This window comes from Coregonus lavaretus (genome assembly GCF_964263955.1).
Source record: "Coregonus lavaretus genome assembly, chromosome: 17".
Lineage (NCBI taxonomy): Eukaryota > Metazoa > Chordata > Actinopteri > Salmoniformes > Salmonidae > Coregonus > Coregonus lavaretus.
Genome location: NC_140004.1, coordinates 38,440,375 through 38,512,463, shown reverse-complemented (window position 1 = coordinate 38,512,463; position 72,089 = coordinate 38,440,375). Strand labels below are relative to the sequence as shown.

Sequence of the window (72,089 nt, the reverse complement as noted above, 5' to 3'; positions counted from 1 at the left end):
GTCACCTCCCTGACCAAGGCCCTTCTCCCCAGATTGCTCAGTTTGGCTGGGCGGCCAGCTCTAGGAAGAATTTAGGTGGTTCCAAACATCTTCCATTTAAGAATGATGGAGGCCACTGTGTTCTGCAGAAATGTTTTGGTACCCTTCCCCAGATCTGTGCCTCGACACAATCCTGTCTTGGAGCACTAAGGACAATTTCTTCGACCTCATGGCTTGGTTTTTGCTCTGACATGCACTGTCAACTGTGGGACCTTATATAGACAGGTGTGTGCCTTTCCAAATCATGTCCAATCAATTGAATTTACCACAGGGGCTCCAATCAAGTCGTAAAAACATCTCAAGGATGATCAATGGAAACAGGTTGCACCTGAGCTCAATTTCGAGTTTCATAGCAAAGGGTCTGAATACTTATGTAAATAAGGTATTTGTGTTTTTTATGTTCAATAAATTTGCTAACATTTCTAAAAACCTGTTTTTGCTTTGTCATTGTGTGTAGATTGATGAGGATTATTTTTTCATTTTTATCCATTTTAGAATAAGGCTGTAACGTAATAAAATGTGGAAAAAGTGAAGGGGTCTGGATACTTTCCAAATGCACTGTATAACTGTCAAAATACAGAAATACAGCTGGTATAATGCATTTTGCATCAAATCGGCTGTATTTCTATACAGCCTGTCTTGTTTTCCTTTAACAATATATAGGATAGAGATAGTTTTGTTGATGCTGACAATGGAATGTATGTTTTTAAACAACATTCTTAGAAAGTTTTCTGAACGTTAAAGGTTTCTTGAGTTTTAAATGGAAAGTTTTCTGAACAATTTGAGAACATGACTTTAAATAGAACCATGAGGAAACCTGTAGGAAACAATATGCTGAAGTACTGAAATTCCCACAGAAGAACGTTGTTTCTTAATGTTCTCTAAACTATTTGAAAACATTCCCAATCTCAAACCAGTTGGAGAATGTTCCTAGAACATTACCAACATTTAAATTAAGTGTAACTTTTAGGAAACGTTCTGTTAAAGTAATTAAATACCAAGAAAATAAAGTTTGATTGTCAAGTTCCTTAAATGTGCTGAGAATGTTCCAAAGCCAAGCAACTATCCTGCACCATTCCCAGAAAGTTGTGTGAAAGTATGCAAAATAACAACAGGACAACCACACTCTCACCAAGCTCTAAGAAATATAAGTTTCTCAGAACGTTATGTGCTAGCTGGGTTAGTACAAACTTTAATTTACTGAAAATGTTAGGCAATCATAGCTTGTTTTGTTTGCATTTTAATAAATCAATCTAAAGATCAGTCTGTCAGGTAACAGGCCAGAAATAAACATGGCTTACAAAAGGCTATTAATTCCAGTGTTGCCCTCTGCGCAAATACACGAGCGAGAGAGAGCGAGAGAGCGAGAGCGCGAGAGAGCGTGAGAGCGAGAGCGCGAGAGAGCGAGAGAGCGAGAGTGCGAGAGAGTGAGAGAGCGAGAGCGCGAGAGAGCGAGAGTGCGAGAGAGCGAGAGAGTGCGAGAGAGCGAGAGAGCGTGAGAGAGAAGATAAACAAGACCACAGTGCAATATGAGTGCATCAACCAACTTTATTGAGATTTTCTTACATGTTCCACCACCTACACGCCACAGTCAGAATGAATGTGTTTTGTACAAAGCATCGGGTGTTCTAGGTGACCGTAGTCTTCCCCAGAAGCCTTCATTAAGTACAATATATTCAATATTTCTCTCTACCCACCTTCTTCATTCTAGCTGGTTTATTTGTTAGTTGAAAAGTGGTCACTCTTTGTTTTGTTAGTTCACAAACAGTGCATTATACATATGTGTGCAATATTGCCAAACAAAAATAACAGTTACAGTAAGATGGAAAACCAAACACACTTTATAACAGCTGTACTCTATGAATATTGAGGTTTGTCTACAAAACACACTACTGCTTTAATAAACACAATAGAGTTCATTCGAAGGTATGCAAAAATAAATGTTGTTGCTTGAAAGGAATGAAATTAGACATTTAGTTGAAGAAAAAGTTGAAAAGTTTGGTGTGGTCATAATAGAAAAATCATACTCTTGTCAATTATGTATTTTAACCAAATTGGCTGAGTATAACAATGTCTAACTTCGGTTCAGATCATTCTTTCCTGGCCAGTTTATTTCAGTATTTGCCACTACTCCTTCATACTCCTTACTCAAATATTTGGAACTTTGAACTTTAGGGGGTGGTCATATTGTATGGCCCTCCCCCTCCCCTCTCCCCAGCTGGACATCAGACAGACACCACTAGAGCGTAGTTTCTGTGCCTGCCTTCATTTTGGATGGAGGGAGCAAAACAGAGGAGGAGAAACGTCAACATAATCACCCCATACACTCCCGGGAGGGTGAGACCAACACACTGACGGAGAGAGAGAGGGTGGAGGGTACCTTCCTTGATGTCATACTATCCCTTTGGGCACATCTCAAATAACATCCTGTTCCCCATATCGTAATAGGTTTAGGCTTGGCATTCCCTTACTAGACCCAATGTATTCCTCCATCCCTCTCTATCAGGTGTGGCTTTACAGTACAGGGGCAAAACGAGTTGGTAAGATGGTATGAGCACTTTGCCCCGATGTTGGTCTCACAGATGTTAATATGAGATCTATAAGCAAGGTAACTGTCACAGAGCCATGGCCCTGCTTACAGCTGCTCTCAGCCTCAGGTTTCAACACCCGGGGATCAGGCTCACATCACTGGCTGAGGCTGCTGTCAGTCAGCGGGGGGCGAGCGTCACTGTCAGGTCTCCCTGATGTGATTGGTGGAGTCACCCATCAGTCCCTGTCACTGTCAGGAGGCGGGCAGCGCCTCATCACAGTGTCAGAGCCCGATTGGCTCGTTGCTCACCCCATCGCCAAACAGCCTCCGTCAGTGTCAGCATCAGCTGACCTTGGAGGAGGGACTTAGATCAGACCCCTCCTTCAAATGTCAGCTGAGCTCCGCCTTTCACCTGGCCCTCCCCTTCACTCAGGGCCTCTGCATAATATTCCCTTCCTGCGCCTCCATGGGCTGCTGACCCATATGCTCCTGACCAACGTGGGCCTGGCCATGGTGGAGCCCCTCAGCGCCATGTTGGTGCTGCTGCTGCTCCACCCCATGGCCACGACCGTGACCGTGCCCCACCCCCCTCTCACCATGGTGACCGTGACCATGGCTGTTGTCATGGTGACCGTGCCCGTTGCCATGGTGATGATGGCCGTGTCCACCGTGAGGTATATCCCCTCCAGTGGCTGGCTTCTCTTCTCCCTCAGGCTTCGCCTCTGTCATCCTGTTGCACTCTGCTGGGATCTCCGTGCTCTGTGTGTGAGAGAGGAGGATGGGTGTTGGTTTCTCTTTCATAACTCATATAACTAATTCTCACATACAAACACAGACATACCGAGTGCGTGTGTGTGCGTACCTCATACATGCAGTCCCCACATATGCGTTGGCAGTAGGTCTCCTTAATGGCGTTCTCTACGTAGTGAGTACCCAGGATGGAAAAGGGGAGGGAGATATGGTGGGTCAGACGACCACACCTGAGAGAGAAACAGAGAGAGAGACAAAAACATACATGATCAATTACACATCTTAGAATCAGCTATTAAAGACTAGCAGAACACACTGGATTCTCCAATTACATAGAATGAACTACAGGACAAAATACAAAACCTCCAATCCAAAAAGGTATGTGGTGGTGATGGTATCCTAAATACAATTATAAAATATACAGACCACAAATTTCAATTGGCTATACTTAAACTCTTTAACATGATCCTCAGCTCTGGCATCTTCCCCAATATTTGGAACCAAGGAATGATCACCCCAATCCACAAAAGTGGAGACAAATTTGACCCCAATAACTACCGTGGGATATGCGTCAACAGCAACCTTGGGAAAATCCTCTGCATTATCATTAATAATAATAATAATAATAATAATAATAATAATAAGCCATTTAGCAGACGCTTTTATCCAAAGCGACTTACAGTCATGTGCGCATACATTTTTACGTATGGGTGGTCCCGGGGATCGAACCCACTACCCTGGCGTTACAAGCGCCATGCTCTACCAATCAGCAGACTCCTACATTTCCTCAGTGAAAACAATGTCCTGAGCAAATATCAAATTGGCTTTTTACCAAATTACCGTACGACCAACCACGTATTCACCATGTACACTCTCATTGCCAAAAAAATTAACAAAAATAATAGCACCTTACTTTAACTGTTGTGTCATCATCCCTGTGTACAGCCCATGCTTTGTTGATTTCAAAAAATACTTTCACTCAATTTGGCATGAGCATCTGCTATATAAATTAATGGAAAGCGGTGTTGGGGGGAAAAAAACACTAGAACAGTCTGCACCCGGCCTCACTCTACTAGACTCTGAAGTCAAATGTCTACCGTTTGCTGATGATCTGGTGCTTCTTTCCCCAACCAAAGTGTGCCTACAGCAGCATCTAGATCTTCTGCACAGATTCTGTCAGACCTGGGCCCAGAATATTGGTGTTCCAAAAAAGGTCCAGATGCCATGACCACAAATACAAATTCCATCTTGACACCATTGCCCTAGAGCATACAAAAAATGATTCCTACCTCAGCCTTAACATCAGCACCACAGGTAACTTCCACAAAGCTGTGAACGATTTGAGAGACAAGGCAAGAAGGGCCTTCTACGACATCAAAAGGAATATAAAATGCGACATCCCAATTAGGATCTGGCTAAAAATACTTGAATCAGTTATAGAACACATTTCCCTTTATGGTTGTGAGGTCTGGGGTCCACTCACCAACCAAGAATTCACAAAATAGGACAAACACCAAATTGAGACTGCATGCAGAATTCTACAAAAACATCCTCCGTGTACAACTTAAAACACCAAATAATGCATTCAGAGCAGAATTAGGACGATACCCGCTAATGATCAAAATCCAGAAATGAGCTGTTAAATTCTACAACCACCTAAACAGAAGCGATTCCCAAACCTTCCATAACAAAGCCATCACCTACAGAGAGATGAACCTAGAGAAGAGTCCCCTCAGCAAGCTGGTTCTGGGGCTCTGTTCACAAACACAAACATACCCTACAGAGCTCCAGGACAGCAACACAATTAGACCCAACCAAATCATGAGAAAACAAAAAGATAATTACTTGACACATTGGAAATAATTTACCAAAAAACTGAGCAAACTGTAATGCTAATTGGCCCCAGTCAGAGAGTACACAGGGGCAGAATAACTGACCACTGTGTCTGGCCCAAAATTAAGGAAAGCTTTGACTATGTACAGACTCAGTTAGCATAGCCTTGCTATTGAGAGATGCCACTGTAGACAGACCTGGCTATCGAGAGAAGACAGGCTATGTGCACACTGCCCACAAAATGAGATGGAAACTGTGCTGCACTTCCTAACCTCCTGCTAAATGTATGACCATATTAGACACATATTTGCCTCAGATTACACAGACCCACAAAGAATTAGAAAACAAATTAGGTGAAATACCACAGTGTGCCATCACATCAGCAAGTTGTGTGACCTGTTGCCACAAGAAAAGGGCAAACTACTGTAAATACAACCCAAATGTATGTTTATTTATTTTCCCGTTTGTACTTCAACTATTTGCAGCATGGTACAACACTGTATATACATTTCTGATTGTTTATTTCACTTTTGTGTGAAACCCCTTGACTTTTTCCACATTTTGTTGTGTTACAGCCTGAATTTTAAATGGATTACATTTAAATGTTGTGTCACTGGCCTACACACAATACCCTATAATGTCAAAGTAGAATTATGTTTTTAGAAATTGTTACTAATTAATTAAAAATGAAAAGCTAAATGTCTTGAGTCAATAAGTATTCAACCGCTTTGTTATGGCAAGCCTAAATAAGTTCAGGAGTATAAATGTGTTGTACAAGTCACATAATAAGTTGCATGGACTGACTGTGTGCAATAATAGTGTTTAACGTGATTTTTTAATGACTACCTCATCTCTGTACCCCACACATACAATTGTAAGGTCCCTCAGTCAAGCAGTGAATTTCAAACACAGATTCAACCACAAAGAGCAGCGAGGTTTTCCGATGCCTCGCAAAGAAGGGCACCTATTGGTAAATCAGGGATTTCACCGTGAAGCCAATAGTTACAGAGTTTATTGGTTGTGATAGGAGAAAACTGAGGGTGGATCAACAACATTGTAGTTACTCCAAAATACTAACCTAATTGACTAAAGTAATAATGCAAAAAATGTGGCAAAGCAATTCGAATACAAAGTGTTAGGTTTGGGGCAAATCCAATACAACACATTACTGAGTACCACTCTCCATATTTTCAAGCATAGTGGTGGCTGCATCATGTTATGGATATGCTTGTAATCGTTAAGGACTGGGGAGTTTTTCAGGATAAAAAATTAATGGAATGGAGTTAAGCACAGGCAAAATCCTAGAGGAAAACCTGTTTCAGTTTGCTTTCCACCGAACACTGGGAGATTAATTCACCTTTCAGCAGGACAATAACCTCAGGCCAAATCTACGCTGGAGTTGTTTACCAAGAAGACAGTGAATGTTCATGAGTGGCCGAGTTACAGTTTTGACTTAAAAATGGTTGTCTAGCAATGATCAACAACCACTTTGACAGAGCTTGAAGCATTTTGAATAGAATAATGGGCAAATGTTGCACAATCCAGGTGTGGAAAGCTCTTAGAGACTTACACAGAAAGACTCACAGCTGTAATAGCTGCCAAAGGTGTTTCTACAAAGTATTGACTCAGGGGTGATATATTTCTGTATTTCATTTTCAATAAATTTGCAAGAATTTCTAAAAACATGTTTTCACTTTGTCTTTATGGGGTATTGTGTGTAGATGGGTGAGAGAAGAAATGTAATTGAATCAATTTTGAATTCAGGCTGTAACACAACAAAATGTGGAATAAGTCAAGGGGTATGAATACTTTCTGAAGGCACTGTATTTCACTTGCTTTGGCAATGTAAACATACAGTTTCCCATGCCTATAAGGCCCCCCTCCTGGAGGACCTGAGCCCTTGGACCATGCCTCAGGACTACCTGGCCTGATGACTCCTGTCCTCAGTCCACCTGGTTGTGCTGCTGCTCCAGTTTCAACTGTTCTGCCTGCGGCTATGGAACCCTGACCTGTTCACCGGACATGCTACCTTGTCTCAGACCTGCTGTTTTCAACTCTCTCTCTCTACCACACCTGCTATTTCAACATCTAAATGCCTGGCTATGAAAAGCCATGTGACATTTACTCCTGATGTACTGACCTGTTGCAACCTCTACAACCACTGTGATTATTATTTGACCCTGCTGGACATCTATGAACGTCTTGGAGAAAAATCTTGCCTTAATGGCCATGTACTGTTATAATCTCCGTCCGGCACAGCCAGAAGGGCAGAAACCTAGGAAGAAACCTAGAGAGGGCCACCCCTCAGAGCCTGGTCCATCTCTAGGTTTCTTCCTGGGTTTCTGCCTTTCTAGGGGTGTTTTTCCTAGCCACCATGCTTCTACATCTGCATTGCTTGCTGTTTGGGGTTTTAGGCTGGGTTTCTGTATAGCACTTTGTGACATCTGCTGATGTAAAAAGGGCTTTATAAATAAATGTGATTGATTGATTTGATTGAAAGACAGAGATACTTTAATGATTACACAGCAGCATGCTGTAGGAAAAAGAGATTTGTATATGAGATATATGATACTGTATAAGACAAGATACTGTGTGTGAAAGAGAGAGAGGAACAGACAGCATGCTGAGCACGGTTTGTATTTCTGAGTAGACCAAGCGCAGACAGGCAGACAGACAGACAAGAGACTGACAGACAGACAAACAGAGAGACAAGAGACTGATGGGCAGGAGACAGACAGATAAGAGACAGACAGACAAGAGACATACAGAGACAGACAGACGAGAGACAGACAGACAAGAGACAGACAGACAGATGAGACAGCCATACGAGATACTGACAGACGAGAGACAGACAGACAAGAGACAGACATACAGAGACAAACAGACAGACACAGACAGACAGACGAGAGACTGACAGACAGGAGACAGACAGACAGACAGACAGGAGACAGACGGACAAGAGACAGACAGACAGGAGACAAACAGACAGACACAGAGACAGACAAACGAGAGACTGACAGACAGGAGACAGACAGATGAGAGACAGACAGTAGACAGACAGAAAAGACAGACAGACAGATGAGACAGCCATACGAGAGACTGACAGACAGGAGACAGACAGACAAGAGACAGACATACAGAGACAAACATACAGACACAGACAGACAGACAGTCAGGAGCTGACCTGTCATAGATGAGGAAGTCATCCTTCTTTCCAGCCAGGGCCTGCCACACGTCCTCCTGTTTGGGCTCCTGTTTGTACAGCATGATGTTCTCAGACAGTTTCTGGCTCAGCAAGGTGTGAAGGCGCTGGGCCTGCTCCCCCTGGTGGTTCACCACCATATAGGTCACATTGTCCAAACCCTGGCCCTCCAGCTTTAGGCGCAGCTCATCCAATCTGTTCAGAGGAAGTGAAAAGTCAGGATATGGAGAGATGGCCAAACAAAATCATGAAATAACAAAATAAAGAACAGGCATTCTATAAAGAGATGTGCTGCTGATTATTGGAAAAGCGTCAATTTATAACACACTCCACTAGGGGTAGAAAAGTGGTTAAGGGAATGGAACAGAGCCCTATCTGGTCCACTTACAAGGATGCCTGCACCAAGCAGAACATACAGCTGGCCTGGAGGAGGGCCACCACTGTGACCTGGCCCATAACCTCCTTCATTGGCTCCACCTCCCCAATGCTCCAACCAGGCGGCGGCTTACAGCGGGTCCCCTCCCCCTCACTTTCTGCTCCGCCCCCAGGGAGCAGGCAGAGAGCCAGGAGCAGGCTGAGCCCCACCCTCATCGCGGTGCCGTGCCGCAGGCTCGATCTGCTGAAGGGGTGAGAGTAGAAGAGGAAGAGAAAGAGAGAGAGAGCGAGAGAGAGACAGAGACAGAGAGAGCGAGAGAGAGAGAGAGAGAGAGAGCGAGAGAAAGAGAAGCAAGAGTCAGGTTAGAGTCAGCTCAGCTAATAAAGATAAGATTTGAACAGTGTCCCTTTCCTGTGACAACACTAGAGAGAAAGATCAAGCTGACAAGCTGAGAGAATGATGGGGATGTCCTCTATGTAAAAATCTTGGGTGTGTCCCAATTTTCCTAAATGACTTCTCTTTCTCTGAAAGGAACTGATTTATTAGGTAAAATAAATGATGGAAATCTATGGGTTCTTTGTCTTTTCAATGGGAGTTAAAGGGGCAATCTGCAGTTGCTGCATCCATTTTTGGACTTATAAATTAATTATATGTGCCATTGATTCTTGAAGAATATAACTTATTTTTTTATTTTTTTGTAATTTAGCAGACGCTCTTATCCAGAACGACTTACATTAGTGAGTGCATATATTTCCGTACTGGTCCTTATAAATGCCTTGTGAGCTTAGTTCAACTGTCGTAGCCCATCAGAACCCAAAATATAAGCTTGTTTTACTCCAATGTTTGTAAACAAAGTAAATGTAAACAAACACTATATAGCCACAAAACATGGTTAAAACTATACTTTTCATATCATGGATGGTCAGTTTTTGCATCCATAGCTCTGTCTATGAATTTGAGAATGGTTACATTTCTCCAGCCCCATCCCTCAGCTTATTACAGAAAAAGTGGCGCGGAGAGGCTTTGCTATTGTTTCAACTGCAGATTGGCCCTTTAACGGAGACAAAGAATGGAAGACTTTAAAAAATATATATTTATCTGCTGATATGAAATAAATTAGTGATTAGAATAAAGGTAATTATTTCTGATGTTTTACATTTCTAGCCTTTTATTTTAGGGATATATATTTGTATTTTTAATTCTGTTGCACAACCAAAGGCAAACTGATGAACGACAGAAAAAGAAAGGTTTCGGAGAGGGGTGGGTAAATGCAGAAAGTTCTCTCTCTCTGCATATTCATGTTATAGAAGCACTTAATTGTGAACCAGCTGGAAATTATTAAATACATGCCTTACGGAGACAACACCAGCATCAAAGAACAAAGCTATTTTTTTTTATATATCAAAACACTATCTCAATTTATTCATATCAAGTGATCGTGCATCACAGGTTATATACATAAAAAATATGTAGGCTATTCTCTGTATTATGAGCATGCACAACAAGTTACGAAATAATTCTGCAGTCACTTACCGTCTGGTAAAATCTCCCTCAGCTCAGCTCTGTCTAGCAGTAGCTTTTGGAACAACAGCAACACTCTCTGCTCCCCCCTTTATACTCACACTGTTGTTTTCCTGTATGCCCAAAAGGAGGACAAAGTTCATGATGGGTGTCTGTGCAGATGCACTTCTGCACATCTTGCATATATATATATATATATATATATATATATATATATATATATATATGTGTGTGTGTGTGTGTGTGTGTGTGAGTGAGTGAGTGAGTGAGTGAGTGAGTGAGTGAGTGAGTGAGTGAGTGAGTGAGTGAGTGAGTGAGTGAGTGAGTGAGTGAGACAGACAGACAGAGAGACAGACAGAGAGACAGAGACAGAGACAGAGAGAGAGAGAGAGAGAGAGACAGACAGACAGCCAGAGACAGAGACAGAGAGAGAGCTCAGATGACTACATCTGTCTCATCCCTTTGCCTGAAAAAGTGAAGCCTGCCACAGAATGGTTAAAGAACAGACCATTTTGACATCCTGTTTTTCTCTGGAGGGAAGAAGCGAAAAAAGCGAAGTGAAAAAAGGGGGTGAGGGGTGGGAGAGGGAGTGGGGGTTGGCCAGTGTCCAGCATGTTATGCAAGCCAGCACAAATACAGTATATAACCTGATCGCCTAACTGAACAATTGGACACAAAACAGATAAATCTAACAAAAAGGAGAGAGAGCTTGCATGTATGGACTTGCAACGCGTGAAGGCTATACTGTGTTGTAAAGTTGCACAGAAAAATGCACAGAAAAATCCCAAAGTTTTTCCATGTACTGTCTTGCAGCATGCACAGAGCAAGGCCAACAAGGGGCTGTAGTTACTGAGGAAAATAACATTTCACACACAGACTAAAACAGTCACCTCAAATTGACTAGATTGGTATGAAAATTCCAATCTTCTATTAAGAGGTTTTAACTGCCAATGGCTTATCTCTGGTGTTCCATTACAAGGGCACAGTGAAATAAAGTAAATGATTCCAAGACATCATAAAAAAATACAAGGATGCAATGAACTCTTGGGAAACACAGAGCTTAAGTCCTTAAGCAGCAAAGTGGTTCTCATTCAGTATGGATCTAGGCCAGATTATGAAACAGTGATCACTAAGGGGGCAGAAGTCCCTAGAGTGAGAGAGTGAGAGAGAGAATAGAAGATAGGACCACAGCAAGTCAATGACATAAGACTTGATTGAACTAATCTACAGTGGGGAAAAAAAGTATTTAGTCAGCCACCAATTGTGCAAGTTCTCCCACTTAAAAAGATGAGAGAGGCCTGTAATTTTCATCATAGGTACAGGTCAACTATGACAGACAAAATGAGAATTTTTTTTCCAGAAAATCACATTGTAGGATTTTTATGAATTTATTTGCAAATTATGGTGGAATAATAATACAAAGTATTTGGTCAATACAATAAGTATTTGGTCAATAACAAACGTTTCTCAATACTTTGTTATATACCCTTTGTTGGCAATGACACAGGTCAAACGTTTTCTGTAAGTCTTCACAAGGTTTTCACACACTGTTGCTGGTATTTTGGCCCATTCCTCCATGCAGATCTCCTCTAGAGCAGTGATGTTTTGGGGCTGTCGCTGGGCAACACGGACTTTCAACTCCCTCCAAAGATTTTCTATGGGGTTGAGATCTGGAGACTGGCTAGGCCACTCCAGGACCTTGAAATGCTTCTTACGAAGCCACTCCTTCGTTGCCCGGGCGGTGTGTTTGGGATCATTGTCATGCTGAAAGACCCAGCCACGTTTCATCATCAATGCCCTTGCTGATGGAAGGAGGTTTTCACTCAAAATCTCACGATACATGGCCCCATTCATTCTTTCCTTTACACGGATCAGTCGTCCTGGTCCCTTTGCAGAAAAACAGCCCCAAAGCATGATGTTTCCACCCCCATGCTTCACAGTAGGTATGGTGTTCTTTGGATGCAACTCAGCATTCTTTGTCCTCCAAACACGACGAGTTGAGTTTTTGCCAAAAAGTTCTATTTTGGTTTCATCTGACCATATGACATTCTCCCAATCCTCTTCTGGATCATCCAAATGCACTCTAGCAAACTTCAGACGGGCCTGGACATGTACTGGCTTAAGCAGGGGGACACGTCTGGCACTGCAGGATTTGAGTCCCTGGCGGCGTAGTGTGTTACTGATGGTAGGCTTTGTTACTTTGGTCCCAGCTCTCTGCAGGTCATTCACTAGGTCCCCCCATGTGGTTCTGGGATTTTTGCTCACCGTTCTTGTGATCATTTTGACCCCACGGGGTGAGATCTTGCGTGGAGCCCCAGATCGAGGGAGATTATCAGTGGTCTTGTATGTCTTCCATTTCCTAATAATTGCTCCCACAGTTGATTTCTTCAAACCAAGCTGCTTACCTATTGCAGATTCAGTCTTCCCAGCCTGGTGCAGGTCTACAATTTTGTTTCTGGTGTCCTTTGACAGCTCTTTGGTCTTGGCCATAGTGGAGTTTGGAGTGTGACTGTTTGAGGTTGTGGACAGGTGTCTTTTATACAGGTAACGAGTGGAGGACAGAGGAGCCTCTTAAAGAAGAAGTTACAGGTCTGTGAGAGCCAGAAATCTTGCTTGTTTGTAGGTGGCCAAATACTTATCTTCCACCATAATTTGCAAATAAATTCATAAAAAATCCTACAATGTGATTTTCTGGAATTTTCTTTCTCAATTTGTCTGTCATAGTTGACGTGTACCTATGATGAAAATTACAGGCCTCTCTCATCTTTTTAAGTGGGAGAACTTGCACAATTGGTGGCTGACTAAATACTTTTTTCCCCCACTGTACTTATTATGGCAGTAGGTACCATACACTCTAAAAATTAGGGGTTCAACAAGGGTTCTTCTACGAACCTTAGGGTTCTTGGCACTGAAAACTGCCCCCCAAAGGTTCTTCCGAGCTACTCTCACATGGAACAATCACCCACACAGACAAGGGAGCAGAGGGAACACTTATACACAGACTAATGATGGGATGAGAACCAGGTGTGTGTGATTAACAAGACAAATGGAGTGATGATAATGGGAGCGGCAGTGGTTAGTAAGCCGGTGACGACGAACGCCGAAGCCTGCCCGAACAAGGAGGGGAGGCAGCCTCGGTGGAAGTCGTGACAATACCCCACCTTGACGCGCAGCTCCAGCAGCGCGCCGACCCCGGCCTCGGGGATGGCCAGGAGGACACGGAGTAGGGCGAGCCGGATGGCGACGGTGGAAATCCCGCAAGAGGGAGGGATCGAGGATATCCCTCACCGGAACCCAGCACCGTTCCTCCGGACCGTACCCATCCCACTCCACAAGGTACTGAAGGGACCCCACCCGGTGCCTCGAATCCAGGATGGAACGGACCGTGTACGCCGGGGCCCCCTCGATGTCCAGAGGAGGTGGAGGAACCTCCTGCACCTCAGACTCCTGGAGCGGACCAACCACCACCGGCCTGAGGAGAGACACATACAACGAGGGGTTAATACGGTAATCAGGGGGAAGTAATAATCTATAAGTGACCTCGTTTATTCTCCTCAGGACTTTGAACGGCCCCACAAACTGCGGGCTCAGCTTCCGGCAGGGCAGGCGGAGGGGCAGATTCCGGGTCGAGAGCCAGACCGGATCCCCCGGTACGAAGACCGGGGCCTCCCTGCGGTGGCGGTCAGCGTTGGCCTTCTGACGACGCACAGCGCGCTGAAGGTGAACGTGGGCAGCGTCCCATGTCTCCTCCACGTGCCGAAACCAGTCATCCACCGCAGGAGCCTCGGTCTGGCTCTGGTGCCAGAACCGGTTGGTAACCTTGAACACATTGGAAAGGCGTTAGGTTGTTAGAGGAGTGGCGGAGAGAGTTCTGGGCATATTCTGCCCATGGCAAAAACACCAACCACTCCCCCGGCCGGTCCTGGCAATAAGACCGCAGGAACCTACCCACATCCTGATTTACCCGTTCCACCTACCCATTATTCTCGGGGTGGAACCCAGAGGTCAGGCTAAACGAGACCCCCAGACGTTCCATGAACGCCTTCCAGACCTTGGACGTGAACTGGGGACCTCGGTCGGACACTATATCCTCTGGTACCCCGTAGTGCCGGAAGACGTGAGTAAACAGGGCCTCCACAGTTTTCAGGGCCGTGGGGAGACCGGGCAGAGGAAGGAGGCGGGCAGGACTTGGAGAAGCGGTCCACAACGACCAGGATGGTGGTGTTACCTTGGGAGAGGGGAAGATCAGTCAAGAAATCAACACTTAGGTGAGACCATGGTCGTTGTGGAACTGGTAAAGGTTGTAATTTACCCGCTGGGAGGTGCCTAGGTGCCTTACTCTGGGTGCACACCGAGCAGGAGGAGACGTACACCCTCACGTCCTTAGCCAAAGTAGGCCACCAGTACTTTCCGGTCAGGCAGCGCACTGTATGATCGATACCTGGGTGACCAGAGGAGGTTGACGTGTGTGACCAGTAGATCAGACGATCACGGAAAAGAGCAGGCACGTACTGCAGCCCAGCTGGACACTGAGATGGAGATGGATCTGTTCGTAATGCCTGCTGTATATCCGCGTCCATCGCCCATACTACCGGCACCACAATGCAGGAGGCCGGGAGTATGGGGGTGTTGTCTCTGGGCCTCTCCTCTGTGTCACAGTGCGTCTGCCTTCACGTTCTTCGTACCCGGAATGTATGATAGAGTGAAATCAAACCGGGTGAAGAATAGGGCCCACCTGGCCTGGCGAGGATTCAGCCTCCTCGCTGCCCGGATGTACTGTACTCCAGGTTACGGTGGTCCGTCAAAGACGAGGAAAGAGTATTTCGCCCCTTCGAGCCAATGCCTCCACACGGTCAAAGATCGGACAACAGCCAACAGCTCCCGATCACCAACGCCATAGTTCTGCTCCGCCGGGCTGAGCTTCTTAGAGAAGAAGGCACGGGGGCAGAGTTTGGGTGGCGTGCCCGAGCGTTGAGACAGGACAGCGCCCATCCCTCCCTCGGACGCATCCACCTCCACTACGAACGGTAGTGATGGATCGGGGTGGGCCAGTACCGGGGCTGAGGTGAACAGACCCCGCAGTTTGCTGAAGGCCAGGTCAGCAGACCAGCGGAGCCGGGACGGCCCACCCTTCAACAGTGAGGTAATGGGAGCTGTGACCTTGCCAAAGCCCCGGATAAACCTCCGATAGTAGTTGGCAAAACCAAGGAAGCGCTGCACCTCCTTAACCGTGGTTGGAGTCGGCCAATTACGCACGGCTGAAATGCGATCTCCCTCCATCTCCACACCTGAGGTGGTAATGTGGTATCCAAGGAAGGAGACGGACGGCTGGAAAAACAAACACTTTTCTGCCTTGGCATAAAGGTCATTTTCCAACAGTCGGACCAGTACTTTGCGAACCAGGGACACATGCTCGGTGCGCGTAGCGGAATACAACAGGATGTCATCGATGTAGACCACCACACCGCGACCAAGCATGTCCCGGAACACCTCATTCACAAAGGACTGGAAGACGGATGGAGCATTCATCAAACCGTAGGGCAACACCAGGTATTCATAATGCTCCAAGGTTGTGCTGAATGCTGTCTTCCACTCATCCCCCTCCCGAATACGCACCAGGTTGTAGGCACTCCTGAGATCTAATTTAGTGAAGAAAGGGGCTCCATGCATTGACTCAATCACTGAAGGAATGAGGGGGAGAGGATAACTAAATCTTATCGTCGCCTTGTTCAGTGATCGATAATCAATGCACGGATGTAGACCGCCAACTATCTTCTTCACAAAGAAGAAACTCGAGGAAGCAGGTGAAGTGGAGGGACGTATGTACCCCTGGCCCAGGGACTCGGTGACGTATGTTTCCATAGCCTCCATTTCAGCCTGCGACAGTGGATACACATGACTCCTGGGAGGTACAGCGTCTACCCGAAGGTTTATCGCGCAATCCCCCGCCCGATGAGGTGGTAATTTAGTCGCCTGCATCTTTGAAAACGCGAGCACCAGATCATGGTATTCGGGGGGAATGCACACGGTGGAGGTACCGTCTGGACTTTCCACCGTGGTTGCACCAACGGAAACACCTAGACACCTACCCTGACACTCTCGCGACCACCCCGTAAGAACCCTCTGCGGCCATGAGAAAGTGGGGTTGTGAAGGCCTAGCCACGGGATACCTAATACTACAGGGTAAGCAGGAGACTCAATAATCGAAAAAGTGATCTGCTCCCAATGAGTCTCCTGGGTGATCATGGTGACTGGTACAGTAACCTCCTTTACCAACCCGGACCCTAATGGTCGACTATCAAGTGCTCTAATAGGGAGTGGAATGGATAGGGGAACCAACGAAATGCCTTGACGGCGTGAGAATGCCCTGTCCATAAAGTTCCCAGCTGCGCCTGAATCGACTAGCGTCTTACACTGGGGAACTACCATGTGATCGGGAAAGGAGATAGGTAGGGTACAGTGCGCAGCAGAGGGCTCTGAACGAGTGTGTGTGTTCGATACCTGGGGTGATGCGAGAGTGCCTGGCCTGCCGCCTCCAGAACCAAAAGTGCTTTGATGACTACGTGTATTGGACTGTCCCTTCGTGCCACCAGAGTGGCACTGTCGCTGTCGTCCTCCGCTCTCTCGGACGGCGGCTCCACCCAGCTCCATCAACTCGGGCTCCGAGTCCTCCGGGGTGGAAACGGGCAGACCCCTACCAGGACATCCTCTGGCTGCCAGCAGGTTGTCCAGCCGGATGGCCATGTCCACCAGTTGTGTAAAGAATAACATGGTGTCCCGGCAGGCTAGCGCCCGTCGGACGTCCTCCCGCAGATGGCATGGAAATGGTAAATCAGGGCCCGCTCGTTCCACCCGGACCCTGCTGCCAGAGTCCGAAACTCCAACGCGAAGTCCAGCCGCTCACCCGCCTCTCGACCCTCGGGCGGGTGATCGAAGACCGCCCGAAAGAGGCGAGCGAACTCCCTGTAGTTCTCCAACGCAGCTCCTCCTTCGTTCCACACCGCGTTGGCCCATTCCAGGGCTTTCCCGTGAGGCTGGAAACGAGGACGGACACCTTCTCCCGTTCCGATGGGGCCGGTCAGATGGTGGAAAAGTGGAGCTCCAGTTGAAGGATAAATCCTTGGCAGAGCGCCGCCATCCCATCGAACTCCTGTGGTCGGGATATCTGGATCCCTCCGGGTGTTGGTGTGTAGGTGGCTGGATCCAATTGACCAGCTGGTCTAGACGGATCGGGTCCTCTCCTCTCCAGGCGTTGGACGACCTGAAGAACCTGATCCATCGCTTCTCCCAAGCTGGCCAGCATCGTGGAATGTTCCTGGACCCGTGCCACGACTCCAGGCATGCGCTCTTCTCCCGCTAACTCCATAGCGGGTGGGTGATTCTGTGATGAGTGTGAGTCAGGCGCAGGAGGGTAAATCACCGAATACAGAGTTTATTCCTTTCCGTCACAGTTGCGCTGGATAGCGACATACAAACATAGGCACAGGGGAAACTCTCTACCCTGGCAATCACGGTACGGAAATACTCCAAACGATATACAAGCATAGGGGAAAATAAAGCTCAACCGAGCTACTCTACTCTCACATGGAACAATCACCCACACAGACAAGGGTGCAGAGGGAACACTTATACACAGACTAATGATGGGATGAGAACCAGGTGTGTGTGATTAACAAGACAAGACAAGTGGAGTGATGATAATGGGAGCGGCAGTGGTTAGTAAGCCGGTGACGACGAACGCCGAAGCCTGCCCGAACAAGGAGGGGAGGCAGCCTCGGTGGAAGTCGTGACACCAACTAAAACCTTTGGATTTGAATTTGAAAGGACAGCAGGTGCAGGCACTTAACTGAAAAATGTAAAAATCTCCACAATTTATGATCTAAACTGATATTGTTTTATGATGATACCATCTATCTTTTCAAATTTGTGCAAATCTTTCTAAAACAGAAAATGGATACAGTTCAATGGATATCAATCAACAAAGAGGTAAGAATATGTATGCTATAAGAATATGTTGAAGGCTAGCTGTATTGGGTGCAGATGACTGAACTGCTCACTTTTGTGTCTGTGTCTGCAGGTTTACAGACGAAGAGGCATACAAAGGTATGTCAATTGGTATTGGTATGTTATGCAGATCACATGTACAATCCTCCTCCCTTACCTCTTCAAGGAAAATCCCATAGGCCTCTACATTATGGACAAGGTATGTGTACGAAAACCATTATCAAAAGAGTGTTATTCATCCACATTTATCACAAAAGCCAAGGTATGAATACTGTCGTGTGCATGTTTTGGTAATTACAATTTTTTGGATTCACAGACTTCAACGTCCCTACACCTCTGATGAATATTACAGGAAACCTGTTCGATCACCATGCACTGCAAAATCATTCTGGCTATGGATACGGAGAACATCAACACATTAACATCAACATGCCAGAGGATATACCCATTGGACTAAGGGCTCTGCTGGGAGTTTACCTTAAATTTGTATTTTTTTATTCTGCTTTGCCACTAAAATCCTAATAAACACTGACAACTAAAATATTGTGTTATTGTTGTTATTGTTAAGCGTATTACTACTACTACTACTATTACTACTAATAATAATAATAGGGGAGGGGGGAGTAGTTCAAAAATTAACCCCAAAAGGTTCTTCAAAAGGTTATTTGAGGATCCATTGAAAATAGTTATTCGAAGAACTTATAGGGGTTCCCCCACAGTTTCAATTTGAAGAACCCCTAAAGGATCCTCCAGGAACCTTTACTTTTTAGAGTGTAGGACAACGTTTATCCACAGGTAAGATTACAGTACAGGTGTAATTCGGTATTGTCACGACTTCCGCCGAGGCTGCCTCCCCTCCTTGTTCGGGCAGGTTTCGGCGTTCGTCGTCACCGGCTTACTAGCTACTGCCGATCCCATTCTCATCACTCCACTAGTCATGTCTTGTCTTGTCAATCACACACACCTGGTGCTCATTCCCCTAATTAGTATGTGTATAAGTGTTCCCTCTGTTCCTCTTGTCTTTGTGAGTGATTGTTTCATTGTGAGAGTGAGTAGCTCGGTTGAGCTACTCTTCCATTTGTTATTGCCAAGGTGGAATATTTCCCTTGTGATATTTCGTTTTGAAGCTGGGTGCGTTTTATTTATGTAAACGGAATAAACTCTGGACTTCGGTGTTTTACCTCCTGCGCCTGACTCCTTCATTCACACCTCATCACAGGTATAAGTTGAAAGACAATCAAGATTGCATCAAAAATACAATCTTTGGCCCATTTAGATGATACAATGATGGTATTAACTGTAATTGATCCACACACAGATCTGTAGAACAGCCCACTGGGCAAAAAATTGTTGAATCAATGTTGTTTCCACGTCATTTCGACCCCAAAAATCTATGTGATGATGTTGAATCAACGTGGAAAACTAATTGGATTTGCAAAAAGTCATCAACGTAAGGGCATTTAGTCTTTTTTCAGCCAACTTTTAACCTAAATCCAACAAAATGCTCAGTCAGTAATTTTCAATATTAGTCTACACCTGTTCTTTACGAAGCATGTGACAATTAAAATGTGATTTGAATCGTATTTGTCAAGATTTCATTTAAACCTGAGGGGTACACTTAATGTATTGTGAAATCTGTTTAATCTTTTCTTTTTTATAATGTATATTACTGCCTTAGTTTTTACTGGATCTCAGGAAGAGTAGCTGCTGCCTTGGCAGCAGCTAATGGAGATCCTAACCTTAACCCTAAATCTAACCCTATCTCCTAACCCTAACCCTAAACCTAATTCTAACCCTAACACTAATTCTAACCTTAACCCTAAACCCCCTAGAAATAGCATTTGACCTTGTGGGGACCAACAAAATGTCCCCAGTTGGTCAAATATTTTTTGGTTTACTAGACTTCTGGTCCCAACAAGTATAGTTAAACAAGTCCAGACACACCCACACACTTACACACACACTCACCACCATGCACTTACCAACCAACCACTTATGCTGCTGCCATACTGTTTACTAATATTATTATTATTATTATTTAACCTGCTACCAGTCACTTTCTCTTAATCTCCTGCCTACATGTACATATCTAGCTCAAATTACTCCAGTATCCCTGCACATTGTACATGTGGTATTGGCACTGACCCTGTATACAGCTTCCTGTCTTATTTCTTATTTAATGTGTTTTTCTTTAGTATATATACAGTACCAGTCAAAAGTTTGGACACACCTACTCATTCCAGGGTTTTTCTTAATTTTTTATTATTTTCTACATTGTAGAATAATAGTGAAGACATCAAAACTATGAAATAACACATGGAATAATGTAGTAACCAAAAAAGTGTTTAACAAATCAAAATATATTTTAGATCCTTCAAATAGCCACCCTTTGCCTTGATGACAACTTTGCACACTCTTGGCATTCTCTCAAACAGCTTCATGAGGTAGTCACCTGGAATGCATTTCAATTAACAGGTGTACCTTGTTAAAAGTTAATTTGTGGAATTTCTTTCCTTCTTAATGCATTTGAGCCAATCAGTTGTGTTGTGACAAGGTAGGGGTGGTATACAGAAGATAGCCCTATTTGGTAAAAGACCAAGTTCATATTATGGCAACAACAGCTCAAATAAGCAAAGAGAAACGACAGTCCATCATTACTTTAAGACATGAAGGTCAGTCAATACGGAACATTTCAAGAACTTTGAAAGTTACTTCAAGTGCAGTCGCAAAACCCATGAAGCCCTATGATGAAACTGCCACTCATGAGAACTGCCACAGGAAAGGAAGACCCAGAGTTGCCTCTGCTGCCGAGGATAAGTTCATTAGAGTTACCAGCCTCAGAAATTGCAGCCCAAATAAATGCTTCACAGAGTTCAAGTAACAGACACATCTCAACATCAACTGTTCAGAGGAGACTGCATGAATCAGGCCTTCATGGTCGAATTGTTGCAAAGAAACCACTACTAAAGGACACCAATAAGAAGAAGAGACTTGCTTGGGCCAAGAAACACGAGCAATGGATATTAGACCGGTGGAAATCTGTCCTTTGTTCTGATGAGTCCAAATTTGAGATTTTTGGTTCCAATCGCCGTGTCTTTGTGAGACGCAGAGTAGGTGAATGGATGATCTCCGCATGTGTAGTTCCCACCGTGAAGCATGGAGGAGGAGGTGTGATGGTATGGGGGTGCTTTGCTGGTGACACTGTCTGTGATTTATTGAGAATTCAAGGCACACTTAACCAGCATGGCTACCACAGCATTCTGCAGCGATACGCCATCCCATCTGGTTTGCGCTTAGTGGGACTATCATTTGTTTTTCAACAGGACAATGACCCAACACACCTCCAGGCTGTGTAAGATCAGATGACCTGGCCTCCACAATCCCCCGACCTCAACCCAATTGAGATGGTTTAGGATGAGTTGGACCGCAGAGTGAAGGGAAAGCAGCCAACAAGTGCTCAGCAAATGTGGGAACTCGTTCAAGACTGTTGGAAAAGCATTCCAGGTGAAGCTGGTTGAGAGAATGCCAAGAGTGTGCAAAATTGTCATCAAGGCAAAGGGTGGCTACTTTGAAGAATCTCATATATGAAATATATTTTTATTTGTTTAACACATTTTTGGTTACTACATGATTCCATGTGTGTTATTTCATAGTTTTGATGTCTTCACTATTATTCTACAATGTAGAAAATAGTTTAAAAAATAAAGAAAAACCGGTACTGTATATTTACATATAAATTCATTCGTTATTCTATTTTGATATTGATCACTGCACTGTTGGGTAAAGCTTGCAAGTTAAGCATTTCACTGTAATTGTGCATGTGACAAAAAAACTTGAACTTGAACTGAACTCAATGACACTATCTTAAGCGTAAACGATTAACTTAGAGATATGGCTGGTCTGCAAATTCAAAAGGTGTATGTTGACATCGGCAGATTACAATTGCTGTGTAGGCTAATTTGAAAACCTTTGAGACAAGTTATTCCATTGTGGACAATTAAGTGGTTAATTTAATATGAAATAGGCAGAAAGGCAGACCACACAAAATGGACAATACTTCTATTCTCTTCTAGACTAGATTTGTTTACCCAGAAGTAAATTCTTGCTAAATTTGTTCAGCTTCCTTATCAGAATCTGCCCATGAGAGATTAGTCGATTCTAGTCATCTCTTAAGATCTCACCAGCTTGTAGTCCTAAAAACTGGAAATGAGTTACCTCTGGTTTATTCAGCCATTCCTTTGGGTAAAATTAATGGGGAAAGAATAGGGTTTTGGGATAAACGCAGAAAATAAGGTCTGAGGTTAACACATGCTTAGGAGATCTTATACGTTTTGTTCTATGAGATAATATCAGTCAGTTAACATGACCTTAATTAATTATGAAGCCTTTATGTGCATTATGTGCTTTTTGTGCTTACATATATCCTTCAAAATTCACAAAACATAACGTTAGCTGATGAAGATTATCTCATAGAACAAAAGTTATAAGATCTCCCAAGCCTGTGTTTACCACATACCTTTTTTTCGCCATTTATCAAAAAACGCTACAAAAACTCCATTCATATCCCCATAGGCTTTGGCTAACGAGCCATGGCAGAGTTATTGCCTACCAGAATACGCCATTATTATTGCTCTCTATTAGGGAAGGATGAGAATCAAGTTTTATGAAGGAGGTGATAAAGTAGGAAAACTTTTGGCGAACCAGCTTAATATTATTTCTGCCACAATGAATAGAGAATAAATTAATGGCACAAAGGGTATTAATGAGGTTTTCTATTATTTTAAGTCTAGACCAGTCATTTGAGTTCAATGAAAAGTGTCCCTTCTGCATATTCAGACACACAGTTGTCAAGAGTTGTGGTAATGGAAAAATAACTAATCTCCCCCAGTCCACAAGGTGGAATCCCGCCCATTCAGATGGCACTTTATGGGAGGCTTGCTGTCTGCTCTGACCAATGGCGAACATGTGCAGTGTTGCCCTGGATCATGCGAACAGTGATGTCAGGTTACAGGCTACAATTTGTTGTGAGTCCCCTCAGCGCCTGTTTTGAGGAAGGAAATATCCTCCGGTCTCCAGAAGCAGGCAATCCAAGTGGTTCCTATGTAAAAGATCCAGGATGGCTGGTACAGACAGTATTTCCTGGTTCCGATAAGGAACGGGGCTTTGCGTCCCATTTTAGACCTACATGCCCTCAACAAGCACCTCATGTGTGTATGGTCGATGAAAGGGTTGGGGGGTTTGGAAGGGATTTTGGGGATGGGGAGGGTCTATTAGAAGTTAGTTGGGCTCTTTTTTATTTTCTCAAAACTACTGAGGAGGATTTAGAATTGTTGTAAACTGTGATTGACCACACACTCCAGCACAGGAGGTGGCGGCATGCACCTTTAATGTTGGTTTGCAGAAGAAGAAGAACAACAACAAGCACCTCAGAGTCTACAAATTCAGAATGACAGCCGATTGGCTGGTGGCAGCAGAGTTGAGGGAGCAAACAGTGTTACACACATCCATGCTACCTGTCCCATGTTCAGTCTCTAGGCTTCATAAGAAACGACAAAAAGAGCTGTCTGACTCAGTCTCAGCACATTCCGTTTCTGGGTCATGAGCTAGACTCGCATATCGCGCTTTTGTATAGCCGCGGAGGGTGTCCGGGTTCCAGCTCTGCTTAGCCAAATTTTGGCTGGGTCACACAGTGTATTTTCGCCAGTGCCTACACCTACTGTGGTTGATGGCTTCTGTGATGGCAGCCTAAGCCGGTCTCTTCGGTTATCCCTGTCATGCCTACCGGTCCTGGCCCAGTGGTGGGACCCTCTGCTATTGTCAGGGGGCTCCCATGAGCTGAGTTATATCCCGCAAGGTGATCACGACAGACGCATCCCCCTGGAGCTCCTAACGGTGTATCTGTTGCTCAGACACTTCTCCCTGATTTTGTTGGGCTGGCTTGTGCTGGTCAGAAACGACAGTATGTCAGTGGTGGCGTGTATGAACAGACGGGGAGAGACTGGCTGTGATTGAGAGGATCAAAACCATAATGTATCATGGGTGAATTGTGGCTGACTGATGACAAATAATAATGAGTAGTTATTTATGATGCAAGGGTCTTTGTAGATCAGTCAGTTGGCTATCGCCTGCACTGTCGGCTGCAATGACAAACAAGCCCTATGTCTCTCTCCCTCCTAACCTTGGCTCGCTCCCTATTGCTGTGCAGCAGTGGGCACATGGTCTCGCTTTGGGCGACGCATGTCCCTGGTTGCCTCAACTCTTTTATCCAAGTGGGGGACCCTCTCGCTCAGGAGTGGAGGCTCTGCAGGCCCGACGTAAGAAAAAACTCTCATTGTCGTCTGTTTTTCTCTATAAGGGACCGAGCACTCCGCTGGGAACGGATGCTCTGGCACCCCAGTGGCCTCGAACCCTCCTCTACGGAGTTGATTCAGCCCCCGTTGGAAAGGGGGCGCCTGGAGGGCTTATTGTTGATTCTTGTGGCTCCTCTTTAGCCCAAGCAACCTTGGTTTGCGAGGATCATTCGCCTGTTGGGCAGGGTCCCAAGGCAACTCCCACTGCGCAGGGATCTGTTGTCCCAGGCGCATGGGTGGATTTGGCACCCTCGACCAGAGCTTTGACCCTGGCATGCGTGCCAAAATAAAGGAATTGTTCCTTTTCAGAGTTCTCTGGGGGACATTTTAATGTTCCTACAGGAGCTTTCAAGCAGGGTCGTTCATTCTCCACTTGCACTCCAAAGTGTATATGGCAGCTATTTCAGCGTGTCATGTGGGAATTGATGGCGCCACTCCAGGGGCTCATCCCCTGCTGGTGCGGTTCCTAAAAGGTGTGCGCCGTCTCAGACCTGTTTCTAAACCCACTTGGGATTTAGCTTTGGTTTTGGATGCTCCGTGTGAGGCCCCCTTTGAGCCCCTGGAGGCTGTGGATCTGAAGATCCTCTTCTACAAGACTTCCCTGCTCGTAGCTTTGGCCTCGGCTAAATGTGTTGGGAATCTCTGCGCCTTATCCGTGCACCCTTCCTGTGCCCCTGGCGACTCTAAGGTGACATTGCGTCCGAATGTGACCTTCACCCCGAAAGTCATGGTTATGTCCTACAGGTCGTTAGCTTTTAAGCTATTTCCCTTTTCGCTTCCTCCTTTTGCTTCTGAAGAGCAACAGAGGTTACATGCTTTCCGCACATACATTAAGCGGACCCAGGATATCTGATTATGTGACCATCTTTTTGTCCATTTTGCTAATCTAGCTCAAGGCAGGCCGCTCTCTAAGCAGCGTCTCTCCCACTGGATTGTGGGGGCTATCTCCCTGGCATAAAGCAGCAAGGTGTAAGGTTTAACTAGCGGTATATGCGCCTACTCCACCAGGGGTCTGGCAGCGTCTTAGGCATTATTTAAAGGGTTCCCAATGGGCACACCACATCATTTCAATGTGGAGAATTGGGTAATATTTGGTAGATACGTTAATAAATGTGCCGGTCTTAACACCTTAACACTGCCATAAATTAGAGAGAAGGAGATGCTATCTCTGGCCCTCTAGTATGGTGAAAGGAATGCCTTTGTTTCAGATACTTTTTGCCACCCAAAAACTTCTACATCCAAGAATGAACATTGGGACAATATATTTCAACATCCAAATGTTGGGAGTGATGAGAAATAGAATATGGAAAATTAATGTATATTTTGGGATGTTATTAAAAATGGTATAAAGGTGTTATAATGAAAACATTGTGACTTGAAGAGCTTTTACACTGTGGATTTCAGGTTTGCATCCTTTACCTTGTGTAGAAAATATCAAGAGGAAGACAATGTTTTCGTGAAAATAGGAATGTGATTTTAGCTTTCCAACAAGATCATAGTGATGATAATACTTTTGCGTCGTAACTAGCCATGCCCGAGGGAGCTCAGAGAGCATGTCAGTATGATGGAAACGACCCTCTTTACCAGAGTGCATAAAAGATTGAGTTAAGAATTATCAGATCAGACTAGACTGACCTCAAGCTGCAGCGAGGTCCTTATTGGTCCCGACCCTGAAAATCAAGCTATCCAGACTGGCTAAGCACTGGAGGAGAGAAGAGGTAGAGGAGAGATGTGTTACGTTAGAAAGTAGTTTGACAGCTCCTTTTGGACCGTTACATGTTCTGTCTAAAAAAAATTGCCAATGATACAGATATTCAGGGCACCATTCCAATTCTACGCCATTCTAGGGCAGTGTATTTATTTAAAATAATCAAAAAGCCTCCACATAGACAAAGATATGCTTCTGTATGCTATAATCCTGATATTTCTGTGTTGAAAAGCAGTCAATACTTTGGGAAAAATGGGTAAGAGAAGAGATTCCTACTCTGAGCGACCTACACAAGAATTAGGTCTTGTTGTCATTTGAAGAAATGGGGAATAGGTATAAACTGTGTGATAATAACGAATGAAGATACTGTATATGCTGCTTAAAAGCTGTGAGTTACACTAGGTGGTGCCATTATGTCAAAAGGCAATAATGTTGTAGAATATTTATTTTCACTACCAAGCTCTGTACAAAATGTTGTTAAAGGTTAATAATGACCCCTATGAAAACTTGAGAATTGTGTGGCAAAGGGATTTACAATGCGAGATAGATCAGGAAACATGGCTGAATATTATTTTTAATATTGGTCAAAATGTCAGAGAAGCCAAGGGAAAAGGTATACAATTAAAAATGTCACATACAGTGAGGGAAAAAAGTATTTGATCCCCTGCTGATTTTGTACATTTGCCCACTGACAAAGACATGATCTGTCTATCATTTTAATGGTAGGTTTACTTGAACAGTGAGAGACAGAATAACAATAAAACAATCCAGAAAAACGCATGTCAAAAATGTTATAAATTGATTTGCATTTTAATGTGGGAAATACGTATTTGACCCCTCTGCAAAACATTACTTAGTACTTGGTGGCAAAACCCTTGTTGGCAATCACAGAGGTCAGACGTTTCTTGTAATTGGCCACCAGGTTTGCACACATCTCAGGAGGGATTTTGTTCCACTCCTCTTTGCAGATCTTCTCCAAGTCATTAAGATTTCGAGGCTGACGTTTGGCAACTCGAACCTTCAGCTCCCTCCACAGATTTTCTATGGGATTAAGGTCTGGAGACTGGCTAGGTCACTCCAGGACCTTAATGTGCTTCTTCTTGAGCCACTCCTTTGTTGCCTTGGCCATGTGTTTTGGGTCATTGTCATGCTGGAATACCCATCCACGACCCATTTTCAATGCCCTGGCTGAGGGAAGGAGGTTCTCACCCAAGATTTGACGGTACATGGCCCTGTCCATCGTACCTTTGATGCGGTGAAGTTGTCCTGTCCCCTTAGCAGAAAAACACCCCCAAAGCATAATGTTTCCACCTCCATGTTTGACGGTGGGGATGGTGTTCTTGGGGTCATAGGCAGCATTCCTCCTCCTCCAAACATGGCGAGTTGAGTTGATGCCAAAGAGCTCGATTTTGGTCTCATCTGACCACAACACTTTCACCCAGTTCTCCTCTGAATCATTCAGATGTTCATTGGCAAACTTCAGACGGCCCTGTATATGTGCTTTCTTGAGCAGGGGGACCTTGCGGGCGCTGCAGGATTTCAGTCCTTCACGGCGTAGTGTGTTACCAATTGTTTCCTTGGTGACTATGGTCCCAGCTGCCTTGAGATCATTGACAAGATCCTCCCGTGTAATTCTGGGCTGATTCCTCACCGTTCTCATGATCATTGCAACTCCACGAGGTGAGATCTTGCATGGAGCCCCAGGCCGAGGGAGATTGACAGTTCTTTTGTGTTTCTTCCATTTGCGAATAATCGCACCAACTGTTGTCACTTTCTCACCAAGCTTCTTGGCGATGGTCTTGTAGCCCATTCCAGACTTGTGTAGGTCTACAATCTTGTCCCTGACATCCATGGAGAGCTCTTTGGTCTTGGCCATGGTGGAGAGTTTGGAATCTGATTGTTTGATTGCTTCTGTGGACAGGTGTCTTTTATACAGGTAACAAGCTGAGATTAGGAGCACTCCCTTTAAGAGTGTGCTCCTAATCTCAGCTCGTTACCTGTATAAAAGACACCTGGGAGCCAGAAATCTTTCTGATTGAGAGGGGGTCAAATACTTATTTCCCTCATTAAAATGCAAATCAATTTCTAACATTTCTGACATGTGTTTTTCTGGATTTTTTTGTTGTTATTCTGTCTCTCACTGTTCAAATAAACCTACCATTAAAATTATAGACTGATAATTTCTTTGTCAGTGGGCAAACGTACAAAATCAGCAGGGGATCAAATACTTTTTTCCCTCACTGTAGATTTTCTTTCACTCCCATTAGGTTGCATAGGATGTGTTTGTCACAAGATGATGTGTGTTGGAGACATGAAGGGGCAAAAGGAACCCTCCTACATGCATTGTGGGAATGCCGTGGTGTACCCCCTATGGGACAAAGCCTTGCAATGCATGAAGGGCGGCCTGGAACTCCCTATACTTAGGGTCACCAAAGCTGCGTTTAGACAGGAAGCCCAATTCTGATATTTTTTTCACTAATTGGTCTTTTGACCAATCAGATCCGCTCTGAAAAAGATCTGGTATGAAAAGATCTGATGTGATTGGTCAAAAGACCAATTAGTGGAATTAAGATCAAGTCGGTGACTATCATTGGTCACTTTCTTTCAAAGTGTGTTGCATTATGGGGATACAAATTGTTCGACTTGCGCCTACATGCATGGGCGCCTGACTTTGTCTGAAAGTGGGGGTGCAAAAAAATAAAGAAACAAATAAGAACTTAACATTTAACTAAACACAATAAATTATATTGAGCTCGAGTACTCAAATAAATATATTAATACATCTACTTTTAGAACACAAGGCCAGATTTTTTTTGCGCATTTATCTAGGCCTATATGCCAACAGTGCGTAACAATGCCTAATTTATCATAACCATTACAGATAATGAATCCTAATAACTAAGTTTACCCATATATATTCAGTCAATAAAGAAATGAGTGCCATTTAAGATTGATTTATTGAAACCGTAATATCAACTGGTTATATTATATCGTGGAACACAATCGTCAAAAGGTAGTAACCTCAGTAGTGTGGCGCTTGCTTGTAGAAGCCTATGGTTGTGCAATGGCATAGCCCGGTTTTGTTAATTTAGCAGAAAAGACGCTGTTATTTCCCGAGCCCTTATCACAGTCAAGACACACCTATTTTATAGTAAAAAAACATTAAGTAATATAACAGAATAAAATAACAGAATATGCATTGTACAGCCTTGCATATGGCTCTTGGATCCATTAAATGTTCACAACTGTGAAGAGTTTACAGAAATATTAGTGTCGTAGCTCTTACTGCAGGACTTAAACTGTGGGAAATCACCTCACCATTCAGCCTATTATGCATATTGAACATTCATATTGCATTATATAGCTTTAACTATGGATCTTGGGTCCATGAAATGGGCTATCAGTCCAGAACACAACTGTGAAGAGTTTACACAAATATTAGCATCGTAGCTTGCAGGACTAATTGCAGGACTTTGACAGAGCCACATTAGCTCACCAGTCAACCTACTGTTTTTTATTTTACCTTTATTTTGACAGGGAAAACATATTGAGACCTAGGTCTCTTTTCCAAATGTGCCCTGTATAATACTATATAAAATACACATTACACACAATATATACTGTATGTATACTGTATGTATACAGTGGGGGAAAAAAGTATTTAGTCAGCTACCAATTGTGTAAGTTCTCCCACTTAAAAAGATGAGAGAGGCCTGTAATTTTCATCATAGGTACATGTCAACTATGACAGACAAATTGAGAAAAAGAAATCCAGAAAATCACATTGTAGGATTTTTAATGAATTTATTAGCACATTATGGTGGAAAATAAGTATTTGGTCACCTACAAACAAGCAAGATTTCTGGCTCTCACAGACCTGTAACTTCTTCTTTAAGAGGCTCCTCTGTCCTCCACCCGTTACCTGTATTAATGGCACCTGTTTGAACTTGTTATCAGTATAAAAGACACCTGTCCACAACCTCAAACAGTCACACTCCAAACTCCACTATGGCCAAGACCAAAGAGCTGTCAAAGGACACCAGAAACAAAATTGTAGACCTGCACCAGGCTGGGAAGACTGAATCTGCAATAGGTAAGCAGCTTGGTTTGAAGAAATCAACTGTGGGAGCAATTATTAGGAAATGGAAGACATACAAGACCACTGATAATCTCCCTCGATCTGGGGCTCCACGCAAGATCTCACCCCGTGGGGTCAAAATGATCACAAGAACGGTGAGCAAAAATCCCAGAACCACACGGGGGGGACTAGTGAATGACCTGCAGAGAGCTGGGACCAAAGTAACAAAGCCTACCATCAGTAACACACTACGCCGCCAGGGACTCAAATCCTGCAGTGCCAGACGTGTCCCCCTGCTTAAGCCAGTACATGTCCAGGCCCGTCTGAAGTTTGCTAGAGTGCATTTGGATGATCCAGAAGAGGATTAGGAGAATGTCATATGGTCAGATGAAACCAAAATATAACTTTTTGGTAAAAACTCAACTCGTCGTGTTTGGAGGACAAAGAATGCTGAGTTGCATCCAAAGAACACCATACCTACTGTGAAGCATGGGGGTGGAAACATCATGCTTTGGGGCTGTTTTTCTGCAAAGGGACCAGGACGACTGATCCGTGTAAAGGAAATAATTAATGGGGCCATGTATCGTGAGATTTTGAGTGAAAACCTCCTTCCATCAGCAAGGGCATTGAAGATGAAACGTGGCTGGGTCTTTCAGCATGACAATGATCCCAAACACACCGCCCGGGCAACAAAGGAGTGGCTTCGTAAGAAGCATTTCAAGGTCCTGGAGTGGCCTAGCCAGTCTCCAGATCTCAACCCCATAGAAAATCTTTGGAGGGAGTTGAAAGTCTGTGTTGCCCAGCGACAGCCCCAAAACATCACTGCTCTAGAGGAGATCTGCATGGAGGAATGAGCCAAAATACCAGCAACAGTGTGTGAAAACCTTGTGAAGACTTACAGAAAACGTTTGACCTGTGTCATTGCCAACAAAGGGTATATAACAAAGTATTGAGAAACTTTTGTTATTGACCAAATACTTATTTTCCACCATAATTTGCAAATAAATTCATTAAAAATCCTACAATGTGATTTTCTGGATTTTTTTTCTCATTTTGTCTGTCATAGTTGATGTGTACCTATGATGAAAATTACAGGCCTCTCTCATCTTTTTAAGTGGGAGAACTTGCACAATTGGTGGCTGACTAAATACTTTTTTCCCCCACTGTATCCCAGTTTAGGTCACCAAGCAGTACGAACTCTGAGGATAGATGGGGGGCAATCAATTCACATATGGTGTCTAGGACACAGCTGGGGGCTGAGGGGGGATCTGTAGAAAAAGGCAACAGTGAGAGACTTATTTCTGGAAAGGTTAATTTTTAGAAGTAGGAGCTCAAACTGTTTGGGCACAGACCTGGATAGTATGATAGAGCTCTGCAGGCTATCTCTACAGTAGATTACAACTCCACCCCCTTTGGCAGTTCTATTTAGATGGAAAATGTTGTAGTTGGGGATGGACATTTCTGAATTTTTGGTGGTCTTCCTAAGCCAGGATTCAGACACTGCTAGAACATCAGGGTTGGCGGAGTGTGCTAACGCAGTGAATAACTCAAACTTAGGGAGGAGGCTTCTGATGTTAACATGCCAAAAACCAATGCTTTTACGGTTACAGAAGTCAACAAATGATAGCTCCTGGGGAGTAGGAGTGATACTGGGGGCTGCAGGACCTGGGTTAACCTCTACATCACCAGAGGAACCGGAGGACTAGAATAAGGATAAGGCTAAAGGCTTTAAGAACTGGTCTTCTAGTGCGTTGGGTACAGAGAATAAAGGGGGCAGATTTCCAGGCGTTGTAGGATAGATTCAGGGCATTATGTACAGACAAGGATATGGAAGGATATGAGTACAGTGGGTAACAATGAAAGAGATAGCATCACAGGAGGCACCGATTGAGCCGGTCTCCGCGTGTATGGGTGGAACAAAGGAACTATTTCAGGCAGTTTTAGAGGGGCTTGGGGCTCTACAGTGAAATGTGTATAATAAGAACTAACTGGAACAGCAATAGGCAAGGCATATTGACATGGGAGAGAGGCATAAAGCAATCACAGGTGTTATTTGAGAGAGCTAAGACAACAACTGGTAATGACGATGAAAGTTGGGCTGAGGCTAAACAGATAAACAGGACAGGGTACCGTGTAAAGGAACAGTCCAGCATGCATCAGCTGTGCAGCTGAGTGATCATAAGGTCCAGTGAACAGCAATATGTGAGTCCGAGAGCAGTTCGAATTGGTGCTACAGCACAGGCTAGCAGGAAGCATGGCTGTTGTTTCCGTGTGCTAGCGGGCCGGGGCTAGCAGATGGATCTTCGTGGTCATCGCAACGGGAAGCCTGTTGAAACCATAGACGATTACGTCGGCAGACTAGTCGTGATGGATCGGCGGGGCTCCGTGTCGACTCTAGGAGGTCCCGTCCGGTTGACTGAGAGGTAGATAGCCGGGAGATGGGCCTGACTCGAGGCTAGCTCAAGGCTGATTAGCCAACAACAACATCCATTTGGTTGCAGCTAGCTAGTTGCGATGATCCGGTGTTAAAGGTCCAGTGATTCAGTGATTCCGACAGAAAAACCGATATGTTCTGGGTCGATAACGCGCAGTGCAGACAGTGCAGACTGGACGATAATAGTCCAGGCTAGAGCTGGCTGGTAGGTAGTGCAGGCCACGGACAATGGTGAAAAACCGCTAACGGTGGCTAATAGCAAGTAGCTAGTTAGCTGGGTACTCCTGTCCGGTAGACAGAGAGGTAGATAGCCGGGATATGGGCCTGGCTCGAGGCTAGCTCAAGGCTAACTGGTGCTTGCTTCGGGGGCAGTGGTGATTAGCCAACAGCAACATCCATTCGGTTGCGGCTAGCTAGTTGCGATCCGGTGTTAATGTCCAGTGATTCAGTTATTCCGGCAGAAAATCCGATGTTCTGGGTGAAAACCGCTAACGGTGGCTAATAGCAAGTAGCTAGTTAGCTGGCTAGCTAGTTTCAACTGGAGATTCTAGATAAAAGGTAAGTCAATAATAGAATCCGTTCCACATTGAGTGAGGCAGGTTGCAGGAAAGTATATTTAGTAGAAGGATGAAAAGTGTGATAGGGAAATATGTACGAAAAATACAAAATAAATACAAAAATGTTGACTATGACGTTACTTTAGCTAATATGGTGACAACGATGTACAGTGGGGAGAACAAGTATTTGATACACTGCCGATTTTGCAGGTTTTCCTACTTACAAAGCATGTAGAGGTCTGTAATTTTTATCATAGGTACACTTCAACTGTGAGAGACGGAATCTAAAACAAAAATCCAGAAAATTACATTGTATGATTTTTAAGTAATTAATTTGCATATTATTGCATGACATAAGTATTTGATACATCAGAAAAGCAGAACTTAATATTTGGTACAGAAACCTTTGTTTGCAATTACAGAGATCATAAGTTTCCTGTAGGTCTTGATCAGGTTTGCACACACTGCAGCAGGGATTTTGGCCCACTCCTCCATACAGACCTTCTCCAGATCCTTCAGGTTTCGGGGCTGTCGCTGGGCAATACGGAATTTCAGCTCCCTCCAAAGATTTTCTATTAGGTTCAGGTCTGGAGACTGGCTAGGCCACTCCAGGACCTTGAGATGCTTCTTACAGAGCCACTCCTTAGTTGCCATGGCTGTGTGTTTCGGGTTGTTGTCATGCTGGAAGACCCAGCCACGACTCATCTTCAATGCTCTTACTGAGGGAAGGAGGTTGTTGGCCAAGATCTCGCGATACATGGCCCCATTCATCCTCCCCTCAATACGGTGAAGTCATCCTGTCGCCTTTGCAGAAAAGCATCCCCAAAGAATTATGTTTCCACCTCCATGCTTCACGGTTGGGATGGTGTTCTTGGGGTTGTACTCATCCTTCTTCTTCCTCCAAACACAGCGAGTGGAGTTTAGACCAAAAAGCTCTATTTTTGTCTCATCAGACCACATGACCTTCTCCCATTCCTCCTCTGGATCATCCAGATGGTCATTGGCAAACTTCAGACGGGCCTGGACATGCGCTGGCTTGAGCAGGGTGACCTTGCGTGCACTGCAGGATTTTAATCCATGACGGCGTAGTGTGTTACTAATGGTTTTCTTTGAGGCTGTGGTCCCAACTCTCTTCAGGTCATTGACCAGGTCCTGCCGTGTAGTTATGGGCTGATCCCTCACCTTCCTCATGATCATTGATGCCCCACGAGGTGAGATCTTGCATGGAGCCCCAGACCGAGGGTGATTGACTGTCATCTTGAACTTCTTCCATTTTCTAATAATTGCGCCAACAGTTGTTGCCTTCTCACCAAGCTGCTTGCCTATTGTCCTGTAGCCCATCCCAGCCTTGTGCAGGTCTACAATGTTATCCCTGATGTCCTTACACAGCTCTCTGGTCTTGGCCATTTTGGAGAGGTTGGAGTCTGTTTGATTGAGTGTGTGGACAGGTGTCTTTTATACAGGTAACGAGTTCAAACAGGTGCAGTTAATACAGGTAATGAGTGGAGAACAGGAGGGCTTCTTAAAGAAAAACTAACAGGTCTGTGAGAGCCGGAATTCTTACTGGTTGGTAGGTGATCAAATACTTATGTCATGCAATAAAATGCAAATTAATTACTTAAAAATCATACAATGTAATTTTATGGATTTTTGTTTTAGATTCCGTCTCTCACAGTTGAAGTGTACCTGTGATAAAAATGACAGACCTCTACATGCTTTGTAAGTAGGAAAACCTGCAAAATCGGCAGTGTATCAAATACTTGTTCTCCCCACTGTAGGCTATCTGTAGCAGTTATGATATGGTTTGGCTTGGAAAGGTTTTTTCACCTGGTCACATACAGCTGATGTGTTGTGTATTGAAGTCCACAAGCGAAGGGAAAAGGTGAGAGGAGGAGTGCACATAGATGCGAGAAGGAATACAACATGGCTGCTATGAAAGTGAACTGTGTTTACGTGTGATCAGGGGTGTATTCAATCAACCAATCAATCACATTTTTTATAAAGCCCTTTTTACATCAGCAGATGTCACAAAGCAGATGTCACAAAGTGATATACAGAAACCCAGCCTAAACCAGCCTTCATTCTGCCCATTCTGTTGAAAAATGTTTCTTAAACGGAAGGAAACTGAACAAAACGGGGATAAACATACCTGAATTTGTCCAATAGAAACTCTTGTTTGCAAATGTTGGACTAATGATTACACCCTGTATCAGCTAGATGCTGGCAAGAGTGTGCAAGGCGGTATTGAATGTGTCACTGTCTGTCCATGTGTCACTGCCTATCACCTCAAATTTCTATCTCAACCTGTGTGCACCTATGTTGTAAACTTTCATTCATAGGCTAGGCTGTAGCAAACTCATGATGGGTATAGGGAAAATTAGAGTATCTTGTAGTAGCCTGAACCTATTGCTGTTACATTGAACTGGGTGAATGGAATATGAATGACAGTCATCCAATATGCTGTAATAGAAATAAGGCCATGTTCATGAAAAAATTAATCGTCCTCCCTCATCTTAAACGGCACGGACCGCCACTGGTGTGCAATTACTCAATTCGCCCTTGCACTCCTTCTGAACAACGCAATTTTTCATTTACTTTGGCAAATGGTAAAATCTACAAACCTTAGTCCACTCTGTTCGTAAAATATTCTAGTTTTGGCAACAGGAAACTGTATTGAGATCAAATGTTTCATTGATGTGTAAATGTGCATAATGTCGGCCAAAATCCAACTCGCTCCATCTTCTCCCGCTGCCGGCCACTGGGCTTCCTCTCATCACCATATTTGGTAGTGAGTGGAAATGCCAATTGGATGCTTCACACTTATACATCCGGTGAAATATCTGGCTCATTGTTCTATCCAGTGGCGATTTTAGCATCTAAATCTTGGTGGGGCAAACAAAAACAAACATAAAACTAAAAAATACATTAATTGCACTATAATGGTGACAAACGGTGTCCATAAACTGTTAGGGCCTACATAAAGCTGTCCCAACAGTGGAGCTTTCTTTTCAGCACCATGAAGTGAATCCTTACCACCGCTACACCTGGCTATCAGTGGAGCCTTGTCTGGCAGCGAAACAGTTTCATTCAGCCTCATTTACTGCCTTTAAAAAATATATAGCTGATATGGCTGACTTGCTTAAACAAATGTGGTTTCTACTGAATATTGAGATGTTCTAACTATGGCATAAAGGGATGACAAGCGGATAAGAGGCAATCCGTAATTTCGATTAAGACATTAATGAGCGAGTTAGGGCAGACATAGTCAATTGGTTCAGCACTTTTGAAATGTACAGTGACAGAATTCAGAAGATGGGCTGTTCTTACAGTTTTCTCCCTGTACACCAAGTCAGAACTGTATGATAAATAAAGGGGGCATATAAACGGTCAATGAAAGGTCTTACAATATTTGATGATTACATTTCTCTAAAACGGGTGTGTAGGGAGAACACCAAGTCAGAACAGGCTAAATTATGAGGGGGAAAGGGACCAAATTATTAGTGTGAGGCACATAGGCTACCAGCAGCTTACAACACAACATACACTTACTATTACTTTCTTAGCTACAGTATACATATCTCCCTGGCGTATTACATCATTTATGAAGCAGCATACAATATATTTTAGGACTCACCTTGTTGTGCTGTGCTCACTTGAACAGTAAGGTGGCGCAGCGGTCCTTTTGGGCAAATTTTGTCATCAAACTTTGTCATCAAAGTCTGGCATTCTCTGGATTTATGGTGCTTTCAAGACAACTGGGAACTCTGAAAAAAACAAGGTCGAATCATGACGTCAGTGATCTTCAGGTCGGAGCTCTAGAAAGAGGCCCGACTTCCCGACTTGGAATTCCGAGTTGGATGACCTTTCAAAACGTATTTTCCCAGTAGGAGCTCGTTTTTATTTAGAGTTCCCAGTTGTCTTGAACTCACTGAAGTCTGAGATTTCCCAGTTCCGAGTTTCCAGTTCTTTTGAACTTGGCAGAAGTCATGCTGGATTGACAGCATGGCCAATGTATTCAAACTTTTCTGGCGTTGAATGTTTATCCTTTTAAGCTTGGAAAAAATACCCTTAAACCCAGACTTGGACCACACACCTACTCCACTGAATAGCAGTCTAGTGATTGCTTTGCAACGCTTGCAGTTAGCCACTGATTCCTTCCAAACCACTCATTGTTGAATTTGCGATTTCCAACTTGTTGTGTAATGTTTATGTCCAATGTCCTGATGAGCACTGATACGTTTTATCTATAATTTCTCTTCATATGACAAGGATTGAAAAGGATTTGCCAGTAGATTGTCAACATGATTCATGATGATGACTGCTTGTCTAGCTTGCTAGCTAAGATTTTGAAAGAATGATGTTGACATGATCAGTCCAATCAAAGCTACAGTAGATATAACGTGATTTGACGTCATTTTATCTGTGGCCAATGACCTTGAGCCTTCTTGGATGGGCACTTCTAATGTAAGTCTATGGCAGCACCCAAGGGGCTTGAATTCTCGAGCTCTCCCCGTAGATTTTGCAGTGACGTAGTGTCCCCACCCAGCCAATCACGGCGCAACTTGAGAACATTACCAACACCTACACTCCGTATTTTCCACTTTACATACACTTAGGTTGGAGTCCTTAAAACTCGTTTTTCAACTACTCCACAAATTTCTTGTTAACAAACTATAGTTTTGGCAAGTCGGTTAGGACATCTACTTTGTGCATGACACAAGTAATTTTTTACAGACAAATTATTTCACTTATAATTCACTGTATCACAATTCCAGTGGGTCATAAGTTTACATACACTAAGTTGACTGTGCCTTTAAACAGCTTGGAAAATTCCAGAAAATGATGTCATGGCTTTATGTCAGGAATGCTGTAGGTGGGTGTAGTGGTGGAATCAAGCGCAGGACACCGAAGTATAGTCCAAAAGACTTTAGTGCAATTTCCAACAAGGAAAATCGAACAAACTTGCCCGAAGGCGGAAACTACGCACGAAGGCGACAAAACAAAAGGCGCACTAAACATGTGCGTAAACGCTCCAACACAGTGGAGTAAAGCTCAACCGAGCGAATAAGCAATATACAAGCACAACACACGACAGAAATAAATCAATCACACACAACACTAGACAAACACAACGAGAAACTTATAGGACACTAATTACACTAAACGAGAACAGGTGTCACAACAAACAGACAAAAGCAAACGAACATGAAACATACAACGGTGGCAGCTAGTATTCCGGAGACAACGAACGCCGAAGCCTGCCCGAACAAGGAAGAGAGGCAGCCTCGGCCGAAACCGTGACAGTACCCCCCCCTTGACGCGCGGCTCCAGACGTGCGCCGACTCCGGCCTCGGGGACGACCAGGAGGACGCGGAGCAGGGTGCGTCGGGTGCCCACGATGGAATTCCGTCAGGAGAGACGGGTCCAAAATGTCTCTCCTCGGCACCCAGCACCGTTCCTCCGGACCGTACCCCTCCCACTCCACTAGATATTGGAGACCCCCCATCCGACGTCTCGAATCCAAGATGGACCTCACGGAGTACGCCGGTGCCCCCTCGATGTCCAATGGGGGCGGAGGAGTCTCCCTGATCTCACTTTCTTGGAGTGGGCCAGCTACCACCGGCCTGAGAAGGGACACATGGAACGAGGGGTTAATACTTTTATATTCAACAGGTAGTTGTAATTTGTAACACACCTCGTTCAACCTTCTCAGGACTTTAAATGGCCCTACAAACCGCCGACCCAGTTTCCGACAGGGCAGGCGGAGGGGCAGGTTTCTGGTAGAGAGCCAGACTCGATCACCAGGTGCGTACACCGGTCCCTCACTGCGGTGGAGATCGGCGCTCGCCTTATGACGTCGGAGGGCCCGCTGCAGGTGGACGTGTGCAGCGTTCCATGTCTCCTCCGAGCGCCGCGCCCACTCATCCACCGCAGGAGCCTCGATCTGGCTCTGCTGCCAAGGTGCCAGAACCGGCTGGTAACCTAACACACATTGGAAAGGGGTTAGGTTAGTGGAGGAATGGCGTAGGGAATTCTGGGCCATCTCGGCCCAGGGAACGTACCTTGCCCACTCCTCCGGCCGGTCCTGGCAGTATCTTCTAAGAAACCTACCCACATCCTGGTTCACGCGTTCCACCTGCCCATTACTCTCCGGGTGGTAACCCGAGGTGAGGCTCACCGAGACCCCCAACCGCTCCATAAAGGCTCTCCAGACCCTGGAGGTAAATTGGGGACCTCGATCAGACACAATATCCTCGGGTACCCCGTAGTGCCGGAACACATGGGTGAATAGTGCTTCGGCAGTTTGCAGGGCGGTAGGAAGGCCCGGCATGGGGAGCAAACGACAGGCCTTAGAAAACCGGTCCACAACGACCAGTATAGTGGTATTCCCCTGTGAAGGAGGAAGGTCAGTAAGGAAATCCACCGAGAGGTGAGACCATGGTCGTTGTGGAACGGGCAGGGGTAGTAACTTACCCCTAGGTAGATGTCTAGGCGCCTTACACTGGGCGCACACCGAGCAGGAGGAAACATAAACCCTCACATCCCTTGCCAACGTGGGCCACCAGTACTTGGCACTAAGACAGTGCACTGTCCGGCCGATACCAGGGTGTCCAGAGGAGGGTGACGTGTGAGCCCAATAGATCAATCGATCCCGAACCTCGAGCGGAACGTACTTCCGACCCTCCGGGCATTGCGGTGGACTAGGGTCGGTGCGTAACGCCCGCTCGAGCTCAGCATCGACCTCCCACACTACCGGTGCCACCAGACACGACTCCGGCAGTATGGGAGTGGGCTCCACGGACCTCTCCTCCGTGTCATACCGCCGAGACAGTGCATCTGCCTTACCGTTCTGTGACCCAGGGATGTACGTGATCTTAAATGTAAACCGGGTCAAAAACATATTCCATCTTGCCTGGCGAGGGTTCAGCCTCCTCGCTGCCCGGATGTACTCCAGGTTACGGTGGTCCGTCAAAATGAGGAAAGGGTGTTGAGCCCCCTCAAGCCAGTGCCTCCACACCTTTAGGGCCTGTACCACGGCTAACAGCTCCCTGTCCCCTACGTCATAGTTTCGCTCCGCCGGACTGAGCTTCTTGGAATAAAAAGCACAGGGGCGGAGTTTAGGTGGCGCGCCTGACCGTTGTGAAAGCACGGCTCCTATACCGGCCTCAGACGCGTCCACCTCTACCTGAAATGGCAAAGAGGGATCCGGATGCGCCAGCACCGGGGCCGAGGTAAACAGGTCCTTCAGCCTCCCAAACACCCTGTCCGCCTCGGCAGACCACTGCAGACGCACCGGACCCCCCTTCAAAAGAGACGTGATGGGAGCTGCCACCTGTCCAAAACCCCGGATAAACCTCCGGTAGTAATTCGCAAACCCCAAAAACTGCTGCACCTCCTTCACAGTGGTTGGTGTTTGCCAATTACGCACAGCTGACACCCGGTCTACCTCCATCTTCACCCCTGACGCAGACAACTGATACCCCAAAAAGGAGACCGACTCCTGGAAAAACAGACACTTCTCTGCCTTAACATACAGGTCGTGCTCCACCAGCCTCCGCAACACTCTGCGCACCAGGGCCACATGCTCGACATGGGTAGGCGAGTACACGAGAATGTCATCTATGTACACAACCACCCCCTGCCCCTGCATGTCCCTGAAGATCTCATCCACGAATGATTGGAAAACTGACGGAGCGTTCATCAACCCGTATGGCATGACAAGATACTCGTAATGGCCCGAGGTGGTACTAAAGGCTGTCTTCCATTAATCGCCCTCCCTGAAGCGCACCAAGTTGTACGCGCTCCTGAGATCTAATTTAGTGAAGAAACGCGCCCCATGCAATGACTCAGTCATGGTCGCAATCAGCGGGAGTGGATAACTGTACTTCACCGTGATCTGATTGAGACCACGGTAATCGATGCACGGGCGTAAACCACCATCCTTTTTCTTCACAAAAAAGAAACTCGAGGACGCAGGGGAAGTGGAAGGCCGTATGTATCCTTGTCTCAGAGATTCGTCTATGTAAGTCTCCATAGCTTTCTTCTCCTCCTGAGACAGAGGATACACATGGCTCCGTGGGAGCGCAGCTCCTGCCTGGAGGTCTATCGCACAATCTCCCTGCCTATGGGGCGGCAACTGCGTCGCCCTCGACTTACTAAACGCAATAGCCAAATCCCCATACTCAGGGGGAACGTGCAATGCGGGCACCTGGTTTGGACTCTCCACCGAGGTAGCCCCTACGGAAACGCCCAAACATCGACCCACACACTGGGCAGACCACTCCATCAGAGCCCTCTCCTGCCACGAAATAGATGGGTTATGGGTACTCAACCAGGGCATGCCCAGCACCACCGGATACGCAGGCGAGTCGATCAGAAATAGCTGAATCATCTCCTGATGACCCCCATGCGCACACATCCTAAGTGGCGCAGTGACCTCCCTGATCAAGCCCGCACCCAACGGACGGCTATCTAGGGCATGAACGGGGAAAGGGACATCAACAGGGAGAAGGGGAATCCCTAAGGCTAAACAAAACTTCTTATCAACAAAATTCCCAGCCGCGCCTGAATCTACCAGCGCCTTATGCTGGGAATGAGGTGTTACCTGTGGAAAACGCACAGGTATACAGAAATGTGCAACAGAGAGCTCTGGGTGAGTGGGGCGCCTACTCACCTGGAAGGAATCCCCAGTGCGGGACCTGTCGTCCTCTCCCCTAGGAGCCATCCCCAGCACCTAGCCGCGGTGTGTCCTCCCCGACCACAGTTGGTGCAGGAGATGGACCCCCTCGTAAGCCGACCCCTCCTCTCTCTAGCGCCAGCGCCCCCGAGCTCCATGGGGCACGGCTCGGAGGCGCTGGAGGGTGAAATGGACGGACCCCCCTCGGAACGTCCGCGGGTAGCTAGCAGGTTATCCAGCCTGATGGACATGTCGACCAACTGGTCGAACGAGAGGCTGGTGTCCCTACAGGCCAGCTCCCGACGGACGTCCTCGCGTAGACTACATCTGTAGTGATCGATGAGAGCCCGCTCATTCCACCCTGCATCCGCCGCTAGAGTACGGAATTCTAGGGCGAACTCCTGGGCACTCCTCTTCCCCTGCCGGAGGAAGACCAGACGCTCCCCCGCCGCTTTCCCCTCCGGGGGATGGTCAAACACCGCCCTGAAGCGGCGGGAGAACTCGTCGTAGGTGATGGTGTCCGCGTCGATCCTCCTCCACTCCGCGTTGGCCCATTCCAACGCCTTCCCGGAAAGGCAGGAGATCAGGGCGGACACGCTCTCATGTCCCGAGGGCGCCGGGTGCACGGTGGCCAGGTACAGCTCCACCTGGAGAAGGAATCCCTGACACCCGGCCGCGGTCCCATCGTAGGCCCTCGGGAGCGAGAGTCGAACTCCTCTGGGTTCCGGAGCGGGAATGGGCTGACTGGCCGATGGTGCTGGCAGAGAGGATGGCGGTGGAGGAGTCCCCCAGCCTCGGATGGTGGTGTTCACCTCCTGCAGTGCGGACCCCATCTGCAGGATCTGGTCACTCTGTTCACGGACCTTGTCCTCCAGCGTCGCCTGGGCTGCTGCGGCTCCTGCTGATTCCATTCTTGATGGTGTGTGATTCTGTCAGGAATGCTGTAGGTGGGTGTAGTGGTGGAATCAAGCGCAGGACACCAAAGTATAGTCCAAAAGACTTTAGTGCAATTTCCAACAAGGAAAATCGAACAAACTTGCCCGAAGGCGAAAACTACGCACGAAGGCGACAAAACAAAAGGCGCACTAAACATGTGCGTAAACGCTCCAACACAGTGGAGTAAAGCTCAACCGAGCGAATAAGCAATATACAAGCACAACACACGACATAAATAAATCAATCACACACAACACTAGACAAACACAACGAGAAACTTATAGGACACTAATTACACTAAACGAGAACAGGTGTCACAACAAACAGACAAAAGCAAACGAACATGAAACATACAACGGTGGCAGCTAGTATTCCGGAGACAACGAACGCCGAAGCCTGCCCGAACAAGGAAGAGAGGCAGCCTCGGCCGAAACCGTGACACTTTAGAAGCTTCTGATAGGCTAATTGACATCATTTGAGTCAATTGGAGGTGTACTTGTGGATGTATTTCAAGTCCTACCTTCAAACTCAGTGCCTCTTTGCTTGACATCATGGGAAAATCAAAAGAAATCAGCCAAGACCTCAGAAAAAAAATGGTAGACCTCCACAAGTCTGGTTCATCCTTGTGAGCAATTTCCAAACGCCTGAAGGTACCACGTTCATCTGTACAATCAATAGTATGCAAGTATAAACACCATGGAACCACACAGCCGTCATACCGCTCAGGAAGGAGACGCGTTCTGTCTCCTAGAGATGAACATACTTTGGTGCGAAAAGTGCAAATCAATCCCAGAACAACAGCAAAGGACCTTGGGAAGATGCTGGAGGAAACAGGTACAAAAGTATATATATCCACAGTAAACGAGTCCTATATCGACATAACCTGAAAGGCTGCTCAGCAACGAAGAAACCACTGCTCCAAAACCGCCATAAAAAAGCCAGACTACGGTTTGCAACTGCACATGGGGACAAAGATCTCACTTTTTGGAAAAAATTCCTCTGGTCTGATGAAACAAAAATAGAACTGTTTGGCCATAATGACCATCGTTATGTTTGGAGGAAAAAGGGGGATGCTTGCAAGCCAAAGAACATCATCCCAACCGTGAAGCACGGGGGTGGCAGCATCATGCTGTGGGAGTGCTTTGCTGCAGGAGGGACTGGTGCACTTCACAAAATAGATGGCATCATGAGGAAGGAAAATTATGTGGATATATTGAAGCAACATCTCAAGACATAAGTCAGGAAGTTAAAGCTTGGTCGCAAATGGTTCTTCGAAATGGACAATGACCCCAAGCATACTTCCAAAGTTGTGGCAAAATGGCTTAAGGACAACAAAGTCAAGGTATTGGAGTGGCCATCACAAAGCCCTGACCTCATTCCTATAGAATTTTTGGGGGCAGAACTGTAAAAGCGTGTGCGAGCAAGGAGGCCTACAAACCTGACTCCGTTACACCAGCTCTGTCAGGAGGAATGGGCCAAAATTCACCCATCTTATTGTGGGAAGCTGGTGGAAGGCTACCCGAAACGTTTGACCCAAGTTAAACAATTTAAAGGCAATGCTACCAAATACTAATTGAGTGTATGTAAACTTCTGACCCACTGGGAATGTGATGAAAGAAATAAAAGCTGAAATAAATCATTCTCTCTACTATTATTCTGACATTTCACATTCATCAAATAAAGTGGTGATCCTAACTGACCTAAGACAGGGAATTTTTACTCTGATTAAATGTCAGGAATTGTGAAAAACTGAGTTTAAATGTATTTGGCTAAGGTGTATGTAAACCTCCGACTTCAACTGTATATTTATTTATATTTGTGAGTGTGTGATATGTGTGTTGGTTGGCAAAACTTTTACAAACAATGGCAACACTGCCATGTTGCACTGAGCCTTATTGCTGTTGGAATACCACATCAGGGTCTGACTTTGAGCGCTGTAGCAGATGCACCTCCCCCAACTTCACTCCTCGACTTTCGTCTGCAGTCGGTTGCTTCTGCCATCCACTCAAACGAGCCCATTATCTGTTAAGTCAGAGTTTCCCAAAGTCGGTCCTGGGGCCCCCCTTGGGGTGCATGTTTTGGTTTTTGCCCTAGCACTACACAGCTGATTCAAATAACCAACTCATCATCAAGCTTTGATTATTTGAACCAGCTGTCTAGTGTTAGGGCAAAAAACTAAACGTGCACCCAGGGGGTCCCCAGGACCGAGTTTGGGAAACCCTGTGTTAAGTGACAGGTTGGAAAAGAGAGGGATTTATGCCGTGTTCACATGCTAGCCGGAACTAGGAAACTCGAAAATGTCTGACTTGCTAGCTGGTTGAACGCAGCACTTGTATAACCAGTTAACAAGTCGAAAATGTCAGTTTCCTAGTTTTTGACTATCACATGAGCGTGGCATAACCAGACAGAATGAAAAATATTATGCTTAGGTATTATGTCAGTGTTAATTAAGGCTGGTCCTCAGGTATTGGAAAATCTTTAATAATCCAATGTTTACAGAATGGATGAATATGTTGATTAAAACAACATATGAAATCATGTTAGCAAAGACTGGAGAAAATAATAGAGACAGACTCAAAAAAGATATGGGAAAGATTATTGTTGTTCCTTAAAGGCACATAAAATAATATAATGGCCATGAAATAGCCTATCACCTATCAGAAGAAAAAACTAACTAAACAAAAAATACTCTCCATTTGTATTTTAGTGTGTTTCTGTATAGTTTGGTGTACTGTATGGTTGTTTTGTGTTGAATATGAAGAATTAAATAAATTGTCTATACCAAAAAAAGGGGGAAGGAGCTGATACCGAAATGGAACTGGACCCGAGAACCGAACCGAGGTGCCAGGGTTCCGGTGAACCGAACGAGAGACGTCCATTTGTTGCCCAGCAACGCTCCTCGGCGTCCTCTGGAGTTTGCAGTGACTGCTGGGACTCTGAGGCCCGACTGAGCGACCGCCCTTTTTAGACGAAGGAGAGAAGAGCAACGCTGCAAGAGTGGGGAGAGAGCTATACGCAAAAACAACTTAATAAAGCGGCAGAACCTAACTTGAGGTATGTTTTCTGATGTATGAGGTGAAATATTTCGGCCAAATGATGTCTAAATTAGGAAATGTGTCAGGAAAAAGTGTATTTTAATGCGCGATTTGATGACGTAATGGCGATGGTCAAACTCGAAATGGCGAGAGCCTTTACGGGCCTATTTGAAATTATTAGCTACTGTAACTTGTTGGCTAACGTTAACTGGATTATTTGCTGTTTCTTATAACCCATGATGTAGCGTTGGTATTATTAGGTACACATTGTGATTAAATATATATATATATATATCGTTAAGTTTGATTTTACGTCCCTCAATTATAGCCAGAGGCCTTCTGCTGCAGCTAAGCTAGCTAGCTACCCGTTAGCATTGCCTGCTATTTTCAATTGGTCAACTTGATGCAAATCACACTGCTGTCAAACGCATGATTGGCTGAATTGGACGTCTTTCTCTTTGCATCGGTAATATTCTATTGGATAATACATGAGGTTGACGCGATTTTCCCGCCTCGAACGTCATCATATTTCATGATGAAAAATCAGAAATACTCAAATACCATTTTGTACATACCACAAACATAGCATTAGTTCCCTCAAATAATGCCCACATTGGCAGATAAAGATGAAAAAAAAAAAAAATATATATATATATATATATATATATATATATATATATATATTCATAAAAGCTACAGAATGCCCAATGATAACATTTTATTTCAATCAAAATGTTAAACTTACATTACTGTCTGTCGATCAATAGGCTGTGACATGTTGTTCATATTTTACTTGTTTGCCCAAATGTAATTGTGCACTCAGACCACATAGTCTGTCATTACTGGTGATGTGAAGAGTGTGCCATCTCTGCATGGATTTCTTCGTTGTGCCCAGGTGAGGGGCTGAGCCATGGCAGATGAGGGTGAGGAGGAGTGTGGTAATGAGTTCCCAGCCCATTATAAAGTCATGCTGGACAAACTGAATGAACAGAGACAGCTGGACCAGTTCACAGACATCACTCTCATAGTGGACGGTAAGCTCATCCCCAGTGATGTTTGTTGTATTGCAGAAAGTGAAGGTGCATCTTTAGCTTGTCGACTGAAAGTTAGTTATATATTTTGTTCATACAAAAACAGCCTCGTTTCAGCCATGTAGGTTAATAGTAAAACAAACAAAACGTTTTTTAATGTCATTGTGTTAAGGAAAAATGTCCACATTGTATGAAGGATTCTGTTATGTGCTGTACCATTCATGTGTTCATCTTACCTCTGATCTGTAGGGCACCAGTTCAGGGCTCATAAGGCAGTGTTGGCAGCGTGCAGTCAGTTCTTCCACAAGTTCTTCCAGGACTTCACACAGGAGCCACTAGTGGAGATTGAAGGTATGTACTGCTGAACCACTGACGCATCCACTGACGTCTGTCTGTCTGTCATCAATCAATCAAGAAAATAAACGATAGCAGAAAGCGTTATAGCCCCTGAGAAACAAAACAAAGGCCTACATCCACTTCTCATAATAACTATAGACTATCACGCGATAACCCAATGTACCCATCAATCCCCTGTGTTGTGCAGGAGTGAGTAACTCAGCTTTCCACCAGCTGATGGAATTTACGTACACGGCTACGCTGGCTGTCAGTGGGCCAGAGGAGGTCAACGACGTGTGGAAGGCAGCAGAGTACCTCCAGATGCAGGAGGCCATCAAGGCCCTCAACAACAGGTTGGACTGCCATTATAACATCTTACAGTGCCTTCAGAAAGTATTCATACCCCTTGACTTATTCCACATTTTGTTGCGTTAGAGCCTTGTTACGTGAATTATTTAACAAACTATTTTAGTGTCTCTGTGCGTCTCCCAAAAGGTTGTAAGTCTTTTGGGATTTAAGTAACGGCCAGAGTCCCGGTCTGCATGGTCAGAGATATTTATTCATTGAGAATTCTGCCATCACAATTTCAGAGTCCATCTTTTATACTCATACGTCATACAAAAATAAATCCCTTCCCTCTGTAGGCGGGCTGTAGTTTTCCACTCTAAAACTGCTCTACTGACCTTCAGTTCACACACACACACATATACACACATGCATACACACATACATACACACACACACACACATATCCTACTCCCTGCTTTACTCAGTTATTGCCGTTCTCACAATATTCTGCACCATGTTTTCATAACAGTTTCTCCCCTCCCTAAATTGGGAGGCCTCTTTATCTTAGTTTCTCAGTTGTCTTTGTTGTCTGGCCTGACTCTTACTCACATTGCTAGATAGTGGCTCAATGCCATAGCCTTTACTGGTCCTACACTCACACATTATACACAGTTTCAGGGTGTAATAATTAGTCATTAATAATTAATCTATCAAGCCTGAATTCAAAATAGATTAAATTGTTTTTTTTCTCTCACCCATCCACACACAATACCCCATAATGACAAAGTGAAAACATGTTCATAAAAATGTCAGCAAACTTATTGTAAATGAAATACAGAAAATATTCTACCCCACCCCCCCCCCAAAAAAAAAAATATATATATATATATATATATATTGTAAAGTGGTTGTCCCACTTGCTATCATAAGGTGAATGCACCAATTTGTAAGTCGCTCTGGATAAGAGCGTCTGCTAAATGACGAAAATGTAAATATTAGAAACACCTTTGGCAGTGATTACATTGTGAGTCTTTCTGGGTACGTCTCTAAGCGCTTTGCACACCTGGATTGTCCAATATTTGCACATTATTCTTTTTTAAATTCTTCAAGGTCTGTCAAGTTGGTTGTTGATCATTGCTAGACAGCCATTTTCACATCTTGACATAGATTTTCAAGCTGATTTAAGTCAAAACTGTAACTAGGCCACTCACTTGGTAAGCAACTCCAGTGTATATTTGGCCTTGTGTTTTAGGTTGTCGTCCAACTGAAAGGTGAATTAGTCTCCCAGTGTCTGTTGGAAAGCAGAATGAATCAGGTTTTCCTCCAGGATTTAGCCTGTGCTTAGCTCTATTCCGTTTATTTTTATCCTAAACTCCCTAGTCCTTGCCGATGACAAGCATATCCATATCATGATGCAGCCACCACCATGCTTGAAAATATGAAGTGGTACTCAGTGTTGGGTTGGATTTGCCCCAAACATAACGCTTTGTATTCAGGGAAAAGGTAAATTTCTTTGCCACATTTTTTGCAGTTTTACTTGAGTGCGTTATCGCAAATAGGATGCATGTTTTGGAATATTTTTTATATATATTCCTTATTTTCACTCTGTCATGTAGGTTAGTATTGTAGAGTAACTACAATGTTGTTGATCCATCCTCAGTTTTCGCCTGTCACGGCCATTCCACTCTGTAACTGTTTTAAAGTCACCATTGGCCTCATCGTGAAATCCCTGAGCGGTTTAGGAAGGATGCCTGTATCTTTGTAGTGACGGTGTATTGATACACCATCCAAAGTGTAATTAATAACTTCACCATGCTCAAACGGATATTCAATGTTTGCTTCTTTTTTTAACCAATCTGCCAATAGGTGCCCTTCTTTGAGAGGCATTGGAAAACCTCCCTGGTCTTTGTGGTTGAATCTGTGTTTGAAATTCACTGCTTGACTGAGGGACCTTACAGATAATTGTGTGGGGCACAGAAATGAGGTAGTCCATGCAATTTATTAAGTGACTTGTTAAGCAAATTTTTTACTCCTGAACTTGTTTAGGCTTGCCATAACAAAGGGTTTGAATACTTATTGACCCAAGACATTTCAGCTTTTCATTTTTGTATAATTTGTCAACATTTCTCAAAACATAATTCAACTTTGACATTATAGGGTATTGTGTGTAGGCTAGTGACGCAATCTCAATGTTAATAAATTGTAAATTCAGGCTCTAACACAACAAAATGTGGAAAAAGCCAATAAGTGTGAATACTTTCTGAAGGCTAGCCCCCTTTTGGTGTGGTCTTATGTTGGGTTCTATTCTTGTTTTAATGGTATTTTATCCCTGTCTGTTGGAACGTAAAGCACTTTGAATGAATAGAACCCTCTCTCTCTTTCTTCATAGGATGGGTGATGGCACCCTCTTCCAGCTCTCCCAGGCTCTGGCAGCGGGGAATAGCAAGGCCAAGAAGAGGAAGATATCTGAGACATTTAACATGATCGCTGAGACTCTTCCGTCAGTGGAGGGGGAGCAGGTTAGAGATATACAATGGCACATTATGTTTATAGTTGTTATGACATAGAATTATGATGTGCATAAAGTGCTAAAAAGTGTCCCAAATTATCCTCTTCGTCATCCATCCTTTCCTCCTGATACGTATTGCTGTGCTGACCCCAGTCTGTCCTTGCAGGTGGAGATTGAGGTGGAGATCGGGGAGGGTACCATCGAGGTGGAGGAGACGGGGCTGGAGGAGGTGGTGGACGCTGCTCGGAACGCCCAGGCAGTCTCGGACGACTCGGCCCTGGCTCTGCTTGCTGACATCACCAGCAAGTACCAGCAGGGGGGGCTAACGCTGCACGTCCTGAAGAAGGAAGGACTGGACGAGGTAAACAAAGCACTCTGTTTGTCTAATGCATGTGTAAAAACAACACACTTGGAAGGACCGTGACCAACCTTGATTCAATTTTTTTGTTTTGTTGAGGTTTACAATCTCTCAAAACAAATCATCCTTTCATCTCAATGCATCCATACATAATGAAAAATAAACGATGGTATTGGTGTGTGGTTGATCCAGGAGGTGGTGTATCAGGAGGAGACAGTGACAGCTCCCAAGACTCTCGAGAGTCTGGAGGTGGTCGAGGTCCAGATCTCTCAGCTGGACAAGATGTTCCGCTGCAACAAATGTGATCGCAGCTTCCGCCTCTACTACCACCTCAAACAGCACATGCGCGCTCACATGGCCGCACTGGACAAACCCCATGCGTGTTGCCACTGTGGGAAGGCGTACACGCGGGAGGGGGCGCTTAAACAGCACCTGAACACATTACATTACGAGGCGGAGGAGCTGTCGCGCAGCCAGTGCCAGAAGAAGAAGACTCACGTGTGTGAGTACTGTGACAAGCAGTTTGACCACTTTGGACACTTCAAGGAGCACCTACGAAAGCACACTGGTAAGAGTTATCATACCAAGAGGGATTCATTCAGGGGTTCAAGTTCATATTTGTAGAAGTGCCAGAGTTAACTACACACTGAGTGTACAAAACATTAGGAACAGATGCTCTTTCCATGACAGACTGACCAGGTGAATCCAGGTGAAAGCTATGATCCCTTATTGATGTCACTTGTTAAATCCACTTCAATCAGTGTAGATTAAGGGGAGGAGACGGATTAAAGAAGGATTTTTAAGCCTTGAGATAATTGAGACATGGATTGTGTATGTGTGCCATTCAGAGGGTGAATGGGCAAGACAAAATATTTAAGTGCCTTTGAACGAGATATGGTAGGCGCACCGGTTTGAGTGTGTCAAGAACTGCAACACTGCCTGTTTTTTCACACTCAGCAGTTCCCCGGGTGTATCAAGAATGAACCACCCAAAGGATATCCAGCCAACTTGACACAACTATGGGAAACATTGGAGTCAACATGGGCCAGCATCCCTGTGGAACGCTTTTGACACCTTGTAGAGCCATGCATGCCCTGACGAATTGAGGCTGTTCTGTTCAAGGTGTTCCTAATGTTTTGTGCACTCGATCGGTGTATGCAGATGTGCATTTGTAGTTCCTAGGCAGACTAAAACATAGCATCAACAGCACTTCATTGCACTTATCAACAGCACTTTACTTCAACAACACCTTTCTTCTCTCTCTGAGTAGGATCTCTTTGATTGTGCATTAATGAGTGAGTGACCTGTTCTTGTGAATGTGAATCCGACCACCTCAATAGGATCTCCTGATTTATGCAATGGATGTAATAAGTTGTTTATCCCCTGTGTGTGTAGGTGAGAAACCGTTTGCGTGTCCAGACTGCCATGAGCGCTTTGCCAGGAACAGCACATTGAAATGTCACATGGCTGCCTGTCAGAACGGCGCCGGGGCCAAGAAGGGACGCAAGAAACTCTATGAATGTCAGGTGCAGAGAACACTCTTGGCTTTTCCTGATTTACTTCCCTGAGTAGTGTATTTGCTGGGTTGTTAAATTACCTCTCCCCCCTCCCCAGGTGTGCAGCAGTGTGTTCAACAGCTGGGAGCTGTTTAAAGACCACCTGACGACCCACACAGGAGAAAAGCCTAACCACTGCACCATGTGTGACCTCTGGTTCACCCAGCCCGACGACCTCCGCCAACATCTCCGCGTCCTGCACGGCATCACAGACGACAAGCTGATAACCCAGGAACTGGTCATCGCCGCCATGGCAACGCAAGAGGAAGTGGCCGGGGAGGAGGGAGGCGGGAGAGAGACGCTTCTACTGGAGGACGGGATGAGCGTGGAGCATGTTACCGTGGAGCCTGTAGATGTGGTAGCATTGGAGGAAACGGCCATGTTGGTTGATGGGGAGGTGACAGAGATGTGTGAGGAGGACATAGAGAGACTGAAGGAAGCGGGGGTGGAGATCCGGGTGGTGCAGGTGTCAGCGGAGGGACAGGTGAACTCTGAGATCCAGGTGGAAGGGAGCGAGGTGGAGGAGGAGTCGCAACAGGCTGTTGTTGTATGAAGCAGGAGCGGGGCGCCATCTCAAATCATACCCTATTCCCCATATATACACTACCTTGGCTCTGGCTAGAAGTAGTGCATTGTATGGGGAATAGGGTTTTATTTGAGATGTGCCTGCTGATTTTTGTCAAACTGGAAAAGCTCCCCCTTACCCCCCCTCACCCTATGGATAATAGGGTAACGTACAGAGACAAGGATTGGAAGGTACTCATATTTCTAGATGGTATTTATTTAGAGCCTGATGTCATGGCTCTGTCTTCCTCTGTCTTTGTCTGTGGCAGAGATGGACCCGCTGAATGCCTTCACAATGAACCCGTTCAAGGTTTCGTTTCGATCTCTTTTTTTTGCTTTCTTTCGTTTTTTACGTTTTAGGATGTACATTTGAGATGATCAATATTAATTTGCTAAGACAATATGCCATCCATAAAGATCCCTTCTCATTTCTATGGTGTCACCAGCAGACACCAGTTATTGATTGGTATGCACCGTCTGTCATACGGCTGATAGTCCTCACTGATGATGCCAGACGTTTCCCAGTTTGAACCCATCTGAAGCACAGATCTGTTTGTGGAAAAATAATTCAGAGCTTGACTAAAGAAAGAGCATGTTTGTAATGGTGTCCTGCCCCTAACTGGTAAAAAGAGCTTTATTTTCTTAATATTTTAATCAGTTTGTATAGCAGGAGAATGGCTGTTAGCGTGTGTACGTTTGTTTCCCCCCCGCCCCCCATTTCCCTGCTTGACTTCCTGTCTACCTCTTCCTACTTCCTGTTCTGACTGCAGCCCACAAGACACTGGGTTTTATGTATGATACTGTTACAACATGATGCTCCTCAGAAACAGAAGTGAGAAAGTATTAAGTGAACATGTTTTGTTTGTTTTTTATTTGACTAATGTTCATAATTGCAGTGTTTTATTTGTACAGAGCAATAAAGAAGTGATGTAATCAAACGTGTCCACACCAGCATTTCTTACAATGCTTTCAAATGTGCCTGACTGAGAAGTGGAAGGACTGAAGATGAGATGTTTAGCTTACTAGACATGAAGAATGAACCCCCCAAAAATGTATGCATGCTTGTAAATTTAAAATGTGGCTTATGTAAACCACAGTGGTTCTGTCTGTTGTTGTTTACTGCGTGTCTCTCTGTCGCTCTTCTTCTTTCCACCACAGCAGAAGGACCTGGAGAGGGCAGCATACAGACGGTTTCATATCAACAGCGGTGACGATGGTGTCCCGAACACTTTGTCCTCCTCAAGGAAACCGCTTACCATAACCTTTGGGTATCCTGCCAGAGCCTGGTCAAATAGGGTCAAGGACGTGTGGACAGGGAATTTGGACTATGATCTTTCAAATGGTCATCCTCAGAACTTTATGACACAGCATCACTTGGGCCTCATCACTGGCTTCCACATCATTGGCTGTTGGCATCATCCTCTGACTAACCGGTACATGGCCCCGTCCATCGTCCCTGAGGATTGGAAGGTACTCATCGTACAGTTTTTCCCCCTCATCAATCTACACACAATACCCCATAATGACAAAGCAAAAACTGGTTTTGAGAACATTTTGCCAGTTTATAAAAACATAAAAAACGGAAATATCACATTTACATACGTTTTCAGACCCTTTACTCAGTACTTTGTTGAAGCACCTTTGACAGTGATTACAGCCTTGAGTCTTCTTGGGTATGACGCTATAAGCTTGGCACACCTGTATTTGGGGAGTTTATTAAATTTTTCTCTGCAGATCCTCTCAAGCTCTGTCAGGTTGGATGGGGAGAGTCACTGCACAGCTATTTTCAGGTCTCTTCAGAGATGTTCGATCAGGTTCAAGTCCGGGCTCCGGCTGGGCCACTCACGGACATTCAGAGACTTGTCCTGAAGCCACTCCTGCGTTGTCTTGGCTGTTTGCTTAGGGTTGTTGTCCTGTTGGAAGGTGAACATTCGCCCCAGTCTGAGGTCCTGAGCACTCTGGAGCAGGTTTTCATCAAGGATCTCTCTGCTCCGTTAAATCTTTCCCTCGATCCTGACTAGTCTCCCAGTCCCTGCTGCTGAAAAATATCCCCACAGCATGATGCTGCCACCACCATGCTTCACCGTAGGGATGGAACCAGGTTTCCTCCAGACGTGACCCTTGCCATTCAGGCCAAAGAGTTCAATCTTGGTTTCATCAGAACAGAGAATCTTCTTTCTCATGGTCTGAGAGTCCTTTAGGTGCCTTTTGGCAAACTCCAAGTGGGCTGTCATGTGCCTTTTACTGAGGAGTGGCTTCCATCTGGCCACTCTACCATAAAGGCCTGATTGGTGGAGTGCTGCAGAGATGGTTGTCCTTCTGGAAGGTTCTCCCATCTCCACAGAGGAACTCTGGAGCTCTGTCAGAGTGACCGTCGGGTTCACGGCCCTTCTCCCCCAATTGCTCAGTTTGACCGGGCATCCAGCTCTAGGAAGAGTCTTGGTGGTTCCAAACTTCTTCCATTTAAGAATGATGGAGGCCACTGTGTTTTTGGGGACTTGCAATGCTGCAGGAATTGTTTGGTACCCTTCCCCAGATCTGTGCCTCGACACAATCCTGTCTCGGAGCTCTATGGACAATTCCTTCAACCTCATGGCTTGGTTTTTGCTCTGACATGCACTGTCAACTGTGGGACCTTATATAGACAGTGTGTGCCTTTCCAAATCATGTCCAATCAATTGAATTTACCACAGGTGGACTCCAATCAAGTTGTAGAAACATCTCAAGGATGATCAATGGAACAGGATGCACCTGAGCTCAATTTCAAGTCTCATAGCAAAGGGTCTCAATACTTATGTACATTTCTAAAAACCTGTTTTCGCTTTGTCATTATGGGGTATTGTGTGTAGATTGATGAGGAAAAACATTAATTTAATCAATTTTTTAATAAGGCTGTAACGTAACAAAATGTCGAAAAAGTCGAGGTGTCTGAAAACTTTCCGAATGCACTGTATATCACTCATTGGCCTATCCCTCTGTGCTGGCACAGATGTACTATTCACAGGGATCCTCTCAGAATCCCTCACCTTTGACCCATCCTCCTCTACTTTCTTCACTGCCTCAGCATTCTGCACTACGCTGTTTTTTTACCCCCTTTTTCTCCCCAATTTTGTGATATCCAATTGCGAAATTATCTAGATATCCAATTATCTAGAGCACGATGAGCCAAGTAAAGCCCCCCCTGGCCAAACCCTCCCCTAACCCGGACGACGCTGGGCCAACTGTGCGCCGCCCTATGGGACTCCCTGTCACGGCCGGTTGTGACACAGCCTGGGATCGAACCCCAGGCTGTAGTGACACCGCGATGGAGTGCCTTAGACTGCTGCACCGCTCAGGAGGCCTTACCTTCTGCACTACTCTGACTCTAGCCACCTCAACCTGCCTCTCTCGCACCGGACACTTCCGATCCCCAGCAACATAGGCACCCCTACAGTTGACACACACAAATGTATCCACGAAACTACATCTTCCCACATCTTGAAATCTCCCTCCTACACACTGCTGCGACATGACCATAAACGTTGCACCTGAAACAGCGCAGTGGGTTCGCCACAAAAGCTTGAACAGGATAACTGTTATATCCTAACATGACCTTGTCTTGTAAAGACTCTGACTCAAAACTCAAAAGGACTGACAGTGACTCCTCTGTTTCACCACGTTCACTATTGGGTCTGCGTCACACCATACAACGGGCGTCACAAACACCAGGAATCTTCATCTTCAATTGCTCCACCTCCACACTTAACGCTACCCCAGAAATCACTCCTTTCAATGGTGCCCTGTTCCTAAGAGCAAAGCAAGAACCAGATATTGACCCAAGTTGTGTAACATGGAGCGCCCACTCCCTCTGATGAGAAGAAAAACAAACAAATATCACTACAAGTCCACTACAGGTTACCGTCACTGATTCAACTGCACCCAACTCCTTTTCCACCTACTCTGAAACCACTAATGTATCCGCCAAAAAGGCAAGAACGCACTTTCTCCTAAAATGTCACTCCTACTGGACCAGATTCTTCTTTATCATTTCCATCGATGCCGTGTTCGGGCTCCGAGCTCTTCACCACACCTTCCACCTCATTTAACTCACCCTCATTCACTTCCATTTCACTTCCAGAACTCGGTCTGGCGCACGGCTCAATTTGTTTGCACTTGGCACCAATCTTCTTCGACACCCCATCTACACTTTTATCGCCATCTTCCTCAAATTCAAATCCAACCTCTGCTTTCCTCATTCTCTTCAACCTCTTCTTCCTCTTTTCCCCCCTCCATTCCTCCTCAGAAATCCACCTTTCCGTGTCCCTGTCCCGATATTCCTCTACGCCCAACTTTGCTTGCGGCCCGGTGGCATCCCGGCGTAACTCCATCTCAAAACAATCCCCCCAGGCTGTCGTTCTCCTTCTTCTTCTTTAGTGGGGTTTATCGGCGGTTGGCATCTAACTTTATGGTGCATTACCGCCACCTACTGTACTGGAGTGTGGGCCAGAGACCGGGAGTAACTAAATCCTACCTGCCAGCCCCGTTGCTCTTAAAAAGATAACAAAATATTTGAGACTATATCTAATGACGTTCTACTCAATATACTCTTTAAACTAATTTCCTGTATCCCCTTCTCCCTCATACTAGATCTCATCCTGTCTCTTTCCCTCTGATACTGCCCCCACTGTAGCAATACATGCTCCACGGTCTCTGTTTCCTGACAATAATCACACTTTCCTGTTGGATGCTTTCCTATCACATTTAATGTATTTATTTATTTTTATTTAACCTTTATTTAACCAGGTAAGCCAGTTGAGAACAAGTTCTCATTTACAACTGCGACCTGGCCAAGATAAAGCAAAGCAGTGCGATAAAAACAACAACACAGAGTTACATATGGGGTAAAAAAAATACATAAAGTCAAAAAAATACAACCGAAAATATATATACAGTGTGTGCAAATGTAGCAAGTTATGGAGGTAAGGCAGGTAATGTCTTATTCAACTGGCTGTGTCCCACCCTTAATCTTGTAAAAATAGCCTCCTCTCTTCTGTCCCTTCCTGCCGTCCTCCCCTCCCCGACTTTCCTCTGTACTTGAAATAAATGCCTTCCCTTATTATCTCTATTTCACTGCTCCTGCCATCTCTGCACCATCACTGTATATATCAGTCTTTTTGCCTCTGCCTTGCTCATTGAACCTTCAACATCAACATCCCCACTACTAAGTGCTTGTTTAGCCAGTTCATCTACTGCCTCGTTCCCCTCCACCCCCACATGGGCTGGGACCCACGTAAATCTTAGTAGTATACCCATCTGTTTAATCCTGCCATGGGTTTGTAGCACCTCATAAAGCAGGTATTTTCTGCTACGTGAGCTAAAGGACTGGAGACTCATTAACACTGCACATGAATCAGAGCAAATAACTACTCTGTCTTGTTTGACTTCCTCCACCCACTGCAAGGCCAACAGTATGGCCATCAGCTCCGCCATATATACAGCCAGATGATCTGTAATACGTTTTCCTGACCCCACATTCCTGCACTACAAATGCTGACCCAGTACGTCCTGTCCTTGGATCTTTTGAACCATCTGTGTAAATGGCCACAAAATCCTGATACACAGTATCCAGACGTCTCTTAAACAAATCAGATGGATCAACACCCTCCCTATCTTTCTGTAGTCTCTCCAACACTTCTAGATCAACTACTGGAGGCGGGAGTAGCCATGGTGGTCTGTCATTCTCCCAGCGGCATTAGTCCTAAATCGGAACTCCCACTCCTGTTCCAGTTGCCTCACTGTCTTTCTGACCTGATCAGCAGATACCGCTGTACTGGAGCGGCTCTGTCTCCTGCCTATGTACTGGAGTCATAGATTAAAAATGGACCAATAGAAATATAAAGAGGGGTTCCTGCAGATGCAGGAATGCCCACACGCATGAACGCCCAGAATTGCTGGCTGCAGTTGCACCCTTCTTAATAAATCTGCCAAGGCACTGCTGCTCTTCTGATTGAGTCTTCTGTTGCCACATGGAAACTATCAACCATTTAAACATTTGAAAAATACTTTAACGCCCAGAATTTCGGGCTGCAGTTGCACCCTTCTTAATAAATCTGCCAGGGCACTGCTGCTCTTCTGATTTAGTATTCTGTTGCCACATGGAAACTATTAACCATTTAAACATTTGAAAAATACTTTAATTCATTGCTGAAAATCTGTAGGAACAGCTTTTACATTGTGGGCCTACGTGCTTTTGGCATCATAGTGCCACGGACGATTTTTTACAACGCAGCAGGGGAACTCGGTCACACCGTACAGCCAATCGCGAAAATATTTGACGTCGTAATATGTCCATTCTCTCTTTCCTTCCATTAGCTAGCCAGTGTTTTGGCTAAATGAAAAGTGGTCCAACCAGAGAAAAGTTCCAGTGATTGCATCGTTTGAATTTCTTTCAGACAGTTCGTGTGAGCTGGTCTACAAGAACATTGGGAGACACGGTGAGCTCTGATAGCTTGCTGGCCAACTTTCTGCAATACATTAGACTGGGTTCAGTAAACAAACTAGCTAGCGTTAGTTAGCTAGCAATTAGCCATACTAGATTACCCTATCGTCGGGCTGGGCTAGGAAGCAACCAATGAAGAACTAGCTAACGTTAGCTAGCCAGTTAGCTGTAGAGATGAGAGGGCCAAAAAAAAGGTACAGGATACTGTCATTAGTCAGCAGTTTTTGTGTGGAATAAAATGCTAACTTTATTGTGTACGAAGGTTAACGCGTTAGCTATGGCTCTGTGTAACGTTAGCTAGCTAGTTAGCTATATGCTATCTAGTCTGTGTGGTGGAGGAATAGCTAGGCTAACTGAACATGACTGTAGATTGAACTCCAGATAGCTACTGAATGCCATCATCATATTATATATATATTGCTTTCTCTACTGAAAGCCATTGCCTTTTTCTTTACGTTCTATTAGAATGTAGTGTGTCAACCTTCTTTGGATTGATGGGATGTAACTTCGTTTGTCATCCATAGTAGTACGGTGGGGTCTACTAACGTTATGGCACAATCACACATTGCTTCCCATGAGATTGTTTTCTTGGCTTGAGTCAAGTAATTTCGGGAGTTTTTTGGGACATTGGGCTGTATTGTTGACTCCCTTGCCCAATGTCCCAAAAGACTACCGAAGTTGCCCCCGAAGCTAGCTATGATTGTGATGCGAGACTAAATCAAATTCACCCTTTCTAAGGCAAGGTCAACTGACAGCTCACAGTGGAGAGAAGTCAAGGGTTATTGCAATTCTCAAAAGAAGCAATGTCGTTAAGCCTGTAGGATTGCCTGTATATAACTTTGTCATGTGTATGGTTCACAATACCCTGATCTTATTATTCCCATTGTCACTTTATTTGCTCTGTATGTATTTTTTTTACACTGCACAAGCATTGTCCTTAGCGGATAATACAGATCTTGGCTATTTAATATAATTATTAATCATCTCTGTCATACATCCACACGTGCTGCCCTACACGTGAGTAGTAGGATTGACACTTGTTTTGCTATGCATGGTTTAGACTGCATGCTACACTAACCTGAGGTAATTGAACAAAGAGTGCACAGCAAAGAAGCTCTGGCTGTCTGAAGGACTTGACTATTCCACAGCATTAGGAGATTAATGTCTAGTGGAGAAGTTGAAAACATTGATTTTAGTTGCTTATTTCAGCAGGTGTGAGACCATGGTGGTGAATCTCTGCCTACCACATTTCAAGACCACCATCCAGTGCGACAAGGTACAAAACATTTACATTGCGTTAGAATTTTATGGACTGGAGTAGCCAAAACTCCACTTGAAGTTCAGTACCTTGCTATCAAGTCAAAACACTAATCACCCATAATGTTTGCACCGCGGTGACTAACGCGGGATATGGCTTTCAAAACGTACCTCAGTCCAGGGATGGAAGATGTCTCTGTACTCGCTGTATATCCAGCGTTCGTGATTAGCGTTTCGACTTGATAGGATGGTACTGAACTTCAAGTCGAGGTTTGCTAGGACCAGAGCTGACATAATCCCCCTTGTCCCTCCATAGATCATGTTGGCTAACGTTGGTTCAATGTGTAACAATCTGAACAAATGGTCCTATTCCCAGTCAAAGCATATGGGAGAAAATGCTTCTAAATGAAAATCTAAAATGAGCATTCTTATTGGAAAAGTTTAGATACTCTCTTTCCTCCTCCTCTTCTTCATCCTCTTCCTCATCCGGAGTATGACCCTGGCATCCAGCTGACAAAGCCGCTTTTCCTTTTGTCTTGTCACACCCCCCATGTCCTTCTCACCTACTGTGGTCATTTTCTGTCCTCTGGGTTTTATGGAGAGGAGGAGGATAGGAGGAGAAAGGGTGAGGAATGAATGAGAAGAGGAGGAGGAAAGGGTTGAAGGATGGAGGGGGAGGATGGGAAGAGGAAGAAGGTGCTGCGTGGGAGGTTGAATCACAGCTGACCTTGCTATGTTCTTGTCTTTGTATTATGGGTTGTCTGATACTCGCTTGGCTAGGTATTCTTCTTCTTCTGGGAGTGATTCTTCCACTTTTTCACCCACTTTTACCTCTCCCCTCTTTCCTTTCACTCTCCACCTCCTTTTTGCTCTTTCCGTCTCCTCTTTTCCTTACCTCACTCTTCTCCCTCATCACTTCACTGCTTTTCAATGTATGTAGTTCTGTCCTGGAGCTGTTCTTGTCTATTAATGTTCTGTATTCATGTCATGTTTTGTGTGAACCCCAGGAAGAGTAGCTGCAGCTTTCGCAAACAGCTAATAGGGATCCTAATAAAAGACCCTACCTCCCTCTCTCCCTTAACCTCCTCTCCTCCTTTCCTTCCTTCTCACTCTGCCCCTCTCTCTCCTCTCTTCTTTTCCCTCCCTCCCTCATCTAGCTATGTGCAGATGGGTATGACGTCACCAACCTCCTATCGGCCGACCCAGCTGTCCGGAGGCGGGGTTTTAAGCTGGAGTACTTCCTGCAGCCGCCCGTTCAGGTGAGCTGACGCCCTACAATATTTAGAGATGAGTCTTATGACATCACTGTCCTATTCTTCTTAATCTCTTTCTAGAGAAGTGGTCATGTTGGGTGTGTCTGTCTAATCTTCCTTTGTCTGACTCTAGGTGACACTGCAGTTTGGCTTCCAGGTGGAAGTGTGTCGGGTGGATGTGGAGCTGTGGCCCTGGGGCATGGACCGAGGACAGGCCTGCAAGAGGCTGGAGATCAGCACCAGCTCTGACCCCCCACTCCCTCACAACCACAGCCTAGAGCAGGGCCAAATCCAGGCCCAGCATGGCCAAGAGAAGGACCAGCATTGGGACCAAGCCAAGGCCCAGTTCAAAGGCCACCAATGGAGCCTCCAGGCCCAACAATATAGTCTACAAGGCCAGGAGAAGAGCCAGCAATGGACCCAACGTGGCCAAACTCACAGCCACACAGACACCAGCCAGGGGGCTTTCCACCTGGTGGGACGCTGTGAACTAACAGAAGAGACCCACGTCAGTTTTTCCCATCCCTGTTTCCGCCCGCGCCCTCCTTTCCCCTCCTTGCCCCCAGCCCCCCGTGAGGGGTGTAGACAAGAGGAGCTGTGGAGCAGGGGCCCGCTCTCATTAGGCTCTGTGAAGCAGCTCCGTGTGACGGTGCCGTACGGTGCGGGTGCCTCCGCGATGGGGCTCAAGGCACTGGCAGTGTGGGGGCTGCCTTCTCGCTGCTGCCCTCCGGAGGAGGTGGAGAGGGTGAGGATAACACATGAGAACGCTAGCCTGAGACCAGCGCCACGGCTCAGCCACTTGGCATCAGCTCAGCCTTCACCTGTCAATCAACCACAGCCACTGTCACAGACGACAACAGCAACTAGGTACAGTGTGTATAAAACACTGGCTGTTTTCAACACAATATATGAGGCAGATTAATTGCAATTCTTTTCACGAAGGCAAAACCTTAATCTCTGGGAGGATAATAATGTATTTCTCTCCTCTATTTTCTAACCCCCAGTCTCCTGCAAGTCCCTGAGGAGTTCCTGGATCCCCTGACCCAGGAAGTTATGTTGTTGCCCATGCTGCTACCCAGCGGAGTGTCTGTGGACAGCTCTACTCTGGAGGAGTACCAGAGGAGGGAGGCTACCTGGGGTCGAGTCCCCAACGACCCCTTCACCGGTGTTCCCTTCATCCCTGAGGCACAGGCCCTCCCCAACCCCCACCTGAAGAGCCGCATCGACCGCTTCCTGCTCCAGACAGGGTTAGAGGTCAGGGAGGGAGCGGTTGGGAGGCAGGGCCAGGGGGAAAGTCCACACCCCTCCAGACTCATACCCCCACAGAGGACTGGAGAGAGTAGGGACTCTGCTGTCACCACTGCTGCTGCTGCAGAGTCAGCCAACCACCATGGGGCACTTAGCAGAAACAGTGGGACTCGCACACAGACTACCCAAAAAGGGGCAGAACGTGTTATTACACAGAGGAGCCAGCTTACGCAGCACAGGGGGACCGGAGCTTTTAACAACAGGGCGAAGAATGGGAATGGGAAGGATCAGTGCGCTGGGAAAGTTGGTCCTAAAGAAGGGGGAGTGGATAGAGTGAGTTCCCAGGAGGGAGGGCCAGACTTGGGGACTAGGAGGAAGAGAGAGCTGGAGGTTTGGGCCACTCTGATCCGTTCTAAGGGAAAGGGTGAGCCCACCGGGACCAAAGCAGCCTCTGCTAGTGCTGGTCACTCCAAGGAGCTACTTCCTGACTCGAAAAGACCAAGAACAGACACAAACTCCACTATCTCCTCAGGTGAGTGGTAAACTGGTGTAGACAATGCAAAAACCGTGAGAGCAAAAACATCATGGCATTCTCGCGCTTAGTTAAAAGGCCTTCGTTTAAGGTTGGCTGCATCAAGTATTTGAATGTGTGTCACTTATTAGTGTTTCTGTGTTATTCCTCTTGTTCCAGCCACAGTTCCCAGCGGTAGCTCCCATGAGCAGCGTTTGTCTGCCAGTCTAGACTATGAACAGCGTTTGTCTGCCAGTCTAGACTATGAACAGCGTTTGTCTGCCAGTCTAGACTATGAACAGCGTTTGTCTGCCAGTCTAGACCAAGAACAGCGTTTGTCTGCCAGTCTAGACCAGGCCCTTCTCTCAGCCCTGCAGGGTCGACCCTCCTTTACCTCCTACCCCTCCCAAACCCCTCAGATCCAGCACAAACACACAGACACACCTGCTGACACCCCAACAGGTAGGAACGGCCTCTAGCGGCTCTGTTTGAATTTGGCTAAAATGTACCCTTCCTTGGATTATGAATGCATGACGGGGAAAGTCTTGAGTTGACTAGTCATTGGTTGAACAAGTTAGACGGTCAAGTAGTGGGATGTTGCCTAGGTACCCGGGAGAAAAACACTTTGTCAACAGAGTCAGTCTAAGGACTTTCAGCCTCATTACACTGTACCAAGTTTTTTCAAGTCTTATTTTCACCTACAGTACAATAATAATTTGGTGGGTGATTATATTTGTCCTATTTCACTCATGTACAAGTGGTTATTAATACGCATGTGTGAATTGGAAATTTGTTTTTTGCATATCCAACTCTCCCTGAGACACCCTCGGAGAGTGGGGTCACGGCCAGGGTCTGCCATTACCAACGGTGACCCCATGTGTGCAGAGATGGGTTAACATCTGTCTTTATACTGCATCGTCCTCGACTCGCCATACAAACGTTCTTCCCATTGCTGTAATTCATGTAGTTTGTTTTTAGAGCCTTTTTTAAATTGCGTTTCAGTTGTTGGAGTATTAATACAGTGGTCAGTGAGAGAGAATAAAAGACAAACTGTGAACAGAGACTCATTCAAGGTGTACATACTGCTCAATACATGTATTCTCTTTCTCTCCTTCACCCTTTCTCTCTTTCTCACCCTCTAGCTTTTCCTATTTCTCTCTTCCCCCCCCTTCTCTCCCCACTTCCCTTTCTCTCTCTCCCAGGTGAGAACAGGTGTGGTTCGTGTTCCTGCTCTCTGTCAGTCTACTCAACCTCTCCATCAGCATACCGCCTGCCCTGTGGTCACTTCCTGTGCCGCCCCTGCCTACACAGGAAGTCCCGCCCACTTGTCACTACAGCAATGCCCAATCACATCCTCTGTCCCACCTGCCATAGCCCTGCCTCTTCCAGTGACATCACACACGTGCATCACTGAACGGAAAATGCGTGTGGCATTAACCACTGAACGGGCTACGGTGGCAGGTAGCCTAGCGGTTAAGAGCGTTGGGCCAGTAACCGAAAGGTTGCTGGTTCGTATCCCCGAGCCGACTAGGTGAAAAATTCTGTCTGTTCCCTTGAGCAAGGCACTTAAACCTAATTGCTTCTGTAAGTTGCTCTGGATAAGAGCATCTGCTAAATGACTAAAATGTAAATGAACTGAACAACCCTACGCAACTCACTGAAAACGTGTGTGCTCTTAACCACCAACGGATACTCAGTCACCGCACACTCTGCCTGTGCTCTTCACTGCACATGTGAGCAGCAGAATAGTGGTGGACATTGGAGGAAACACAGATTACAATGGGACTCTTTATTGTCCATTGGGCCTTGATGAACAATGACCTAAAATCCCTCCCTGCCTCTCTACCCCACAGAACTCATTAAAACGTTTACAGACATATCTTCTGAAATGTGTGTTTTAGTTTGTATTATTCACTGTGGTGATGTGGGTTCTACTTATTCCCAGGTGTCATAACTTCAGGAGAACCTTCCCTTTGCTTGGTCGGGGAGTGCGTTTGTTTCTGCTTTATCCAACTTGTCTTGCTAAACCAAGGCAACAGTGTAGCGTCAGTGCATCACACCCTTGGGTGGGCTGCCATTGTAGATTTGTACAGAGGAATAGACAAGTGTGTTCAGTAACAAAGAAAGGTTAGGAGAAGTAGAGAACAGTGGTCCAAGGCTGCTGTCTTATTGAGAAGTGGCCAGTACAGAACAAACCTACCTTTGCTCCCCCTTCCTGCTTTCCCCTTTTTTTCCCCCTTATCTCAAGTTCAAGTTTCAACTTAATTGTCCCAGAGGGAAAATATATTTTGCAGCAATAGTCTTTAAACATAGACATAAAAACGTCCATTGACGATTGACAGGGACTTCATACAGTGCCTAGTGAGTCTACACACCCATTGCAGTCTTCACATTTTGCTGCCTTAAAATTAAACCTAACAAAGGATTACATTAGATTTTTTTCCCTACAGATCTACACAACCTACTTCCCATATTCAACGTGAAAAGGTTCAAACATGTTCTAAATTAATACAAAAAACTATGAAGTCTTGATTGCGTATGTCTTTACACCCCAGAGTTAATACTTGGTGGAAACATCTTTGGCAGACATTACAGCTGTGAATTATTTTGAATATTATTCTACTAACTTTGCACAACACTTAGGGTGACATATATGTCCATTGTTCTGGTCAAAATTGCTCAAGCTCATTAAAAATGTTTGGGAATCATTGATTGATGCAATATTCAAACCTTTTCTCTGATTTTCAAGCAAATTTTATTCAGGACTGAAACTAGACCACTCAAACACTCAACACCTCATGGAAAGCCATTCTGGTGTGTCTTTGGTATAAAAATATTTGTAAATGTCTTGCTGAAAAATAAAACTATCCCAGGGTTAGGTTTTCAGAAGACTGAGGCAGGTTTTTTTGTTTAACTTTTTACCCGGGCTTTGCTCCTTTCACATTTATTTTGATCCTGACAAACTCCCCAGTACCTGCCGATGACAAGCATACCCATAACATGATCCTACCACAATACTTGAAAATACAGAGGGTTTCACTCTGTGTTTGTATTGGATATGACCAAAACCTGTAGTTTTTAATTTAGGCCAAACAGGTAATGTCTTTGTGATGTTTTGCAGTATTACCAGTGGTGTAAAGTACCTAAGTAAAAAATACTTTAAAGTACTACTTAAGTAGTTTTTGGGGGTATCTGTACTTCACTATTTATATTTTTGACTACTCTTACTCCACTACATTCCTAAAGAAAAGAATGTACTTTTTTTTTAATGTACATTTTCCCTGACACCCAAAAGTACTTGTTACATTTCGAATGCTTAGCAGGACAGGAAAATTGTCCAATTCACGCACTTATTAAGGAGTATTTTTGTCCGCTCTTACAGGAGTAATAAAGCCCTAGTTCAGACAGGAGTAATATCATTTAGTGGATTATAATTTATTTTTTATCAGGGGAGCACCCTCAGCACTCCTAGCACCCACACTTCCCATGGCTATGATTATGGGTATGCTTGTCACCAGCAAGGACTGGAGTTTGTTAAAACAATTATAAATATGAAAGGAGCAAAGCCCAGGTAATAAGTTAGGGGGAAACCCGCCTCAGTCTTCTGAAAACCTAACCCTGGTATAGAATATAATTTTTCCGCGGCACAATTACCCACATTTTAATTCCAAAGACACCAGATTGGCTTTGCAAGAGGTGTTGAGTGTTCCTGAATGGTTCAGTCTCAGTGCTGACAAATCTAAATCTGCTAAATCTGCTTAAGAAACTGAGACAATGTTTGAATATTGCTGTCCATCAACGATTCTCAACCGAATTTACTGAGCTTGAACAATTTTGATAAAATCAATGGACATATGTTGCCGTAAGAGTTGTGTAAGGTTGGTAGAATCAGTCAAAATTATTCACAGCTGTAATGGCTGCAAAAGGTGCTTCCACCAAGTATTAACTCTGGGGTGTGAAGACATACGCAATTTTGTATATCTTAGTAATTCAGAAAATGTTCTAATTTTTTTATCACTTTGAAAATGTGGAGTACGTGGTGTAGATATAAAAATTAAATTATATATATTTCCCATTTCATTTTAAGGCAGCAAAATGTGAAGACTGTGCAATCAGTGTGTAGGCTTTCACTAGCAACGGTAAGTGATTCACAGGGACTTCATAGGTGAATAAATGTATCTATACTCTCCTCCACCTCTCTTCTTCCTTGCCTCAATTCATCCTCTCAACCATCTCATGATGAGGACCCTTTGTTGAGTTGTTTGCTGAAGGCTTAAACACTTCCAACCTCTAGGCAAGTGAAAAAATAGTGAGAGGTAGAGGGAGAGTGAGCAGAGCGCTCCAAGGATGATGTGTCATTGTGAGGAAACAAATAGCAGAACCATGTGCTGAACTGAACTGACCCCTGGAGGCCTGTACAACATGAATGTCTCTCTGCTCCCTCTCTTCCTGTATTCCTCCTCTCTTCCATCTCAACTGACAGCAGGAGGGCCAGTACAACATGAAACTACTCTACTCAATCCAATTTAGTTGTCCACTTGATTTATTTTACAAGGGGCAATTGTATTAGGCAAACCGTTCAGAAAGCTTTGGACATTTTGTGATTCCCACACCGCAATCCTTACACAGTTTAGGAGTTCCTCCCCACTCTTGAAAGTACAGTGGGGGAAAAAAGTATTTAGTCAGCCACCAATTGTGCAAGTTCTCCCACTTAAAAAGATGAGAGAGGCCTGTAATTTTCATCATAGGTACACGTCAACTATGACAGACAAATTGAGAAAAAAAATTCTCCAGAAAATCACATTGTAGGATTTTTAATGAATTTATTTGCAAATTATGGTGGAAAATAAGTATTTGGTCACCTACAAACAAGCAAGATTTCTGGCTCTCACAGACCTGTAACTTCTTCTTTAAGAGGCTCCTCTGTCCTCCACTCGTTACCTGTATTAATGGCACCTGTTTGAACTTGTTATCAGTATAAAAGACACCTGTCCACAACCTCAAACAGTCACACTCCAAACTCCACTATGGCCAAGACCAAAGAGCTGTCAAAGGACACCAGAAACAAAATTGTAGACCTGCACCAGGCTGGGAAGACTGAATCTGCAATAGCAGGGGCGGTGTGTTCATTAGGGCGATATGGGCGACGCACTGCCAAACGGGAAAAGGAAGGGATTTTTTTCTAATCAATTATATCACGGCAACAGTAGTTATCAGTGTTCTAATCTAGACGTCTGATCTGCGACTAAATGTCCAATCAGGCTAAAGTCGTGCTTCAAATGCCCCCCCCCCCTTTTGGGGCGATTTCAGTCAGGTTGAAAATCGGCCAGAAGTCTCTCATAGACTCTCATGTAAAAAAATTTTTTTTCAAATATCAGAGCTTTCAATACAATCTCTATGGGTTTCTGAGGGCTTGCACTTACGCGCTTTCGTCATACGTAACATAACCATGAACGTAACTAAGAAAAGAGCGGGTAGCAGCGTCTGCTAAATGACGTTAATGTGCCCTTGAGCAAGGCACTTAACCCTAATTGCTCCTGTAAGTCGCTCTGGATAAGAGCGTCTGCTAAATGACTAAAATGTAAATGTAAAATGAGGTTGTAGCTCATGAGAACCTGGTACAGTGCCAGTGCACCACAGTTTGACTTTCTCGTCATCGGCAAAAATACCGTTCAGTCTCTCCAAAAGCACACTGGCGATTGAGACTGAGGTTGATTCCGAGATGGGAAGGAACTCAAAAAAGCGCTCCTGCACTTTGTGGTTGCTATCTATGTACCTCAGCACAAGCACCAGCTGTGTCTGTGTAGAAACGTCCGTGGTCTCGTCAGCTTGGATAGCTACGAAGTTCGCCGACTTCACCTCCTCCACAATATGTTCCCTCATGACCGCTAGCATACACTCCAGTACAGGGGCGGTGTGTTCATTAGGGCGATATGGGCGACGCACTGCCAAACGGGAAAAGGAAGGGATTTTTTTCTAATCAATTATATCACGGCAACAGTAGTTATCAGTGTTCTAATCTAGACGTCTGATCTGCCACTAAATGTCCAATCAGGCTAAAGTCGTGCTTCAAATGCCCCCCCCCCCCCCTTTTGGGGCGATTTCAGTCAGGTTGAAAATCGCCCCAGAAGTCTCTCATAGACTCTCATGTAAAAAAAAAAAAAAATTAATATCAGAGCTTTCAATACAATCTCTATGGGTTTCTGAGGGCTTGCACTTACGCGCTTTCGTCATACGTAACATAACCATGAACGTAACTAAGAAAAGAGCGGGTAGCAGCGTCAATCAATTCACGTACTACTATCAAGATGGCTAACGTTCAGTGCAACTCGATTGTCTCTTTGAAAGAAGTTCACATCAAAGACCATTCAAAACGAGCTACTGGAGCAGTGGCGGCTCCTGAAAAAATTCTCAGGGGGGGCAATTTTTCTGATGATTTAGGTGACCTACACACATTTTCAAAAATATATGTCCAGCAACAACATGAAGACAGGGGCAGCATATAAGTCAATGCCAGAAGCATTTATTGACTGATCTCAAAAGTGTTGGCTTACAAAAGCAAAATAAGTTATCACAGTAAAAATAATCAAGGGTGTTCTTTCACATTCCTCAACACTGCATAAACAATATGCATTTCCATAAACAAATGAAATATCAGCTGAAAATACAGCATCTTGGTATTTGTTCAGATTGCAGGATCAACAAGAGCTTTTACCACATTTTTTGCCTCATGGTTGAATTGGAAATATGTGCACCTGAGCATAATTCACAACAAGCAAGCAGGAGCTTTTGATAGAGGCTACTGAAAACATTGATGCAAGTTATTGGTAATAAGAAATTTTTATAGACTTCCATATTCTGCCCTCTTGTATATATTTGTGAAAATGAACAGTGATAGACATTTTGCCTGAAAACAGAATTTGAAAATAATTTCTAGAAAAGGTAAACACAGCTATCTGTATGGCTTTGTAAAAATGAACAACCATATTCTGGCCAATTGTATAGATTTGTAAATATGAACAACCATATTCTGGCCAATTGTATAGATTTGTAAAAATGAACATGAACAGATTATTTTAATTTTTTTACTTTTTTTAAAATGAAAAATAACTATTTTAAACAACATCAACTGTGAACTGATTTGGGCGTGTGTGTGTTAAAGAGACAGACAGGGAGGGACAAAGAGAGAGAGAGGCTACATTACTTGTACTGAAACTGTTCTCTTCTCTCTTTCAATGCAGCAAAGCGGTCAATGACTTTCTCATTGAAATCAGGCATGCTGAGGACTAGTTCCCTCTCCATGGAAAGCATGGCCAGTGCATTCAGACGTTCCTGGCCCATTGAATTTCGCAGGAATGTCTTAACTCGTGTCAAAGTTGAGAAACATCTCTCAGCTTCAGCTGTTGTCATTGGAGTAGTTATGAGGATGTTCAACAGAGTCACAGTCTCAGAGAACGTCTCCTGGAGGTCTCCTCTAGGCCCTCTCCTTTTCTCCCTATACACCAAGTCACTTGGCTCTGTCATATCCTCACATGGCCTTTCCTATCATTGCTACGCTGACGATACACAACTAATCTTCTCCTTTCCCCCTTCTGATAACCAGGTGGCGAATCGCATCTCTGCATGTCTGGCAGACATATCAGTATGGATGACGGATCACCACCTCAAGCTGAACCCTGGCAAGACGGAGCTGCTCTTCCTCCCGGGGAAGGACTGCCCGTTCCATGATCTCGCCATCACGGTTGACAACTCCGCTGTGTCCTCCTCCCAGAGTGCGAAGAGCCTAGGCGTGACCCTGGACAACACCCTGTCGTTCTCCGCCAACATCAAGGCGGTGACCCGCTCCTGCAGGTTCATGCTCTACAACATTCGGAGAGTACGACCCTGCCTTACACAGGAAGCGGCACAGGTCCTAATCCAGGCACTTGTCATCTCCCGTCTGGACTACTGCAACTCGCTGTTGGCTGGCCTCCCTGCCTGTGCCATTAAACCCCTACAACTCATCCAGAATGCCGCAGCCCGTCTGGTGTTCAACCTTCCCAAGTTCTCTCACGTCACCCCCCTCCTCCGCACACTCCACTGGCTTCCAGTTGAAGCTCGCATCCGCTACAAGACCATGGTGCTTGCCTATGGAGCAGTGAGGGGAACGGCACCTCTGTACCTTCAGGCTCTGATCAGTCCCTACACCCAAACGAGGGCATTGCGTTCATCCACCTCTGGCCTGCTGGCTCCCCTTCCTCTGCGGAAGCATAGCTCCCGCTCAGCCCAGTCAAAACTGTTCGCTGCTCTGGCACCCCAATGGTGGAACAAGCTCCCTCACGACGCCAGGACAGCGGAGTCACTCACCACCTTCCGGAGACATTTGAAACCCCACCTCTTTAAGGAATACCTGGGATAGGATAAAGTATTCCTTCTAACCCCCCCCCCCCCCCCCCCCCCCAAATTGTAAAGTGGTTATCCCACTGGCTATAGGGTGAACGCACCAATTTGTGAGTCGCTCTGGCTAAGAGCGTCTGCTAAATGACGTTAATGTGCCCTTGAGCAAGGCACTTAACCCTAATTGCTCCTGTAAGTCGCTCTGGATAAGAGCGTCTGCTAAATGACTAAAATGTAAATGTAAAATGAGGTTGTAGCTCATGAGAACCTGGTACAGTGCCAGTGCACCACAGT

The 72,089-nt window shown here is 45.1% G+C and overlaps 2 protein-coding genes and 1 pseudogene across 5 annotated transcripts; 2 read left to right on the top strand and 1 right to left on the bottom strand.

The window, feature by feature from the left end:
• Window positions 1–1,567: 1,567 nt before the first annotated feature.
• On the bottom strand, window positions 1,568–10,424 carry LOC311145086 (selenoprotein Pa-like; annotated as a pseudogene). Its single transcript has 5 exons — window positions 10,264–10,424; window positions 8,743–8,973; window positions 8,337–8,549; window positions 3,432–3,549; window positions 1,568–3,328 (listed from the first exon to the last, which is right to left on the bottom strand). The product of its transcript is annotated as a selenoprotein Pa-like (transcript).
• Window positions 10,425–45,961: 35,537 nt separating this feature from the next.
• Window positions 45,962–53,607, top strand: LOC311144590 (zinc finger protein 131-like). Its single transcript, XM_084180624.1, has 9 exons — window positions 45,962–46,049; window positions 46,926–47,064; window positions 47,311–47,412; window positions 47,606–47,750; window positions 50,075–50,204; window positions 50,361–50,555; window positions 50,745–51,120; window positions 51,948–52,078; window positions 52,167–53,607. The coding sequence occupies exons 2-9, from the start codon at window positions 46,941–46,943 to the stop codon at window positions 52,659–52,661; spliced, it is 1,698 nt and encodes a 565-aa protein (XP_084036750.1). The 5' UTR covers window positions 45,962–46,049; window positions 46,926–46,940; the 3' UTR covers window positions 52,662–53,607.
• A 5,405-nt stretch (window positions 53,608–59,012) lies between these two features.
• Window positions 59,013–65,305, top strand: ubox5 (U-box domain containing 5). 3 transcript variants are annotated; one of them, XM_084180362.1, is made up of 7 exons: window positions 59,013–59,145; window positions 60,363–60,426; window positions 61,565–61,666; window positions 61,794–62,527; window positions 62,665–63,440; window positions 63,600–63,881; window positions 64,562–65,305. In XM_084180362.1, the coding sequence occupies exons 2-7, from the start codon at window positions 60,373–60,375 to the stop codon at window positions 64,831–64,833; spliced, it is 2,220 nt and encodes a 739-aa protein (XP_084036488.1). In that variant the 5' UTR covers window positions 59,013–59,145; window positions 60,363–60,372; the 3' UTR covers window positions 64,834–65,305. The 3 variants fall into 3 exon arrangements, with proteins under 3 accessions (XP_084036488.1, XP_084036490.1, XP_084036489.1); XM_084180363.1 differs by having other exon boundaries at window positions 59,065–59,145; window positions 60,360–60,426; XM_084180364.1 differs by lacking the exon at window positions 63,600–63,881 and having other exon boundaries at window positions 59,026–59,145.
• Window positions 65,306–72,089: the final 6,784 nt, after the last annotated feature.

Coding starts and splice junctions, on each gene's coding strand:
- LOC311144590 (XM_084180624.1), top strand. CDS start 46,941: ATGGCAGATGAGGGTGAGGAGGAGTGTGGTAATGAGTTCCCAGCCCAT. Junction 50,556..50,744: donor AGAAGGAAGGACTGGACGAG/GTAAACAAAGCA, acceptor TGGTTGATCCAG/GAGGTGGTGTATCAGGAGGA. Junction 51,121..51,947: donor GCACCTACGAAAGCACACTG/GTAAGAGTTATC, acceptor CTGTGTGTGTAG/GTGAGAAACCGTTTGCGTGT.
- ubox5 (XM_084180362.1), top strand. CDS start 60,373: ATGGTGGTGAATCTCTGCCTACCACATTTCAAGACCACCATCCAGTGC. Junction 63,441..63,599: donor AAACTCCACTATCTCCTCAG/GTGAGTGGTAAA, acceptor CTCTTGTTCCAG/CCACAGTTCCCAGCGGTAGC. Junction 63,882..64,561: donor ACCTGCTGACACCCCAACAG/GTAGGAACGGCC, acceptor CTCACCCTCTAG/CTTTTCCTATTTCTCTCTTC.